Raw genomic sequence first — 72,089 nt, 5'->3', positions numbered from 1 at the left:
AAATTTAAATTAAGTCAAACACATTAGTATGGGTACACTTACCACAGATTCTGGGAGAAAGTCTGACAGATTGCTCAGCTGTTTGGCAAGAAATCTGGACCTGACAGTCTACTTCACTAAATGAAGTAAAGATTTGAGAAATCTAATTGTATAATAAAAAGAAAAGCATCCAAAGGCAGGCTGAGTGCCTTCTTGAAGGAATTTGTCATGTCTTTATATATATGTTAAATAGGTTCCAAGAAGATCCAGGAGTCACTCCCTTCAGCAAGACGTTTCTGTAGCTGTCTTCAGCAAGATGGATAAATACTTGGATACTGATAAATATAACACTTTTACATGCATTCATTTTTGCTCTTACCTGATTGATTATGATCCACATCCAAGGTCAGGAGTGGTGGCTGTGAGGAGATACACCATGTCCAAGGTATGGAGCAGCTGCTGCACTTTGCTGGAGCAGCCGTGAAGAGATACCCCACATCTAAGGTAAGAGAAACCCAAGTAAGACAGTAGGTGCTGAGAGAGGATATCAGAGACCAGACAGACTGAAACCACAGTAAATAAAACTAGCCAATCTGATCACATGGACCACAGTCTTGTGTAACTCAATGGAACTAAGCCATGCAGTGTGGGGCCACCCAAAATGGATGGGTCATAGTGGAGAGGTCTGAGAGAATGTGGTCCACTGGAGAAGGGAGTGGTAAACCACTTCAGTATTTTTGCCTTGAGAACCCCATGAACAGTGTGAAAAGGCAAAAAGATAGTAAACTAAAAAATGAACTCCCCAGGTTGGTAGGTGCCCAATATGCTACTGGACATCAGTGGAGAAATAACTCAAGAATGAATGGATGGAAACAAGGCAAAAACAATACCCAGTTTTGGATGTGACAGGTGATAGACACAAGGTCTGATGCTATAAAGAGCAATATTGCATAGGAACCTGGAATGTAAGGTCCATGAAACAAGGCAAATTGCAAGTGGTCAAACAGGAGATGGCATGAGTGAACGTTGACATTCTACAAATCAGCAAACTAAAATGGACTGGAATGGGTGAATTTAACTCAGATGACCATTATATCTACTACTGTGGGCAGCAATCCCTTAAAAGAAATGGAGTAGCCATCATAGTCAACAAAAGAGTCTGAAATGCAGTATTTGGATGCAGTCTCAAAAACGACAGAATGATCTCTGTTCATTTCCAAGGCAAGCCATTCAATATCATGGTAATCCAAGTTGCTGCTCTGACCAGTAACACTGAAGAAGCTGAAGTTGAATGGTTCTATGAAGACCTACAAGACCTTCTAGAACTAACAACCAAAAACAGATGTCCTTTTCATTATTGGGGACTGGAATGCAAAAGTAGGAAGTCAAGAAACACCTGGAGTAACAGGCAAATTTGTCCTTGGAGTACAGAATGAAGCAAGGCAAAGGCTGATAGAGTTTTACCAAGAGAATGCACTGGTTATAGTAAATCCCTCTACCAAAAAACAGAAGAAGAGACTCTACACATGGACATCACCAGATGGTCAACACCAAAATCAGATTGATTATATCCTTTGCAGCCAAAAATGAGGAAGCTCTACACAGTCAACAAAAACAAGACTGGGAGCTGATTGTGGCTCAGACCATGGACTCCTTATTTCCAAATTCAGATTTAACTTGGAGAAAATGGGGAAAACCACTAGACTAATCAGGTATGACCTAAATCAAATCCCTTACGATTATACGTTGGAAGTGACAAATAAATTCAAGGGATTAGATCTGGTAAACTGCTTGATGAACTATGAATGGAGGTTTGTGGTATTGTAGAGGAGACTGGGATCAAGACCATCCCCAAGAAAAAGAAATTCATAAAAGGAAAATGGCTGTCTGAGGAAGCCTTACAAATAGCTGTGAAAAGAAGAGAAACAAAAAGCAAAGGAGAAAAGGAAAGATATACCCATTGAATGCAGTGTTCCAAAGAATAGCAAGGAGAAATAAGAAAGCCATCCTCAGCGATCAATGCAAACAAATAGAGCAAAAGAATAGAATGGGAAAGACTAGAGATCTTTTCAAGAAAATTAGAGATAGCAAGGGAATATTTCATGCAAAGATGGGCTAAATAAAGGATAGAAATGATCTGGACCTAACAGAAGCAGAAGATATTAAGAAGAGGAGAGAAGAATACACAGAAGATCTGTACAAAAAACATCTTCACGACCCAGAAAATCACAATGGTGTGGTCACTCTCCTAGAGCCAAACATCCTGGAATGTGAAGTTAAGTGGGCCTTAGGGCATCACTACGAACAAAGCTAATGGGAGTGATGGAATTTCAATTGCACTGTTTCAAATCCTAAAAGATGATGCTGTGAAAATACTGCACTCAATTTGCCAACAAATTTGGAAAACTCAGCAGTGGCCATAGGACTGGAAAAGGTCAGTTTTCATTCCAGTCCCTAAGAAAGGGAATGCCAAAGGATGCTCAAACTACTGCACAATTGCACTCATCTCTCATGTTAGTAAAGAAATGCTCAAAATTCTCCAAGCTAGGTTTCAGCAATACATAAACCATGAACTTCCAGATACTCAAACTAATTTTAGAAAAGGCAGAGGAACCAAAGATCAAATTGCCAACATCCGCTGGATCATCAAAAAAGCAAGAGAGTTCCAGGAAAACATCTATTTATGTTTTATTGACTATGCCAAAGCATTTGACATAGGCTTTAACTGTGTGGATCACAATAAACTGTGGAAAATTCTGAAAAAGATGGGAATGCCAGACCACCTGACCTGCCTGTTGAGAAACCTGTATGCAGGTCAGGAAGTAACAGTTAGAACTGGACGTGGAAAAACAGACTCGTTCCTAGTAGGAAAAAGAGTATGTCAAGACTGTATACTGTCATTCTGCTTATTTAACTTCTATGCAGAGTACATCATGAGAAACTCTGGGCTGGAAGAAGCACAAGCTGGGATCAAGATTGCTGGGAGAAATATCAATAACCTCAGATATGCAGATGACACCACCCTTATGGCAGAAAGTTAAGAACTAAAGAGCCTCTTGATGATAGTGAAAGAGGAGAGTGAAAAGATTGGCTTAAAGCTCAACATTCAGAAAACTAATATCATGACATCTGGTCCCATCACTTCATGGCAAATAGATGGGGAAACAGTGGAAAATGTGTCTGACTTTATCTTTTGCAGCTTCAAAATCAATGCAGATGGTGATTGCAGCCATGAAATTAAAAGATGCTTACTCCTTGGAAGGAAAGTTGTGACCAACCTAGACAGCATATTAAAAAGTAGAGACATACTTTGTCAACAAAGGTCTGTCTAGTCAAGGCTATGGTTTTTCCAGTGGTCATGTATGGATGTGAGATTTGGTCTATAAAGAAAGCTGACCACCAAAGAATTGATGCTTTTGAACTGTGGTGTTGGAGAAGACTCTTGAGAGTCCCTTGGACTGCAAGGAGATCCAACCAGTCCATCCTGAAGGAGATCAGTCCTGGGTATTCATTGGAACGACTGATGTTGAAGCTGAGACCAACACTTTGGCTACTTGATACGAAGAGCTGACTCATTTGAAAAAAACCTCAATGCTGGGAAATATTGAGGGCAGGAGGAGATGGGGACGACAGAGGATAAGATTGTTGGATGTCATCACCGACTTGATGGACATGGATTGGGTGAAATCCGGGAGTTGGTGATGGACAGGGAGGCCTGGAGTGCTGTGTTTCATGGGGTCACAAAGAGTCGGACATGACTAAGCGACTGAACTGAACTGAATTGATTATGTTTTTACTAGGAGTGAAATATATATGATAAACCTACTAAGGGGTTGCTTGATGGTAAAACTGAAAGTACGAAATTGAAGTTATCTTTGAACTGAGTTCTCAACTGAGTCACTACATTGGATAATCAAAGACTTGGATCTAATTATTTATCAGAATCATTTTACAGAATTGGCCCCTGGAATAATGGGAAATATCTTGAAAACAAAACTTTTTAAAGTGACATAAGTGTATTCTTTAATTTTCCACCAATATTCACTAAATTGGTCAAAGTGAAAGTAAGTCACTCAGTCGTGTCCAACTCTCTGGGACCCCATGGGGTGTAGTCTACCACGCTACTCTGTCCATGGGATTTTACAGGCAAGAGTACTGTGGTGAGTTATCATTTCCTTCTCCAGAGGATCTTCCCGACTCAGGGATTGAACCTTGGTTTCCTGCATTGTAGGCAGACATTTTACCATCTGAGCCACCAAGGAAATTTGTCAAAGTCCACATACAGATATGAATGTGTACTGGGAATAGACAGCTGGACATTGGTTCTGCTGCTGTTGCTGCTGCTAAGTCGCTTCAGTCATATCCTATTCTGTGCGATCCCACAGATGGCAGCCCACCAGGCTCCACCCCTGGGATTCTCCAGGCAAGAACACTGGAATGGGTTGCATTTCCTTCTCCAATGCATGAAAGTGAAAAGTGAAGTCGCTCAGTCATGTCCAACTCTTCACGACCCCATGGATTGCATCCTACCAGGCTCCTTCATCCATGGGATTTTCCAGGCAAGAGTACTGGAGTGAGTTGCCATTGCCTTCTCCTGGACATTGATTCGGAGCTCATGCCAATTCCCGAATATCAGAGTACAACTTTAGTCAGGAGAATGCCTTGTGAAAGTCAGGGGATAATAATTTTGCAAAATTAAAGTAATAGATACATCTATGTCTCTGGCTGAATTTTATTTTTATGATCACAAGTTATTATACGTATTGCTTTTGTTTAGTTGCTAAGTTGTGCCCCACTCTTTGTGACTCCATAGAATGCAGCACACCAGGCCTCCCTGTCCCTTGCTACATCCTGGGGTTTGCCCAAGTTCATGCCCATTGAATTGGTCATGCCATTCTACCATCTCACCCTTTGTTGTTCCCTTCTCCTCCTGCCTTCAGTCTTTCCCAGCATCAGGGTCTTTTCCAATGAGTTGGCTCTTCACATTAGGTTGCCAAAGAATTGGAGCTTCAGCTTCAGCATCAGTCCTTCCAGTGAGTATTCAGGGTTGATTTCCTTTAGAATTGACTGGTTTGACCTCCTTGCAGTCCAAGGGTCTTTAGAGTCTGCTCCAGCAACACAGTTTGAAAGCATGAATTCTTCAGCACTCTGTCTTCTTTCTGGTCCAACTCTTACATTTGTACATGACTACTGGAAAAATCATAGTTTTGAGTATATGGATTTTGTCAGCAAAGTGATGTCTGTGTTTTTTAATATGCTATCTAGGTTTGTCATAACTTTCATTCCAAGAAGCAAGTGTCCTCAAATGTCCTGGCTACAGTCACCATCTGCAGTGATTTTAGAGCTTTAGAAGACACAGTCTATCATTGCTTAATATTTTTTTCCCAATCTATTTGCCATGAATTTATGGAACTAGATGCCATAATTTTAGTTTATTTAATAATGAGTTTTAAGTCATATATATATTTACTATATGTGTGCATATATGTGTGAAGTCGCTCAGTTGTGTCTGACTTTTTGTGACCCCATGGACTGTAGCCTACCAGGCTCCTCCCTCTATGGGATTCTCCAGGCAAGAGTACTGGAGTGGGTTGCCATTTTCTTCTTTAGGGGATCTTCCTGACCCAGGGATCAAACCCAGGTCTCCCGCATTCCAGGCAGAAGCTTTAACCTCTGAGCCACCAGGAAAGCCCGTGTACATATATATATGTACACACAAATATATGAGTGCACATATTTGTATGGGTCAACACTCGACTGGTCATGTTGGGTCTATTAGGAGTCCGTCTTGTTTGAGGCTGAGGGGCAGTTTAAGCAAGGCTTTAAAATATAAACACCAAGAAATAAGAGGAAAAGCTCTTTGAATTTCAGCTCAGTTCTCAATTTCTTCTGCCTCTACTGGGTTATTATCTTTGATAATATTGAAGTTTGAATTGGGTTTAGTCTCCATTGCAGCTTCAGTTAGACAACTTACCTCACTTTTCAAAGATTTAAACAATGAGTTCAGGCCTTTTCCTCCAGGAGGGCCATTTAAACAAACACTGTGAAATTAATTTTATCTACCTTCAGTCAGGGAGAATACAAATAAGTTGGACTTGCAAACTGTAAGACCACAAGGATGCTAGATTTATAATCTGCTAAACTCAAGATTATATATGGATCATAATACTTTGAGACCCAGAAATCAGAGACTATACAGCCTCAATACTGAGACTGTGAAAAGTTCAGTTCAGTTCAGAATAGTCACTCAGTCATTTCTGACTCTTTGTGACACTATGGAGTGCAGCACGCCAGGCCTCCCAATCCATCACCAGCTCCCAGAGTTTATTCGAACTCATGTCCATTGAGTCGGTGATACCATCCAACTATCTCATCCTCTGTTGTCCCCTTCTCCTCCTGCCTCCAATCTTTCCCAGCATCAAGTTCTTTTCAGTTGAGTCAGTTCTTCGCATCAGGTGGCCAAGTATCGGAGATTCAGTTTCAGCATCAGTCCTTCCAATGAATATTCAGGACTGATTCCTGTTAGGAAGGACTGGTTGGATCTCTTTGATCTCCAAGTGACTCTCAAGAGTCTTCTCCAGCACCGCAGTTCAAAAGCATCAATTCTTCAGCACTCAATTCTTTCTTTATAGTCCAACTCTCACATCCATACATGACTACTGGAAAAACCAGAGCTTTGACTAGACATAACTTTGTTGGCAAAGTAATGTTTCTGCTTTTTAATATTCTTTCTAGGTCGGCAATAACTTTTCTTCCAAGGAGCAAGTGTCTTTTAATTTCACGGCTGTAGTTATCATCTGCAGTGATTTTGGAACACAGGAAAACATTAACAGGCAAGTCTGGGACACTCACAGGCAAGCTAGCTTAAAACTCAGCATTCAAAAAATGAAGATTATGGCATCCGGTCCCATTACTTCATGGCAAATAGATGGGGAAACAATGGAAACAGTGACAGATTTTAATTTGGGAGGCTCCAAAATCACTGCAAATGGTGATGGCAGCCATGAAATTAAAATATGCTTGCTCCTTGGAAGAAAAAGCTATGACCACCTAGACAACATATTTAAAAGCAGAGGCATTACTTTGCCAACAAAGATCCATCTAGCCATAGGTATGGTTTTTCCAATGGTCATGTATGGATGTGAAAGTTGGACTATAAAGAGAGCTGAGTGGTGAAGAATTGATGCTTTTGAACTGCGGTGTTGGATAAAACTCTTGAGAGTCCCATGGACTGCAACGAAATCAAACCAATCAATCCTAAAGGAAATCAGTCCTAAATGTTCATTGGAAGGACTGACACTGAAGTTGAAGCTGCAGTACTTTGGCCACCTGATGTGAAGAACTGACTCCTTGGAAAAGACCCTGATGCTGGGAAAGATTGAAGGCAGGAGAAGGGGATGACAGAGGATGAGGTGATTGGATGGGATCACTGACTCAATGGACATGAGTTTGAGCAAGCTGGGGGAGTTGGTGATCGACAGGTAAGCCTGGGGTGCTGAAGTATATGGGGTCACAAAGAGTTGGACAGACTGAGTGGCTGAACTGAACTGATTGATACTTTTTGAGGTATCAAACTGTTTTCCAGTGGCTGTACCATTTTACATTCTTATCAGTAATGCATAAGAGTCAGACTGAGTGACTGAACTGAACTGCTGCTGTTGCTGCTGCTGCTGCTGCTAAGTCGCTTCAGTCGTGTCTGACCCTGTGTGACCCCATAGATGGCAGCCCACCAGGCTCCCCAGTCCCTGGGATTCTCCAGGCAAGAACAGTGGAGTGTGTTGCCATTTCCTTCTCCAATGCATGAAAGTGAAAAGTGAAAGTGAAGCCGCTCAGTCCTGTCCAACTTTTCACCACCCCATGGACTGCAGCCTACCAGGCTCCTCCACCCATGGGATTTTCCAGGCAAGAGTACTGGAGTGGTTGCCATTGTCTTCTCTGGAACTGAACTGAGTAGTAGTTTAGTTGCTAAGTGGTGTCCAACTCTTGTCACCCCACACATTGTAGCCTGTCATACTCCTCTCTCAATGGGATTCTCCAGGCAAGAATACTGCAGTGGGTTTTCATTTCCTTCTCCAAGGGAATTTCGCAACCAAGGAATTGAACCTAGTCTCCTGCATTCTCAGACCTCTGACAGAATGTGGTCCACTGGAGAAGGGAATCGCAAACCACTTCAGTATTCTTGCCTTGAGAACCCCATGAACAGTATGAAAAGGCAAAAAGATAGTAAAGTGAAAAATGAACTTCCCAGGTTGGTAGGTGCCCAATATGCTACTGGACATCAATGGAGAAATACTCCAGAAAGAATGAAAGGATGGAGCCAAAGTAAAAGCAATACACAGTAGTGGGTGTGACTGGTGATAGAAGCAAGGTCCAATGCTGTGAAGAGCAATATTGCATAGGAACCTGGAATGTTAGACCCATGAATCAAGGCAAATTGCAAGTGGTCAAACAGGAGATGGCAAGAGTGAACGTCGACATTCTAGGAATCAGCGAACTAAAATGGACTGGAATGGGTGAATTTAACTCAGATGACCATTATATCTACTACTGTGGGCAGGAATTCCCTAGAAGAAAGGGAGTAGCCATCATGGTCAACAAAAGAGTCTGAAATGCAGTACTTGGATGCAGTCTCAAAAATGACAGAATGATCTCTATTCATTTGCAAGCCAAACCATTCAAAATCACGGTGATCCAAGACAATACCCCAACCAGTAGCACTGAAGAAGCTGAAGTCTAATGGTTCTATGAAGACTTACAAGATCTTTTAGAACTAACACCCCAAAAGATGCCCATTTCATTATAAGGGACTGGAACACAAAAGTAGGAAGTCAAGAAACACCTGGAGTAACAGGCAAATTTGACCTTGGAGTACAGAATGAAGCAGGGCAAAGGCTAATGGAGGTTTGCTGAGAGAAAGCACAGGGCATAGCAAACACCCTCTTCCAACAACACAAGAGAAGACTCTACACATGGACATCACCAGATGATCAACACCAAAATCAGATTGATTATATTCTTTGCAGCCAAAGATGGAGAAGCTCTATACAGTCAGCAAAAACAAGACTGGGAGCTGACTGTGGCTCAGATCATGAACTCCTTATTGCCAAATTCAGACTTAAATTGAAGAAAGTAGGGAAAACCACTAGACCATTCAAGTATGACCTAAATCAAATCCCTTATGATTATACACCAGAAGTGAGAAATAGATTTAAGGAACTAGATCTGATAGATGGAGTGCCTGATGAACTTTGAACAGAAGTTCATGACACTGTACAGGAGACAGAGATCAAGACCATTCCCATGGAAAAGAAATGCAAAAAAGCAAAATGGCTGTCTGGAGAGGCCTTACAAATAGCTGTGAAAAGAAGAGAAGCAAAAAGCAAAGGAGAAAAGGAAAGATACAAGCATCTCAATGCAGAGTTCCAAAGAATAGCAAGGAGAGATAAGAAAGTCTTCCTCAGTGATCAATGCAAAAAAAAAAAAAAAAAAAAGAGAGAAAAACAGCAGAATGGGAAAGAATAGAGATCTCTTCAAGAAAATTAGAGATACCAAGGGAACATTTCATGCAAAGATGGGCTTGATAAAGGACAGAAATGATGGAAGAGCGGAAAGAATACACGGAAGAACTGTACAAAAAGATCTTTATGACCAAGATAATCACGATGGTGTGATCACTCACCTAGAGCCAGACATCCTGGAATGTGAAGTTAAGTGGGCCTTATAAAGCATCACTATGAACAAAGCTACTGGAGATGATGGAATTCCAGTTGAGCTCTTTCAAATCCTGAAAGATGATGCTGTGAAAGTGCTGCACTCAGTATGCCAGCATATTGGGAAAACTCAGCAGTGGCCACAGGACTGGAAAAGGACAGTTTTCATTCCAATCCCAAAGAAAGGCAATGCTAAAAAATGCTCAAGCTACTGAACAATTGCACTCATCTCACATGCTACTAAAGTAATGCTCAAAATTCTCCAAGCCAGGCTTCAGCAATACGTGATGTTCAAGCTGGTTTTAGAAAAGGCAGAGGAGCCAGAGATCAAATTGCCAACATATGCTGGATCATCGAAAAAGCAAGAGAGTTCCAGAAAAACATCTAATTCTGCTTTATTGACTATGCCAAAGCCTTTGACTGTGTGCATCACAATAAACTGTGGAAAATTCTGAAAGAGATGGTAAAACCAGACCACCTGATTGGCCTTTTGAGAAACCGATATTCAGGTCAGGAAGCAACAGTTAGAACTGGACATGGAACAACAGACTGGTTCCAAATAGGAAAAGGAGTACATCAAGGCTGTATATTGTCACCCTGCATATTTAACTTCTATGCAGAGTACATCATGAGAAACGCTGGGCTGGAAGAAACACAAGCTGGAATCAAGATTGCTGGGAGAAATATCAATAACCTCAGATACGCTGATGACACCACCCTTATGGCAGAAAGTGAAGAGTAACTAAAAAGCCTCTTGATGAAAGTGAAAGAGGGGAGTGAAAAAGTTGGCTTAAAGCTCAACCTTAAGAAAACTAAGATCATGTCATCTGGTCCCATCACTTTATGGGAAGTAAATGGGGAAACAGTGGAAGCAGTGTCTGACTTTATGTTTTTGAGCTCCAAAATCACTGCAGATGGTTACTGCAGCCATGAAATCAAAAGACACTTACTCCTTGGAAGGAAAGTTATAACCAACCTAGATAACATATTAAAAAGCAGAGACATTATTTAGCCAACCAAGGTTCATCTAGACAAGGCTATGGTTTTTCCAGTGGTCATGTATGGATGTGAGTGTTGGACTGTGAAGAAAGCTGAGAACTGAAGAATTGATGGTTTTAAACTGTGGTGTTGGAGAAGACTCTTGAGAGTTACTTGGACTGCAAGGAGATCCAACCAGTCCATTTTAAAGATCAATCCTGGATATTCATTGGAAGGACTGACGCTAAAGCTGAAACTCCAAAATTTTGACCACCTCATGCAAAGAGTTGACTCGTTGGAAAGGACTTTGATGCTGGGAAGGATTGGGTGCAAGAGGAGAAGGGAACGACAGAGGATGAGATGGCTGGAGGGCATCACCGACTCGATGAACATGAGTTTGAGTAAACTCCAGCAGTTGGTGATGGACAGGGAGGCCTGGCGTGCTGCAATTCATGGGGTTGACTAGAGTCAGACACGACTCAGCGACTGAACTGAAATGGACTTAACTCCTGCATTGTAGGCAGAAACTTTACCAACTGAACTATGAGGGAAATCCATATATTATCAAAGTTTAAATATAAAATTATATCCCTTTTTAAAACAATAATCACTATGGCCTGAAATATTAAGACTTGTATCATCAACATGACTATAGCTTAACATAACCCTTATTTACTTCTCCACTCTCATCTCACAACATCTCCCTCTTGGCACCACATGCTCCAGCCACATGGGCCTGTTTTTCAATCCTATAGGGTGGTGAACTCTTTTCTACCATATAATTTCTGCCCATGTTGTTCTGCATTTGAATAATTCTTGCACCACCTCTAGTCTTTTTCCTTCTTTTTCTAACATCCTTCAGACCTCAGCTTAAGTTTTAATCATGCAGAGTTGTCTTTCATGACCTCCAAGTTTAAGTCAGTAATATCATAGAACTGAACTCTTTCCATTATAATGCATAGCAGATGGTGTTATACATCATTTAGTGATTACTCAATTATTTTTTTTTTCTTTTCCTTGTAGAAACAGGTTCATATCTCTTTGCTCAGCACAGACTCTCTCATGCCAAACATGTTTGTCAGATATGTAATAAATGTTCAACAAATATGTTTTGAATAAAGAAATGTATTAATTTGTTTATAGTTTAAAAGGGTTTGCTTAACACATTCTAAATCAGCACCAGGTGATGGAGTAAATCTTTGTGTAATATACAGTTAGGGTTTTTAAAGACATTTTTGATTAATATGCATCTTGAGTAACAAGTGATGACTTATTAAACTAATGAAAAACAAATGTTTGAGATATTGGGAACATTGACAAAAAATAAACAAGGATAGATTATTACTAATGACAACTTTAATGGATTCAGAAGATATGAATAATTTGTGGTTATGCACCTGGGTATTTAGGCCAAAAAATTTTAATTACAAAATGTTATACCTTAGACTAAGAGATTCGAAGTAAAAATTTTTTCATGAATGATAACTTTGTGAAATGAAGTTGTCTATATCTGCTGGAGGCAGCATTTTTTTTTTCTCACTTAAATTCCTGCAACTCATTCTTGTAAAAAATGAAGGGTCTGGCTCAAAGTCTCAGCATATTGTAGGCATCATTTCTGAATTTGTCCATTAAACAAATCTAGAGCAAGAGATACGTCATTCTTGTTCTTGATAACAAGCAGATGTTCAGAGCAGCTTGTGTCCAATTATGATACAAATATTTAAAATCTGCGTTGGAATACAGTCTTCACTCTTTGTAATCAGAGGCAAAGATGAGTGTGCTTTTTCCTAGAATTTATTTTAATGATGCTTTAATGGGTAACACAAGCTACAATGAATAAAGTAAATGCTGACAGGTGGCATAAAACCCAAAGATGAACTATCGTGCCATACTCCACAGTGAGGGTTTAGTGGTTGTATTTTATTCATGTTGCTTCTTAATACCACTTAAACACAATGGTCACATCAACCACATATCACCTCCAGTGCTTTTCTAAATTATATTAAGGAATAAATGGCTTAGGATAGAATCTCTTATAGAAAGCAACAAAGTGTTATGGAATAAGTTAGGTCACATTGCTGGAATCATATCCAGTACCTACCTAGTGATGGGATTTTGGACACACCACCAAAAAACATAGCAGCTTGAAATATTGAATATTTTCAGCTGAAAGAATCTGAAAAAAAATGGCAGAAGAAGGAAAGCCATTATTTTTTAAATATATATATATTTATTTATTTTGGCTGTGTCAGGTCTTAGTTGCAGCATGTGGAATCTTTAGTTGTGGCATGTGAACTGTTGCAGCTTGAGGGATCTAGTTTCCTGACTAGGGATCAAACCCAGGCCTCCTGCATTGGGAGCACTGGACAACCTGGGAAGTCTGAGAAGGAAAGGGATTCTAACTTTCACTCTGCACTTCTCTTCTGAAGTAGATCATAAGGCCCTCATGTGATATATGCCCTCTGTATACGCAGAGGACAGGAGAATCATTATCTCTGGAGACAGAAGGATACTGAGAAAAGTGAACAAACAGCCTGCACTAAGTTCTCATTTACTTCACCTACCTCATACTCTTTCCCTTATTGAATTTCTTCATGACTGCCCATTCTTTGTCAAACGTAGCATTAAAATACCCAGGTTTTATTGTTTCTTTGGGTCTTTATTTCCCAAAAGCTCCCATACTATATAAAATTTATATTGATTTTTTTTTCTATTTTCCTATTTAACCTCTCTTTGTTGGTTTAATTTTCAGGCCAGACAGGGACCCTAAAATGGGAGAAGAAAACTATTTGTTTCACCATGTTAAACAACAGAAAATTTACAAATATAGAACAAACACAGAAATGTTGTCTTTATTATCTACAGGTTGGATTACCTGTAATTCCTTTGAGAAAGGACTTTTTGGATGGCATAGTAACAATTTCAAAAGGTTATCAGTTCAAGAGGGAGAGGACATAAGTATGCCAATGACTGATTGATGTTGATATATGGCAGAAATCATACAATATTGTAAGGAATTATCCTCCAATTAAAAATAATTTGTTTTTTTTTTTTAAATGTTCAGTTTAGGCCTTCCTTTACCTAGCATTTTCTCAAAAGATTGTGATGTGCCTAGTTCAGGTCAGTTCAGTTCAGTCACTCAGTCGAGTCCAATTCTTTGCGACCCCATGAATCACAGCACGCCAGGCCTCCCTGTCCATCACCAACACCCGGAGTTTACTCAGACTCATGTCCAACGAGTCGGTAATGCCATCCAGCCATCTCATCCTCTGTCGTCCCCTTCTCCTCCTGCCCCCAATCCCTCCCAGTATCAGAGTCTTTTCCAATGAGCCAACTTTTCGCATGAGGTGGCCAAAGTACTGGAGTTTCAGCTTTAGCATCATTCCTTCCAAAGAAATCCCAGGGCTGATCTCCTTCAGAATGGACTGGTTGGATCTCCTTGCAGTCCAAGGGACTCTCAAGAGTCTTCTCCAACACTACAGTTTAAAAGCATCAATTCTTTGGTGCTCAGCCTTCTTCACAGTCCAACTCTCACATCCATACATGACCACAGGTAAAACCATAGCCTTGACTAGACGGATCTTAGTCGGCAAAGTAATGTCTCTGCTTTTGAATATGCTATCTAGGTTGGTCATAACTTTTCTTCCAAGGAGTAAGTGTCTTTTAATTTCATGGCTGCAATCACCATCTGCAGTGATTTTGGAGCCCCAAAACATAAAGTCTGACACTGTTTCCACTGTTTCCCCATCTATCTCCCATGAAGTGATGGGACCAGATGCCATCTTCGTTTTCTGAATGTTGAGCTTTAAGCCAACTTTTTCACTCTCCTCTTTCACTTTCATCAAGAGGCTTTTTAGTTCCTCTTCACTTTCTGCCATAAGGGTGGTGTCATCTGCATATCTCAGGTTATTGATATTTCTCTCGGCAATCTTGATTCCAGCTTGTGCTTCTTTCAGCCCAGCATTTCTCATGATGTACTCTGCATAGAAGTTAAATATGCAGGGTGACAATATACAGCCTTGAGGTACTCCTTTTCCTATTTGGAACCAGTCTGTTGTGCCTTGTCCAGTTCTAACTGTTGCTTCCTGACCTGCATACAGATTTCTAAAGAAGCAGGTCAGGTGGTCTGGTATTCCCATCTCTTTCAGAATGTTCCACAGTTTATTGTGAGCCACACAGTCAAAGGCTTTGGCATAGTCAATAATGCAGAAATAGATGTTTTTCTGGAACTCTCTTGCTTTTTCGATGATCCAGCATATGTTGGCAATTTGATCTCTGGTTCCTCCACCTTTTCTAAAACCAGGTTGAACATCAAGAAGTTCACGGTTCACGTATTGCTGAAGCCTGGCTTGGAGAATTTTGAGCATTACTTTGCTATCATATGAGATGAGTGCAATTGTGCGGTAGTTTGAGCATTCTTTGGCTTTGCCTTTCTTTGGTATTGGAATGAAAACTGTCCTTTTCCAGTCCTGTGGCCACTGCTGAGTTTTCCAAATCTGCTGGCATATTGAGTGCAGCACTTTCATAGCATCATCTTTCAGGATTGGAAATATGCTTAATAGAGAGCCTTAAAGGCGAATGTTCAGTAAGTAGCTATGAAATTGAATTTTCTAATACCTTGGCTTATTGACTGTATTCTTACTCCATACTTTACCTGTAAAACCCAAAGTTCATTTAAAATAAAATGAATTACCTAAGAGCAGAAAACTATTGAGTTTCTAAGGAAGGATCACCTTCATCAATCATAACTCATTCAATAATCTTTTATTTCATTCAGAATCAATATTTTTGTAAGATTGTCTCATTTATCAAAGAAGTTCTAATTAATCAATGTTAATTAAATAACTAATTTACAAATTAAATTTCCTTAAAAATTATTGAAATGAATAAAATCTGTTTCTATTTTGTTCTATAATTGTATTTGAACCTACACTCAAGAGAATAGTCAGTTTTATTATATCAAATCTAAGAGTTTTAAATATTTTTCAAACCTTATTTAATATTATAATTCCCCCATCTACTAACTTTTTAAAAATATTTAATGCTTTTTACAGAGGGGACCAGGGTTCGATCCCTGGGTTGGGAATTTCCCCTGGGGAAGGAAATGGCAACCCCCTCCAGTATTCTTTCCTGGAAAATCCCATTGACAGAGGAGCCTGTTAGGCTACAGTCCACGGGGTCGCAAAGAGTCAGACACGACTGAGAGACTTCACTTTCACTTTCACAGAGGATTAAATATATATATATAAAGAGGAGACTTTGTTAAGATAATGGTCAGGTATAACTGTTATATCTAATGATAAAATGGCTGCATCATGATTGTATATGATTATGTTTAAGTAGATATTTTCAAACTGTTGATTTTCTAACCTATTATTATTAACTAGTTTCAAGCATGTCAATTAATTAGTCTATTTATTGGAACAAATGACTCTATATTTATTAGTCATTTTTGTCTGTCATATATAAAAGAAAATGTTTAACTTTTTACCAACCTTTCATCAAGAGTAACATGTTCATATCTGTATTCATAAATAAATAATATTTAAATGTTAATTTTTTATGATAGAAACATAAAGCAAAAGCACTAATTAATTGATGTGCTAATTGTTCCACCATCTATAAGCATCTGAAAAACTTTCTGTCATAGTATCTATACTATATTGTGTTACTGATATTAGACTATGGAAACATGTTTATTAAATAAATACGTTTATGATGTTTCTTTAATTTGTAAGAAAATTTAATACATCTCTCTACTTAAGAAAAGCCTACATGAAAAATACTTGAATATAATAACTGAATCACTTTTTGAGGTGATCACCCTCCTATACAAAATCACCCTTCTAATAAAATCAACCATCATAAGAAAATCTTCAGAATAACTAACAACTAAAGACTTCTAAGATCAATATGATTGGAAAAAAAAAAAAATATTGACCTATGAGTGTTCTTAGCATCTGTTTTCTTCCTCAACATATTCTTAGGTATTTTGTGTAACTGATTAGGAACAATAAGAAAAAGAAACAAAGAGGGGAACTTATTTCAGAATAGGATAGAAATTATAGGGTTTGAAAAAAGTGATGTGAAATGAAAGAAAAAAGCTTCATGAACTGGATAGCAGACTTTTTGTATGGCTGTTGAACTCTGTGGGGAAAAATTTCAATATGTAGAGAAAATTGAGTTGGTAAGATTTTGAGAAAAGTTTTAAAGATACTTTCCATGGATTAAATTGTCTTCACCCTGATTTCCTTGTCCTCAAGAAATGATTTAAAGTTTAAAATGAATTTCAACTAAATTTTCTGTGCTGATTTCTGCTGTTTTGAAAACTACATTATTTAGGAACTTTGCCAGCTGAATAGCCACTTATATTTTAGTTAAATGTGTTGATGTCTATAAGACAAAGTAGACATTTCACATTAAAATACCAAACACCTTCAGGGGAGTGATAGCAGGTTAACATTTTTGCCTATTATTTTTTTTTAATATTAAGGTGATTTTATCAATGTATTTTATTAGAAATAAAGTTTAAGTAAAAGTGCTGCTGATGGTCTCAGTTTAAACAATTAAATTATACTGTGAATGGAAAAAGTTTAGCTATAGTCAAATTAATGCAATGAAAATATGAACATTAAAATCTATTCAATATTTTGCATAAATTCAAATAGAGGCTATTACAGATAAGAAGCTAAGAAAATATCTATATTAATATTTAATCACATCTACTGTATACATCTATCTACTTTATCTATTCATCTATTTATATATATTTATAAAAGAATTATTTTTAAATGTTATTTATTTATTTTTGGCTATGTTGAGTCTTTTTCGCTGTATGGCTTTTCTCTAGTTGTGGTGAGTAAGGGCAATTCTCCAGTTGTGGTGCATGATATTCTCATTGCAGTGGCTTCTGTTCTGTGGGGCACTGAATCTAGGACGCTTGGACTTCAGCAGGTGCAACATGTGAGCTCAGTAGTTGCAGCTCACAGGCTCTAGACTACAATTTCAATAGTTGTGGCACACAGGCTTAGTTGTTCTGAGGCATGTGGGATATTCCTGGACCAGGGATTGAACCTGTGTCTCCTGCATTGGCAGGCAGATTCTTTACCACAGAACCACCAGGAAAGCTCTATTAACAGAATTTTTGAAGGTCCAAATGCCTGAAAAAACCTGAATGTTCTGTAATACAGGAATGATTAAATCATATATTATTAATTCATAATAGAAAATAGTATAGAAGATTTTAAAAGTGGGTTAGATCTTTATGGATGTATCAGAGACATATCTATGGTTTGCTGTTAAATTTTAAAAATCTATCTTTATAGTGGTATGTTTAATATGATTTGATTTTTAATTTTCAAGAAAGCTTAAGCTTTTTTTTTTTTTTTTTTTCAAGAAGAGACAAATGTACATAGAAAAGCATACCAAACTGTGAGTACTTTTAATTTCAGGAAGTTAAAATTTAAATGAGTGAAAGTTTATTATCAATGTGTTGTCTATAAGCTCCATAGAGAGTTTCAGTCATTATCGGTTCAGTTCTATCACTCAGTCATATCCGACTCTTTGCAACCCGATGGACTGCAGCACACAAGGCTTCCTTACATCACTAACTCCTGGAGCTTGCTAAAACATATCTGTATATTTGGTGATGCCATCCAAAAATCTCATGCTCTGTCATCCAATATTTTATTACCTTCAATCTTTCCAACCTCAGAGTCCTTTCTAATGAGTCAGCTCTGCTTATCAGATGGCCAAAGAATTGGAGCTTCTGCTTCAGCATCAGTCCCACCAATGAGCATTCCCGATTGATTCCCTTTAGGATTGATTTTGGTCTCCTTGCAGTACAAGAGACTCTAGAGTCTTCTCCAATACTGCAGTTCAAAAACATGAATTCTTTGACACTCAGCCTTTTTATATGGAGCAACTCTCATATCCCTATATGACAACATAGATTTGACTAGACAGACCTTTGTAGGCAAAGTAATGTCTTTACTTTTTAATATGCTGTCTACATTGGTCATAGCTTTTCTTCCAAGGAGTAAGCATCTTTTAATTTCATGGCTTTAGTCACCATCTGCAGTGACTTTGGAGCACCCCAAAATAAAGTTTGTCATTGTTTTCAAATCTATTTGCCATGAAGAGATAGGACCAGATGCCATGATTTTCATTTCCTGAATTTCGAGTTTTAAGCAAGCTTTTTCCCTCTTCTCTTTCACTTTCATCAAGAGGCTCTTTATTTCCTCTTCACTTTCTGCCAAAAGGATGGCATCATCTGCATATCTTGATATTTCAAAAATATCAATGAAAAATATTGATATTTTTCCCAGCAATTTTGTTTCTAGCTTGTGCTCCATCCAGCCTGGCATTTCCCATGATGTACTCTGCATAGAAGTTAAATAACCAGAGTGATGATATATAGCCTTGATGTACTTCTTTCCCTGTTTGGAACCAGTCCATTGTTCCATGTCTGGTTCTAACTGTGGCTTCTTGACCTTCATACAGATTTTTCAGGAAGCAGGTAAGATGGTCTGGTATTCCCATTTTTTGAAGAATTATCCACAGTTTGTTGTGATTCACACAGTCAAAGGCATTGGCCTAGTCAATAAAGCAGAACTAAACATTTTTCTAGAACTCTCTTGCTTTTTCTGTGATCCAATGGATCATAGCAATCTGATCCTGGTTCCTCTGCCTTTTCTAAAACCACATTCAACGTCTGAAATTTCATGGTTCATCTATTGTTGAAGACTGGCTTGGAGAATTTTGAGCATTACTTTGCTAGTGTGTGAGATGAGTGCAATTGTGTGGTAGTATGAGCATTCTTTGGCATTGCCTTTCTTTAGGATTGGAAAGAAAAGCTGCCCTTTTCCAGTCCTGTGGCCATTGCTGAGTTTTCCAAATTTGCTGGTATATTAAGCTCAGCACTTTCACAGCATCATCTTTTAGGATTTGAAATAGCTCAACTGGAATTCCATCACCCCCACTAGCTTTGTTCATAGTGATCTTTCCTAAGGTCCACTTCAATTTGCACTCCAGGATGTCTGGCTATAGGTGAGTGATCAGACCATCAAGGTTACCTAGGTTATGAAGATCCTTTTTTGTACAGTTCTGTATCTTCTTGCCACCTCTTCTTAATATCTTCTGATTCTTTTATGCCCATACCATTTCTGTCCTTAACTGTGCCCATCTTTGCATGAGATGTTCCCTTGCTATCTCTAATTTTCTTGAAGAGAGCTCTAGTCTTTCCCATTCTGTTGTTTTCCTCTATTTCTTTACACTGATCACTTAGGAAGGCTTTCTTATCTTTCTTTGTTATTCTTTGAAACTGTTGGCATTCCCTGGTGGCTCAGAGGGTAAAGCATCTGCCCACAGTGCGGGAGACCCAGGTTCGATTCTTGGGCCGGAAAGTTCCCCTAGAGAAGGAAATGGCAACCCACTCCAGTACTCTTGCCTAGAAAATTCCAAGGATGGAGGAGCCTGGTGGGCTACGGTCCATGGGGTCACAAAGAGTCAGACACGAGCAACTTTACTTGTTGTAGATTCAGATGGATGTATCTTTCCTTTTCTCCTTTGGTTTTTGTTTCTCTTCTTTTCTCAGCTACTTTTAAGGTCTCCTCAGACAACACATTTGTCTTTCTACATTTCTTCTTCTTGAGGATGGTTTTGATCACAGTCTCCAGGTACGTTAGGTACCTTGGTCCATAATTCTTCAGACACTGTATCTAAGAGATCTAATCCCTTGAATCTATTTGTCACTTCCACTGTATAATTTTACTGGATTTGATTTAGGTCCTACCTGAATGGTCTAGTGGTTTTTCCTACTTTCTTCTATTTAAGTCTGAATTTTGCAATAAAGAGTTAGGATCTGAGCCACAGTCAACTCCCACTCTTGTTTTTGCTAGCAGTCCGTGTTGGGCTTCCCAGATAGCTCAGCTGGTAGTGAATCCACCTGCAATTCAGGAGATCCTGGTTAAATTCCTGCATCTGGAATTCCCCCTGAAGAAGGAATAGGCCACCCACTCCCATATTCTTGGGCTTTCCTTGTGAATCAGATGGTAAAGAATCTGCCTGCAATGTGGAAGACTTGGGTTCTATCCCTGGGTAGGTAAGAATCCCTTGGAGGAATGCATGGCAACCCACTCCAGTATTCTTGCCTAGAGAACCCTATTGGATTTAGGGGTCTGGCAGGCTACAGTCCATGGGGTTGCAAAGACTCATTTATGACTGAATGACTAAGCACAGTGCAGCACAGCAATCCACATTGCTTTATAGCATCGAAATAGTAAACTGCTCTCATTACTGATTAGATTGTGAGCTTAAAGATAACTCCCTTTCTGATGGCATGGTTCTGGTGGAACTATAATTTAGTCAATATCATGTTCTATGATTATCTAACTCTTTCCAAATTCTGTATTTTAGAGGCATAGCCACTTACAGTATTTTGAATGTAATAGTCCCTCCTATTAAATATGGGAACTATGGAATACAAGCTAATACAGAAATGAGATATGATAGCTAGAAATTTACTGTGTAATTAGTGACCTTATAATTTATGATCAGAAAGGGAAAGAGAGTTAGAGCTATTTTTTTTTTCTTTTTTCTCTGCTGATAATTGTGAACAGATACATGGTCTTCTCAGATGCAGCTAAGTTTTTAAAAGATACCTGTTGTTTTCTCCAGTCTCTGACCCTAGGCAGCAGTTATGCATTTCTTTAATATTAAAGTTGAAAATTAAGACTGTCGTATAGAATCTATTCTTCTCAGATTTTACAATCACAGAATTTAATATTTCTCTCTAAATCAGTCTATAAATTATTCAAGAGATAAAAGTGGAAATAATTGGACTTCCTAGGCTGTACCTATTGCATTGATCTGGGTAGGAGAAGCTGAGAATAGGGAAGTGGCACTGAAGACCATATTGAGGAGATATTTGAGAGTAGAGCTAAGAGGATCTCATGATGAACTAATGTAGGGTTGAGAAAGAAGCTGAGCATTACTCCAGGGATAATTGTAAGTTCCCATGGAATGTCAACAAATGTCAAAGAGAAGAGAAGAGATCATCAGGAGAAACTGATAAGGGTTCACTAGTGATGTAGTTGGGGGGTAGGGGGAGAGGAGGGGGAGAGATAGTGGTTTTCTCAATGCAATGTGAAGAAAGTAAATCCAAGAAGAGAATCATCTACTGGATCCAATGTCACCTTTTTTAAATCAATGAAGATAAAAACTAATAATAAACATGAAGAATACTGGATTTTAAAAATCTAAGACAAACGTGTACTTGGCAACAACAGTTTTAGCAAATCGCTGAGAATTAAACATGGAAAAGGAGTGAAGGAGATCACCTGCCTTCCTTCTAGACTCAGTTGTGTTGTGGTTGTGGAAGGGAAAAAAAAAAAAAAAAAGAAAACTGCCAGAATTTGAGAGAGCTGCTGGGAATATAAGTGCCTTCAAAGGAGAGCAACATTTTAGTTAGAGTAAGTAAGTAACTATCAGGAAATAGTTTGAGGATGAATATTAGAAAGCAAAGAGAAAGAAATTCTGGAGCTGAGAAGGGATCAAATAAAGAGTACAGGTATTTGAAGATTCATACAAAAGCTTAGTGCAAGGGATACTGGATAACCTGAGTTTTTCCCTTTATGTAGACTGATATAAAAAAAGAAAAGATATAATGACCCCTTAAAAATGGTGTCATTAAACATATGTATTTTAAAGTTATGTACAATTCATAATGTATTTCCACCTGTTCCTTATCCTGTTCTTTCCTTATCCTAATAATAATGACAGCTGGGTTCTAATTATTCCCTTTTTGCAGTGGTTGTCCCACAACCAAGTCATCTTTCAAGTGCCCCCATAGCTTTCCCAGAAGAGAGAATACATGTTACTTTATTTCTGAGTGGTTGCTTCTGTTATGGCACTTTCTCCCTGGTGCAGAGCCAAAGCTGAGGGAAATGATTGTTTGTATTGTTCTCCTTTTGGAAGCCAAATGGAAAATAGCAGCACTTTTAAACACCTGTTTTGAGATTTCTCTAGTTACAGAAAATAGTTATGATACAGATGAGCAGTGAGAACAAACTGAACACTTAAAGAATAATACACAATACTCAAATGTGAAGCAGAATTAAAACAATCAAAAATTGCTTGGATTTTGTAGGAGCAGGTACATCAAAAGTTAAATAAAGCATTTCCTAAACTTCTGTGATTGCCTAAAATCCAGGATGCCATCTGTTTCTTGATGTGTGACTGTTCTCAGACACATTGATTAGAATAAACACATCTATGTAAACTTGTTGAAGTCTAATGAACCATAATTTCCACTAGACCTTGAGTTAAGGTAGAGAGTGGAGGGTGGGACAGAATTTAACACCTATTAATCTCTAGTGAATACCTATGTGAATCTTCTATAAAGAGATTGGATAGCACACAAATATGCAACACTATTTGAAAACATATGTCTAATGAACACTATAAAACCACAGTTTAAAGGATTAATACATAGGCATTTTTACCAATATGTTTTCTCCCTAAAATCACATCTGAGAATCTGATATTCTCATGTTAAAAACTTTAAAGAAAAAAAAAAACATATATTAAGCCATTTAGAGGCATCTACCTTTCTGGAATAGCATAATGACAATGAACTATTTCAATAGAAAAACTATGGACATTGATGGAAGGTGAAATCATTGACCAGACATGTAACACCATAGAAATGAGATGATCCACTATCGTCTCATCTTACTTATTACTAATTCAACATGCAGAATCTCCTGAATTTACCCAAATATGCAATAAAGCAAATTCATATCAAATCACTCTGTAGAAAACGAACCAAATCACCCACACCAATCTTAAATTCATATAGTCTAAGCTGCTGCTGTTCAAAGATGTTATTTAATCAGCTGCCTTCAATCCTGGCTGTTCTTTGTAAACACATACTCCAAAGCCCTTACTCTCATGTGTACCAAATCAGTCTCAAGAAGAGCCCCGTGATCAGTATTTTATAAGTCCTTCTAAGTGATAGAACCCAAATGCACGCTGGAGTTGGAAAATGCTGATGTAAGTGATGTGAAGAAGTTTTTATTGCTTAAATATAGTTTCAGAAAAAAGAATGTAATGACATATAAGATGTATTTCTTTTGGTTAAAATATTAACCATTATTCAAAATATTTATATTTCATTAACCATTTTGAAACATTGATGCCAGAACTTGAATTAGTTTATTAAATCCTATATTACCTGGCAGTTATTTTTAGGTAGCAAGGTGGCTAACAGGTAGTATAGGGTACAGAGAGATACCAAATATGATTGTGAGGGCAGAAAAGCACTGAAGGCAAATCTAGCATTTTCACAATTGTGTATAAAACAGCTCGTGCTAAAGGAAGGGGACACCCTCTATCTAGTATTCAGTTTCAACAGTGCTTGGTTGACTTCATTGTAAATAATGACCAGGAAAACTAGGGATGAAGGACAGCTGTCAGGTTGCAGTATTTCCTAAGGCATGTACTGAAGCAGAATTAATTACAACTTAAGTGATTTCCTCTCAGTCATGACCATGTTGTAGTCATTCCCAGTAATCAAAAATCACAAAGCTTTGACTATACGATAGACCCAAATAAATGGAGTGGAGTGTTGCTGGTAACCTGTCAAAAACCTTATGCCACGTTCTTCACTGAGTTATGACATACTCTTAGGCTGAGGCAATATCCACAGGAGACTGAGGGGAGACTCAAAATGAGCCTGAATATTTGTCATTCATATCTATCTATCCCTTTGTAATTTCTGAAATCCCATGATTATTTTTGTTGTTTTTCTGTCAAACACTCTCTTCTTTTTTATATTAAAATAGAAACACTTTTATGAAGACTTGTATCTCTCTGCACAAGTCCATTTCCATGAACTAACTTGTAAAAATGTCTTGTTTCTGTTGGAAGAGATTGTGTAAGTTTTGAGTACCTGCTAGAAATAAAAACAAATGTTAATAAACACCAGAGTTCTGCTGACCACAGCCAAAGACAGACCCTCTAGTCATCTGTTTCAACCCAAGGAGGCCTATCCACATGGCAGGCAATACCGAGTTTCCACTGCTCCATTGTATTCTTGTGCATTGCTATTTGAACTCGAGTAAAGGTCCTTTCATTTCAGGTGAAATTTTTCTTCGTAGATTGGACATAGGCTGCTCTTCGGAGAGAGATCAAGCCCTGAGCATTTGGAGTGGGAGTACTGACTCCAAGACCCTAGACAACCAGAGAACTAACCCTAGAACTAATCTTAAATAGTGAGAAATTACACAAAGGAAATCACCTGAATATAAGACCTGGAATCACCCAACCACCAGTAGTGCCCTTGCAGGAAGTCTCATCTAAACAACAACAACAACAACAAAAAAAAATGAAAATATAAAGCAAATCATTAGCAGACAGGATTACCACCTCACTCAGCCTTGCCTATCAGAGGAAAAACAAACAAACAAAAACTCAGCACAAATCTGACCCTATGTGAAGCTGACACAAACCATGGACCAACCTTAGGAGGGCAGAAGCCAAAAGGAAGAAAGAATTCAACCTTGAAGCCTGGGAAAGGACACCTGAAACACATTAAGTTAAAATATATATATATAATAATGAAAAGGCAGGTAAACACTACACAAATGAAGGAACAAATTAGGAACACAGAAATTCCAACGAAATGAAGAGGAAATAAGCAAACTACCTAAAAAAGCATTCAGAATAATGATAGTAAAGATGATCAAAAACCATGAAAACAAAATGGAGAAAATGCAAGGATCAATTAATAAAGACTAAGAATAATTAAAAAAAAATAAATATAGACAACACAACAATTGAAATTAAAAAGACTCTAGAATCAATCTATGCAGAATATCTGAAGCAGAAGAACAAATCAGTGAGCTGGAAGATAAAATGGTAGAAATAACTTCTTTTTTATTTATTTTTATTTTTACTTTATTTTACTTTACAATATTGTATTGGTTTTGCCATACATTGACATAAATCAGCCACGGTTGTACATGAGTTCCCAATCCTGAACCCTCCTCCCACCTCCCACCCCATATCATCTCTCTGGATCATCCCCGAGCACCAGCTCCAAACATCCTGTATTCTGTATCGAACATAGACTGGCAATTTGTTTCTTACATGATAGTATACATACTTCAGTGCCATTTTCCCAAATCATCCCACCCTCTCCCTCTCCCTCACAGTCCAAAAGTTCATTCTATACATCTGTGTCTCTTTTGCTGTCTTGCATACAAGGTTATCATTACCATCTTTCTAAATTCCATATATATGTGTCAGTATACTGTATTGGTGTTTTTCTTTCTGGCTTACTTCACTCTGTATAATCGGCTCAAGTTTCATTCATCTCACTAGAACTGATTCAAATGTATTCCTTTTAATGGCTGAGTAATACTCCGTTGTGTATGTGTACCACAGCTTTCTTATCCATTCATCTGCTGATGGACGTCTAGGTCGTTTCCATGTCCTGGCTATTATAAACAGTGCTGCAATGAACACTGGGGTACACGTGTCTCTTTCAATTCTGGTTTCCTTGGTGTGTATGCTCAGCAGTGGGATTGCTGGGTCATATGGCAGTTCTATTTGCAATTTTTTAAGGAATCTCCACACTGTTCTCCATAGTGGCTGTACTAGTTTGCATTCCCACCAACAGTATAAGAGGGTTCCCTTTTCTCCACACCCTCTCCAGCGGATGGCTAACAAACACATGAAAAGATGCTCAACATCACTCATTATCAGAGAAATGCAAATCAAAACCACAATGAGGTACCATTTCACACCAGTAAGAATGACTGCAATCCAAAAGTCTAGAAATAACTTCTTAAGAGCAGAATAAAGTAAAAAGAATGAAAAGAACTGAGGATAGCCTCAGAGACTTCTGGGACTACATCAAATGCACTAACATTCAAATTATAGGGGTCTCAAAAGAAGAAGAGGAAAGTTAAGGATATGAGAAAAATTTTGAAGATATTATATTTGAAAATTCCCCAATATGGAAAAGGAAAAAGTCAATTAAGATCAAGCGGTACAAAGAGTCCCATACAGGATAAACCCAAGGAGAAACACACCAAGACACATACTAATCAAACTAACAAAGACTAAACACAAAGAAAAAATGTTAAAAGTGGCAAGGGAGAAGCAAAAAGTGACATACAAGGGAAACCTCATAAGCTAACAGCTGATTTTTCAGCAGAAACTCTGTAGGCCAGAAGGGAATGGCAGGATATATTTAAAGTATTGAAAGGGGAAAATACACAACCAAGACCACAATACCTGGCAAATGTGTCATTCAAAATTGAAGGAGAAATAAAAAGCTTTTCAGACAAGAAAAAGTTAAGGCAATTCAGTACCATTAAACAAGATGTACAACAAATTTTAAAAGGGCTTCCATAATCAAGAAATACAACAGAAGAAGAAATCAACCCTAAACAATTAGGAAATTGACAATAGGAACAAATATATCAATAATTACTTTAAAAGTAAATGGACTAAATGCTCCAACTAAAGACACAGACTGGCTAAAGGGATTAAAAAAAAAAAAAAAAAAACCCACATACATATGCTGTGACAAGAAACCCAGTTCAGACTTCAAGACACATATAGACTGAAAGGGAGAGGATGGAAAAATATATCCCATGCAAGTGGGAGGCAAAAGAAAGCTGGAGCAACAATCCTCATATCAGACAAAGTAAACCTTAAAATAAAGAAGATTACAAGAGATAAGGAAGGACACTACATAATGATCAAGAGATCAATCCAAGAGGAAGACATAACAATTGTAAATATCTATTTGTCCAACATAGGATCACCTCAATACATAAGACAACATTAACAAGTATAAAATAAATTGACAGTAACACAATAATAAATTTAATAAATTTAATAAAATTGAAATTATATCAAGCATCTTCTCTTACCCCAACACTATGAGATGAGATATCAATTACAAGGAAGAAAAAGAAAAAAAACTGTAAAAAAAAACAAACAGGTGGAGATTAAACAACATGTTTTTAAATAACCAACAAGTTACTGAAGAAATAAAAAGGGAAATCAAAATATTTCTAGAAACAAATGACAATGAAAAGACAACTCAAAACCTCTGGGAATCAGCAAAAGCAGTTCTAAGAGGGAAATTTATAACAATACAATTCTACCTTAAGAAACAAGTAAAACATGGAATACACAACCTAAAAAAAAAAACAGGAAAAAGAACAACACCAAAAACAAAGAAACAAACAAACAAACAAAAAAACACCAAAAGTAGCAGAAGGAAAGAAATCTCATAGAAAACACCCTCTTCCACAAACAAAAGAGAAGACTCTACATATGGACATCACCAGATGGTCAATACTGAAATCAGATTGATTTTATTCTTTGCAACCATGGATGGAGAAGCTCTATATAGTCAGCAAAACAAGACTGGGAGCTGACTGTGGCTCTGATCATGAACTCCTTATTGCCAAATTCAGACTTAAATTGAAGAAAGTAGGGAAAACCACTAGACCATTACTATATGACCTAAATCAAATTAATTACAATTGTACAGTGGAAATGACAAATAGATTCAAGGGATTAGATCTGATAGAGTGCCTGAAGAATTAGAGACACAGGTTCGTGAGACTGCAGAGTTGGCAGTGATCGAGACCGTCTCCAAGAAAAAGAAAAGCAAAACAAAAAATGGTTCTCTGAGGAGGCCTTACAAATGTATGTCTGAGGAAAGAAAAAGACATGAAAGGCAAAGGAGAAAGGGGAAGATATATCCATTTGAATGTAGAGTTCCAAAGAATAACAAGGAGAGATAGGAAAGTCTTCCCAGTAATCAGTGCAAAAAATAGAGGAAAACAATAGAATGGAAAAGACTAGAGATCTCTTCAAGAAAATTAGAGATACCAAGGGAACATTTCATGTAAAGATAGGCACAATAAAGACAGAAATGGTATGAACTTAAGAGAAACAGAAGATATTAAGAAGAGGTGGTAAGAAAGCACAGAACTATACAGAAAAGATCTTCATGACCCAAATAATCACTATAGTGTGATCAATTACACAGAGCCAGACATCCAAGAATGTCAACTCTAGTGAGCTTTAGGAAACATCACTATGAACAAACCTAGTGGAGGTGATGAAATTCCAGTTGAACTATTTCAAGTCCTAAAAGATGATGCTGTGAAAGTGCTGTAGTCAATATGCCAGCAAGTTTGGAAAACTCAGCAGTGGCCACAGGACTGGAAAAGGTCAGTTTTCATTCCAATCCCAATGAAAAGAAATGCGAATGCTCAATCTACCACACAATTCCACTCATCTCACACGCTAGCTGAGTAATGCTCAAAATTCTCTAAGTGAGATTTCAACAGTAGATGAACCATGAAATTCCAGATGTTGGATTTAGAAAAGGGAGAGAAACCAGAGATGCAAATTGCTAACATCCTTTGGATCATTAAAAAAGCAAGACAGTTCCAGAAAAGCATCTATTTCTGCTTTATTAACTATGCCAAAGACTTTGACTGTGTAGATCACAGCAAACTGTGAAAAATTCTTCAAGAGATGGGAATACCAGATCACCTGACTTGCCTCTGAGAAATCTATATGCAGGTCAGGAAGCAACAATAGAATTGGACGTGGAACAACAGACTGGTTACAAACTGGTAAAGGCTGTATATTTTAAACCTTCTTATTTAATATCTTTTCATACTGTTCATACTGTTCATGGGGTTCTCAAGGCAAGAATACTGAAGTGGCTTGCCATTCACTTCTTCAGTGCTCAATATGCTACTGGAGGTCAGTGTAGAAATAACTCCAGAAAGAATGAAGGGACAGAGCCAAACCAAAAACTATACCCAGTTGTGGATGTGACTGGTGATAGAAGCAAGGTCCAATGCTGTGAAGAGCAATACTGCATAAGAACCTGGAATGTTGGGTCCATGAATCAAGGCAAACTGCAAGAGGTCAAACGAGATGGCTAGAGTGAACATCAACATTCTAGGAATCAGCAAACTAAAATGGACTGGAATGGGTGAATTTAACTCAGATGACCATTGTATCTACTACTGTGGGCAGGAATCCCTTAGAAGAAACGGAGTAGCCATCATGGTCAACAAAAGATTCGGAAATGCAGTATGTGGATGCAATTTAAAAAATGACAGAATGATCTATGTTCATTTCCAAGGCAAACCATTCAATATCACGGTAATCCAAGTCTATGGCCCAACCAGTAATGCTGAAGAAGCTGAAGATGAATGGTTTTTTGAAGACCTACAAGACCGTTTAGAACTAACACCCAAAAAAGATGTTCTTTTTATTATAGGGGACTGGAATGCAAAAGTAGGAAGTCAAGAAACACCTGGAGTAACAGGCAAATTTGGCCTTGGAATACAGAATGAAGCAGGGCAAGGGCTAATAGAACTTTGCCAAGAGAACACACTGGTCATAGCAAACACCCTCTTCCAATAACTCAAGAGAAGACTCTACACATGGACATGACCAGATGGTCAACACCAAAATCACATTGATTATATTCTTTGCAGCCAAAGATGGAGAAGCTCTATACAGTCAGCAAAAACAAGACCAGGAGCTGACTGTGGCTCAGATCATGAGCTCCTTATTGCCAAATTCAGACTTAAAATGAAGAAAGTAGGGAAAACGGCTAGACCATTCAGGTATGACCTAAATCAAATCCCTTATGATTATACAGTGAAAGTGAGAAATAGATTTAATACACTAGATGTGATAGACAGAGTGCCTGGTGAACTATGGAGAGAGGTTTGTGACATAGTACAGGAGACAGGAATCAAGACCATTCCCATGGAGAAGAAATGCAAGAAAACAAAGTGGCTGTCTATGGAGGCCTTACAAATATCCGTGAAAATAAAAGAAGCAAAAAGCAAAAGAGAAAGGAAAGATATAAGCATTTGAATGCAGAGTTCCAAAGAATAGCAAGAAGAGATAAGAAAGCCTTTCTCAATGATCAATGCAAAGAAATAGAGGAAAACAACAGAATGGGAAAGACTAGAGATCACTTCGAGAAAATTAGAGATACCAAGGCAACATTTCATGCAAAGATGGGCTCGATAAAGGACAGAAATTGCATGGACCTAACAGAAGCAGAAGATATTAAGAAGAGGTGGCAAGAATACACAGAAGAACTGTATAAAAAAGATCTTCATGACCAAGATAATCACGATGCTGTGATCACTCACCTAGAGGCAGACATCCTGGAATGTGAGGTCAAGTGGGCCTTAGAAAGCATCACTACGAGTAAAATTAGTGGAGGTGATGGAATTCCAGTTGAGCTATTTCAAATCCTAAAAGATGATGCTGTGAAAGTGATGCACTCAATATGCCAGCAAATTTGGAAAACTCAGCAGTGGCCACAGGACTGGAAAAGGACAGTTTTCATTCCAATACCAAAGAAAGGCAATGTCAAAGAATGTTCAAACTACCACACAATTTCACTCATCTCATATGCTAGTAAAGTAATGCTCAAAACTCTCCAAGCCAGGCCTCAGCAATACATGAACCATGAACTTCCAGATGTTCAAGCTGGTTTTTGAAAAGGCAGAGGAACCAGAGATCAAATTGCCAACATCCACTGGATCATGGAAAAAGCAAGAGAGTTCCAGAAAAATTATTTATTTCTGCTTTATTAACTATGCAAAAGCCTTTGACTGTGTGGGTCACAATAAACTATGGAAAATTCTGAGAGAGATGGGAATAATAGACCACCTGACCTGCCTCTTGAGAAACCGATATGCAGGTCAGGAAGCAACAGTTAGAACTGGACATGGAACAAAAAACTGGTTCCAAATAGGGAAAGGAGTAGGTAACAAGGCTGTATATTTTCACCCTGCTTATTTAACTTCTATGCAGAGTATATCATGAGAAGCCCTGGACTGGAAGAAGCACAAGCTGGAATCAAGATTGCCAGGAGAAATATCAATAACCTCAGATATGCAGATAACACCACTTTTATGGCACAATGTGAAGAGGAACTAACAAGCCTCTTGATGAAAGTGAAAGAGTAGAGTGAAAAAGTTGGCTTAAAGCTCAACATTCAAAAAACGAAGATCATGGCATGTGATCTCATCACTACATGTGAAATAAAGGGAAACAGTGGAAACAGTGTCACACTTCGTTTTGGGGGCTCCAAAATCACTGCAGATGGTGACTGTAGCCATGAAATTAAAAGACGCTTACACCTTGGAAGAAAATTGATGACCAAACTAGTGAGGATATTGAAAAGCAGGGACATGACTTTGCCAACAAACGTCCATCTAGTCAAGTCTATTGTTTTTCCAGTGCTCATGTATGGATGCAACAGTTTGACTGTGAAGAAAACAGAGCACCATAAAATTGATGCTTTTGAACTGTGGTGTTGGAGAAGACTCTTGAGAGTCCCTTGGACTGCAAGGAGATCCAACCAGTTCATTCTATAGGAGATCAGCCCTGGGTACTTTGGAAGGAATGATGCTAATGCTAAAGCTCCAGTACTTGGGCCACCTCATGTGAAGAGTTGACTCTTTGGAAAAGACTCTGATGCTGGGAAGGATTGAGGGCAGGAAGAAAAGGGGACGACATTGGATGAGATGGCTGGATGGCATCAATGACCAGATGGACATTAGTCTGAGTGAACTCTGGGTATTGGTGATGGACAGGGAGTCCTGCCATGCTGCAATTCATGGGGTCACGGAGATTTGGACACAACTGAGCAACTGAAATGAACTGAACTGACTGATTTAACATCTATGCAGAGTACATCTGAAGAAATACCAGGATGGATGTACCACAAGCTGGAGTCAAGGTTAGGAGGAGAAATATCAATAACCTCATATATGAAGATGACAGCACCCTTATGGCAGAAAGCAAAGAACTAAAGAGCCTTTTGATGAAAGTGAAAAAGGAGAGTGAAAAAGTTGGCTTAAGGCTCAACCTTCAGAAAACTCACATCAAGGTATCCAGTACCATCACTTCATGGCAAATAGTTGGGGGAAAAATGGAAACACTGAGATACTTTATTTTTGTGTGCTCTAAAATAGCTTCAGATTGTGACTGCAGCCACAAAATAAAAGGACACTTGCCCCATGAAAGAAAATCTATGACCAACCTAGACAGCATATTAGGAAGCAGAGACATTACTTTTACAACAAATATCTGTCTAGTCAAATTTATAGTTTTTCCAGTAGTCACATATGGATAAGAGAGTTGGACTATAAAGAAAGCTGAGCACTGAAGAACTGATGCTTTCGAGCTGTGGTGTTAAAGAAGACTCTTGAGATTCCCTTAGATAGCAAGGAAATTCAACCAGTCTATCCTAAAGGAAATCAGTCCTGAATATTCATTGGAAGAACTGATGCTGAAGCTGAAACTCCAATACTTTGGCCACCTGATGTGAAGAACTTACTCATTTGAAAAGACCTTGATGCTGGGAAAGATAGAAGGCAGGAGGAGAAGGCGATGATAGAGGATGAGATTGTTGGATGGTATCACTCACTCTGCAGACATGAGTTTGAGTAAGCTCTGGGATTTGGTGATGAGCAGGGAAAGCTGGCATGCTGCAGCCCATGGGGTCGCAAAGTGTCAGACATGGTTGAACTGGACTGAGCTGAAAAAATCATAAAGATCCAAGCAGTAATACATGAAAATGTAATGGAAGAAACAATAGTAAAGATTAAAAAACTAAATTATGTTTCTTTTATATTATAAAGAAAATTGACATGATTTTAGCCAGACTCATAGAAAAAAAGAGAGAAGAATCAAATCAACAAAATTAGCAATGAAAAAGAAGTTACAACAGACAGTGTAGAAATACAATGGATTATAAGAACTATTAAGAAAAACACTATGGTAATAAAATGGATAACCTGGAAGTAATAGACAGATTCCTAGAAATGTTCAATTTTATAAGACTGAACCAGGATGAAATAGAGATTTGATCAACTCAGTTACAAGCACTGAAGTTGAAGTTGTGATCAAAAATCTCCCAAAAAACAAAAACTCAGGACCAGATGGCTTCACAGGAGAATTCTATCGAACATTTAGAGAGGAGATAATGCCGATCTTTCCAACCCTCTTTCAAAAAATTGCAGAGGAAGGAACACTTCAAAACTCATTCTATGAGGCCACCATCACCCTGATAACAAAGCCAGACAAAACGACCAAAAAAGATAATTACAGGCCAGTATTGCTGATCAACGATGCAAAAATCCTCAAAAAAATTTTAGCAAAGAGAGCTCAGCAACACATCAAAAAGCTCATACACCATGATCAAGTTGGGTTTCTTCTAGGAATGCAAGGATTCTTCAGTATATACAAATCAATCAATGTGATACTCTATATTAACAAAGTGAAAGATAAAAACCTTATGATCATCTCAATAGATACAGAAAAAGCCTTTGACAAAATTTAACACCTCTTTATGTTTACATTCAGTTTTGTTCAGTCACTCAGTCGTGTCTGACTCTTTATGACCCCATGAATCGCAGCATGCCAGGCCTCCCTGTCTATCATCAACTCACAGAGTTCACTCAATCTCATGTCCATCGAGTCAGTGATGCCATCCAGCCATCTTATCCTCTGTCATCCCCCTTCCTCCTGCTCCCAATCCCTCCAGGCATCAGTCTATTCCAATGAGTCAGCTCTTCGCATGAGGTGGCCAAAGTATTGGGTTTCAGCTTTAGCATCAGTCCTTCCAATGAACACCCAGGACTGATCTCTTTTAGAATGGACTGGTTGGATCTCCTTATAGTCCAAGAGACTCGAAAGAGTCTTCACCAACACCACAGTTCAAAAACATCTATTATTTGGCGCTCAGCTTGCTTCACATTCCAACTCTCATATCCATAAATGACTACTGGAAAAACCATAGCCTTGACTAGCTGGATCTTTGTTGGTAAAATAATGTCTCTGCTTTTTCATATGCTATCAAGTTTGGTCATAACTTTCCTTCCAAGGAGTAAGCGTCTTTTAGTTTCATGGCTGCAATCACCATCTGCAGTGATTTTGGAGCCCCCAAAAATAAAGTCAACCACTCTTTCCACTGTTTCCCCATCTATTTCCCATGAAGTGATGGGACTAGTTGCAATGATCTTAGTTTTCTGAAAGTTGAGCTTTAAGCCAACTTTTTCACTCTCCTCTTTCAGTTTCAACAAGAGTCTTTTTAGTACCTCTTCATTTTGTGCAATAAAGGTGGTGTCATCTGCATATCTGAGGTTATTGATATTTCTCCCAGCAATCTTGATTCCAGCTTGTGCTTCTTCCAGCCCAGCGTTTCTCATGATGTACTCTGCATATAAGTTAAATAAGCAGGGTGTCAATATATAGCCTTGACGTACTCCTTTTCCTATTTGGAACCAGTCTGTTGTTCCATGTCCAGTTCTAACTATTGCTTCCTGCCCTGCATATATTTTTCTAAAGAGGCAGGTTAGGTGGTCTGGTATTCCCATCTCTTCAGAATTTTGCATGGTTTATTGTGATCCACACAGTCAGGTTTTGACATAGTCAATAAAGCAGAAATAGATATTTTTTCTGGAACTCTCTTGTTTTTTTGATGATCCAGTGGATGTTGGCAATTTGATCTCTCATTCCTCTGCCTTTACTAAAACCAGAAGTACACCTGAAAGTTCATGTTTCACGTTTTGCTGAAGCCTGGCTTGGAGAATTTTGAGCATTACCTTACTAGTGTGTGAGATGAGTAAAACTGTGCAGTAGTTTGAGCATTCTTTGGCATTGCCTTTCTTCGGGATTGGAATGAAAAGTGATATTTTCCAGTCCTGTGGCCACTGCTGAGTTTTCCAAATTTGCTGGCATATTGAATGTACCACTTTCACAGCATCATCTTTCAGGATTTGAAATAGCTCAACTGGAAATCTTTATATTTAAAACTCTTCAAAAAAATGGGCATAGAAGGAGCCTACCTCAACATAGTAAAGGCTGTATACACAAATCTACAGCAAACTATTCTCAGTGTTGAAAAACTGAAAGCATTCCCCCTGAGATAAGGAAAAAGACAAGATTTCAACAGTTTTATTTCACGACTATGCTTCAACAATGTTCTGGAAGTCCTAGCTTCTGAAATCAGAGAAGGGAAAAATAAAAATAAAAGTGATCCAGATTGGAAAGAAGTAAAGCTCTCACTGTTTGAAGATAACATGATAATGTACATAGAAAATCCTAAAGTGAATTTAGCAAAGTTGCAGGATACAAAATCAATACACAGAAATCACTTGCATTTATATCTACTAACAATGGAAGATCAGAAAGAGCAATCAAGGAATCAATCCCATTCACCATTGCAACAAAAAGAATTAAATATCTAGGAATAAACTTACCTAAGGAGATGAAAGAACTGTACACAGAAAATTATAAGACAGTAATGAAAGAAATCAAAGATAACATGAACAGTTGGAGAGATATTCTGTATTTCTGGGTAGGAAGAGTCAATATTGTGAAAATGACTATACCACCAAATGCAATCTACAGATTCAATATGACCCCTATCAAATTACCAATGCATTTTTCACAGAACTAGAACAAAAAATTTCACAATTTATATGGAAACACAAAGGACCCTGAATAGCTGAATCAGTCTTGAGAAAGAAGAATGGAGCTGGAGGAATCAACGTTCCTGACTTCAGGTTATACTACAAAGCTACAGTCATCAAGACAGTATGGTACTGGCACAAAAACAAAATATAGACCATTCGAACAAGATAGAAATCCCAGAAATAAACCCATGCACCTATGGGTACCTTATTTTTGATGAAGGAGGCAAGAATATACAGTGGGGCAAAGACAGCCTCTTCAATAAATGGTGCTGGGAAAACAGGACAGCTACATGTAAAATAATGAAATTAGAATACTTCCTAACCCCTACACAAAGATAAACTCAAAATGGTTAAAGACCTAAATATAAGACCAGAAACTATGAAGCTCTTAGAGGAAAACATAGGCAGAGCACTTGAATGCATAAATCATAGCAAAATCCTCTATTACCCACCTCCTAGAGTAATGGAAATAAAAACAAATGTAAACAAATGGGACCTGACTAAACTTAAAAGCTTATGCACATTAAAGGAAACTATAAGCAAGGTGAAAAGACACCCCTAAGAATGGGAGAAAATAATAGCAAATGAAACAACTGACAAAGGATTAATTTCCAAAATATACAAGCAGCTCATACAGCTTAATGCCAGAAAAAAACAAACAACCTAATCTAAAAGTGGGGAAAAGACTTAAACAGACATTTCTCCAAAGAAGACATGCAGATGGCTAACAAACATGTGAAAAGATGCTCAACATCACTCATTATTAGAGAAATGCAAATCAAAACTGCAATGAGATATCACCTCACACTGGTCAGAATGGCCCTCATCAAAATGTCTACAAACCATAAATGCTGGAGAGGCTTGCACTGTTGGTGGGAATGTAAACTGATGCAGCCACTATGGAAGACTTTATGGAGATTCCTTAAAAAAATAGGAATAAAATCACCATATGACCCAGCAGTTCCACTCCTGGCATACACCCTCAGAAAACCAAAATTAAGAGACTTGTGTATACCATTGTTAATTGCAGCACTGTTTACAATTGCTAGAATATGGAAGCAACCTAAATGTCCATCAACAGATGAATGGATAAAGAAATTGTGGCACATATACACAATGAAATATTACTCAGCCATAAAAAGGAACATATTTGAGTCAGTTCTGATGCAGTGGATGAATCTAGAACCTATTTTACAGAGTGAAGTGAGTCTGAAATAGAAAGATAAATATCATAGTCCAATGCATATATATGGAATCTAGAAAAATGGTACTGAAGAATTTATTTTCAAGGCAGCAATGGACAAAAAATAATAGAGAATAAACTTATGGACATAAGGAAAGGGGAATAGTGGGTGAGATGTATGGAAAGAGTAACATAGAAACTTACATTACCATATGTAAAATAGATAGCCAATGGGAATTGGCTGCATGGCTCAGGAAACATAAACAGCATCTCTGTATCAGTCTAGAGGGATGAGATGGGGTGGGAGATTGGAGGGAGGTTCAAAAGGATATGAATATATGTATATTTATGGCTCATTCACAATTTCATTCATTCATTTGACAGACTACAACAAAATTCTGTAAAGCAATTCAGTTCAGTTCGGTACAGTTCAGTCTCTCAGTTGTGTCCGATTCTTTGCGACCCCATGAACCACAGCACACCAGGCCTCCCTGTCCATCACCAATTCCTGGAGTCCACCAAAACCCATGTCCATCGAGTGGGTGATGCCATCCAACCATTTCATCCTCTGTTGTCCCTTTCTCCTCCTATCCTCAATCTGTCCCAGAATCAGGGTCTTTTCAAATGAGTCAGCTCTTTGCATCAGGTGGTCAAAGTACTTGTTTTTCAGCTTCAACATCAGTCCCTCCAATGAACACCCAAGAATGATCTCCTTTAGGATGGACTGATTGGATCTCTTTTCAGTCCAATGGACTCTCAAGAGTCTTCTCCAACACTGCATTTCAAAAGCATCAATTATCCTTCAATTAAAAATAATAATAATAAGAAGAAGAATTTAAAGGGAAAAAAAGCACCAAAAGAAAGAAAAATAGATCATTTTTAAATTAATTTTTTTATTGAAGAATAATTACTTGTTCCATTGGTCTATATTTTTGTTTTTGTGCCAGTACCATACTGTCTTGATGACTATAGCTTTGTAGTATAATCTGAAGTCAGGAACGTTGATTCCTCCAGCTCCAGTCTTCTTTCTCAAGACTGCTTTGGCTATTCAGGGTCCTTTGTGTTTCCATATGAATTGTGAAATTTTTTGTTCTAGTTCTGTGAAAAATGCATTGGTAATTTGATAGGGGTCACATTGAATCTATAGATTGCATTTGGTGGTATAGTCATTTTCACGATATTGACTCTTCCTACCCAGGAATATGGAATATCTCTCCAACTGTTCATGTTATCTTTGATTTCTTTCATTACTGTCTTATAATTTTCTGTGTACAGTTCTTTCATCTCCTTAGGTAAGTTTATTCCTAGATATTTAATTCTTTTTGTTGCAATGGTGAATGGGATTGATTCCTTGATTGCTCTTTCTGATCTTCCATTGTTAGTAGATATAAATGCAGGTGATTTCTGTGTATTGATTTTGTATCCTGCAACTTTGCTAAAAACACTGATTAGCTCTAGTAATTTTCTGATACTATCTTTAGGATTTTCTATGTACATTATCATGTTATCTTCAAACAGTGAGAACTTTTCTTCTTTTCCAATCTGGATCCCTTTTAGAATTTTTCTTCTCTGATTTCAGAAGCTAGGAGTTCCAGAACATTATTGGATAACAGTCATGAAATAAAGTGTTGAAACCTTGTCTTTTTCCTTATCTTAGGGGGAATGCTTTCAGTTTTTCAACATTCAGAATAATGTTTGCTGTAGGTTTATATATACGGCCTTTACAATGTTGAGGTAGGCTCCTTCTATGCTCATTTTTTGAAGAATTTTAAACACAAAGAAGTGTTAAATTTTGTCAAAGTCTTCTTCTGCATCTATTTAGATGATCACATGGTTTATATATTTCACTTTGTTAATATGGTGTATCACATTGATTGATTTCTGTATATTGAAGAATCCATGCATTCCTGGAATAAACCCAACTTGGTCATGGGGTATGAGCATTTTGATGTGTTGCTGAGTTCTCTTTGATAAAATTTTCTTGAGAATTTTTACATGTACGTTCATCAGTGATATTGGCATGTAGTTTTCTTTTTGTGTGTTGTCTTTGTCTGGTTTTGGTATCAGGGTGATGGCGGCCTCTTATAATGAATTTTGAAGTTTTCCTTCCTCTGCAATTTTTTGAAAGAGTTTTAGAAGGATAGGCATTAACTCCAGAGAAGGCAATGGCAGCCCACTCCAGTACTTTTGCCTGGAAAATCCCGTGGATGGAGGAGCCTGGTAGTCTGCAGTCCATGTGGTCGCTAAGAGTCAGACATGACTGAGCGATTTCCCTTTCACTTTTCACTTTCATGCATTGGAGAAGGAAATGGCAATCTACTCCAGTGTTCTTGCCTGGAGAATCCCAGGGACAGGGAAGCCTTGTGGGCTGCTGTCTATGGGGTCGCACAGAGTCGGACATGACTGAAGTGACTTAGCAGCAGCAGCAGCAGGCATTAACTCTTCTCTGAATTTTTGACAGAATTCTCCTGTGAAGCCATCTTGTCCTGAGCATTTGTTTTCTGGGAGATTTTTGATCACAGCTTCAATTTCAGTGCTTGTGATTGAGTTGTTCATAATTTCTATTTCTTCTTGCTTTTTTCTTGGAAGACTGAACTTTTCTAAAAATCTCTCCATTTCTTTCAGGGTATCCATTTTATTGCCATATAGTTTTTCATAATAGTCTCTTATAATCTTTTGTATTTCTGCATCATCTTTGTAACCTCTCTTGTTTCATTTCTAATTTTGTTGATTTGATTCTTCTCTCTCTTTTTTTTTTTTTTTTCTTGATGAATCTGGCTAAGGATTTGTCAATTTTGCTTATCTTCTCAAAGAATCAACTTTTAGTTTTATTAATCTTTAATTTTGTTTCTTTTATTCTTTTTCATTTATTTCTGCTCCTAGTTTTATGATTTCTTTCCTTCTACTGAGTTTTGGGTATTTTTTATTCTTTTCCTGTTGCATTAAGTGTAAAGGTAGATTGTCTCTTTGATGTTTTCCTTGTTTCTTGAGTTGGGATTCCATTGCAATAAACTTCCCTTTTAGAACGGTTTTGTTGCATCCCATAGGTCTTGAGCTGTCATGTTCTCTTTAAGATTTGTTTGTATAATTTTTTGATTTCCCTTTTATTTCTTCAGTAACCTGTTTGTTATTTAGAAGCGTGTTTAATCTCCAAGTGTTTGTGTTTCTTTCAGTTTTTTCTTATAATTGATATCTAGTCTCATAGCATTGTGGTCAAAGAAAATGCTTGATATAATTTCAGTTTTCTTAAATTTACTGAGGTTTGATTTGTGACCCAAGATATGGTCTATCCTGGAGAATGTTCCATGTGCACTTGAAAAGAAGGTGTATTCTTCTGCATTTGGATGGCATGTCCTGAAGATATCAATGAGATCCATCTTATATAATGTATCCTTTAATACTTGTGTTTCCTTATTAATTTTCTGTTTTGATAATCTGTGCATTGGTGTAAGTCAAGTGTTAAAGTCCCTGCTATTATCATGTTACTTTCAATTTCTCCTTTTATTTGTGTTTGTGTTTGTCTTATGTATTCAGGTACTCCTATGTTCAGTGCATAGATATTTACGATTGTTATGTCTTCCTCTTGGATTGATCTCCTGATCATTAAGTAGTATCCTTCCTTATCTCTGGTAATCTTCTTCATTTTAAGGTTTATTTTGTCTGATATGAAGATTGCTACTCCAGCTTTCTTTTGCTTCCATTTGCATGGAATATATTTTTTCATCCTCTCACTTTCAATCTGTATGTATCTTGAGGTCTGAAGTGGGTTTCTTCTAGACAACATATATATGGGTCTTGTTTTAATATCCATTCAGCCAATCTGTGTCTTTTAGTTGGAGCATTTATCCATTTACATTTAAAGTAATTATTGATATATATGTTCCTATTGCAATTTTCTAATTGTTTGGGGTTGATTTTGTAGATCTTTTTTCTTCTGTTGTATTTCTTGGCTATAAAAGTCCATTTAACATTTGTTGTAAAGCTTGTTTGGTGATACTGTATTCTCTTAACTTTTGCTTGTTTGAAAAGCTTTTTATATCTCCTTCAATTTTGAATGAGATCCTTGCTGGGTACAGTAATATTGGTTGCAGATTTTTCCCTTTCAGTAGTTTAAATATGTCCTGCCATTTCCTTCTGGGCTACAGAGTTTCTGCTGAAAGATCAGCTGTTAAGCATGTAGGGTCTTCCTTGTATGTTACTTTTTGCTTTTCCTTTGCTGGTTTTAATATTCTTTCTTTGTGTTTTGTCTTTGTCAGTTTGATTAGTTTGTGTCTTGGCATGTTTCTCTTCTGGGTTTTTCCTGTATGTGATTCTTTGTGCTTGTTGGACTTGATTAGCTATTTCCTTTTCCATGTTGGGGAAATTTTCAACTATAATCTCTTCAAAAATTATCTCCTATTTTTTCTTTCTCTCTTCTTCTTCTGGGACCCCTATAATTTGAATATTGATGTGTTTTATATAGCCTTAGTGGTCTTTGAGACTATACTCAGTTCTTTTCATTCTTTTTACTTTATTCTTCTCTTCAATAGTTATTTCCACCATTTTATCTTCCAGCTCACTGAAGAGTTTTTCTGCTTCAGATATTATGCTATTAACTCCTTCTACGGTATTTTAAATTTCAGTAATTGTGTTGTTTTTCTCTGTATATTTATTCTTTGATTCTTTTGGGCCTTAGTTAATTAACTTTTACATTTTCTCCATTTTTTTTTCAAGGTTTATGATCACCTTTACTACCAATATCCTGAATTATTTTTCGGGTAATTTTCCTATTTCCTCTTCATTTTACTTGGACTTCTGTGTTTCTAATTTGCTCTTTTATTTTTGCAGTGTTTCTCTGCCTTTTCTTTCTTTCTTTCTTTCTTTTTTTTTTTTTTTTTATTATTGTGTTTCAGGTCTCCTTTTCCCAGACTTCAAGGAAATTTTAATTCTTTCCTTGAAGAAGTTTGAATTCTTTCTTCATTTGCTTCTGCTCTTCTAAGGAAACAACAGTTAGAACTGGACATGGAACAACAGACTGGTTCCAAATAGGAAAAGGAGTACATAAAGGCTGTATATTGTCACCCTGCTTATTTAACTTATATGCAGAGTACATCATGCAAAATTCTGGGCTGGAAGAAGCACAAGATGGAATCAAGATTGCTGGGACAAATATCAATAAGCACAGATATAGAGATGACACCACCCTTATGGCAGAAAGTGAAGAGGAACTAAAAAGCCTTTTGATGATAGTGAAAGAGGAGAGTGAAAAAGTTGGCTTAAAGCTCAACATTCAGAAAATGAAGATTATGGCATCAGGTCCCATCACTTCATGGGAAATAGACGAGGAAACAGTAGAAACAGTGTCAGACTTTATTTTGGGGGAACTCCAAAATCACTGCAGATGGTGACTGCAGCCATGAAATTAAAAGACACTTACTCCTTGAAAGGAAAGCTATGACCAACCTAGATAGCATATTTAAAAGCAGAGACATTACTTGGCCAACAAAGGTCCATCTAGTCAAGGTTATGGTTTTTCCAGTGGTCATGTATGGATGTAATAGTTGGACTGTGAAGAAAGCTGAGGGCCAAAGAATTGATGCTTTTGAACCGTGGTGTTGGAGAAGACTCTTGAGAGTCCCATGGACTGCAAGGAGATCCAACCAGTCCATTCTAAAGGAGATCAGACCTTGGTGTTCTTTAGAAGGAATGATGCTAAAGCTGAAACTCCCGTACTTTGGCCATCTCATGCAAAGAGTTGACTCATTGGAAAAGACTCTGATGCTGGGAGGGATTGGAGGCAGCAGGAGAAGGGGATGACAGAGGATGAGATGTCTGGATGGCATCACTTACTCGATGTATGTGAGTTTGAGTGAACTCTGTGAGTTGGTGATGGACAAGGAGGCATGACGTGCTGTGATTCCTGTCGTCGCAAAGAGTCAGACACGACTGAGCAAATGAACTGGACTTAAGGTTGGTCCAGTGGTTTGTGTCAGCTTTGTATAGGGTGAGATTTGTGCTGAGATTTTATTTATTTGTTTGTTTTTCTTCTGATGGGCAAAGCTGAGTGAGGTGGTAAACCTGTCTGCTGATGACTGAGTTTGTATTTTTGTTTTATTATTTGTTTAGACGAGTCTGCCACAGATCAGCTGTTTCATTCTCAGCCTTAAATGTTTCTCCTCTGACTCAGACAATTGCCCTGCTGTTGGGATCGAACCCCTGCTTCCATTCTCCCACCCACTGAGGGAAGGTGCACTCCTACTAACAGTCCTGTTTTTTCCTCCTAGTTCCTTTGTCCTACCAAGTTTTGCTTGGTCCTATATAATTTTTTCCACTGGTCAAGTACCCCCGTCCCCTCTCAGCTGATGTTCTGGATGCACTTCTGTGTCTGAAGGTGTATTTCTGATGTATCCATAGGAGAGATGTACTCCACATCCACCTTCTCCTCTGCCATCTTGTTCTCTGCTGAGAAGATCATCAGTTTTTATGTGATACTCTCTGTTTAACTGGTCTTTTTCTCTTGGGAAGTACAACTAATAACATGCATTTCTTCTGCAATCATAAAAAAAAAGAAATTTTGTCACTACTGCTGTCTAGGTTCACACTGTTTATACTCCACAGACATCCTTAACATATAGTTTACCTGTTCTTATCTCATTTATAATGATGATATGTGATTCTAAGAAAGGTGATCTGAAAGAAAGCTAATAAACTGATTCCCTTGTTGGGACAAATATAATTTTTTATGTATTTGTATGTTTAGTATGTTTGTATGTTTAGTACTTTATATATTTAGCTTCCTGTGGTTGTAGAATATTGGTGAAAGAAAATTATATAGTTTTCCTTAGAAAAGAAGCAAAGTAAAATATAATTATTACTTTGGCATTGTCTTGGAATTTAAAAATCAAACTAGTGAAATTACTTGGAATTTGTTTAATATGCCTTGCACTGTAATTTGACCTGAATTTTTGAAATGGTGGATATGGAAAAAAGAGGAAAAAGGCACACACAGTTCAGCCCAGTAGCATACATTTTTCCCTGAGTTGACAAATTGTTTCAGAAGCTATGGCACAGGCTGCCAGGATTCTTATTATGCATTCTATGCCATTCTTTGCAGGGTCAGTGGATAATAAAGTTTCCACCAAACATTATCTAATTATGGGTGAGGTTTATAGCTTTATTCCAATCACCTTGTGGGATGATAGGATATGACTCATATTGACTCAGCTTCCCTGGATGAGTAAAACATGAGTTGGGGGTTAGGGAGGTAAGATGTCTGTGAATCTGTCTCACTGCAAAAGGCAATACCTCTCCTTAACCAGACTTCTGTTGTCCTTTGCACACATATAACTGGGGCCAAGAATAAGTCAGTGATAGTTTAAATAGATCAAAAATATTTTACCTCACATTTCTAAGCTTACTCCAAAAAAATCAGTCTTTGGAAATATTCAAGTCCCTAAATAATACAGTAGTTTATTTTAAAGATGAATGGTTGAATTTGATAGGTTTTTAAAAACTAATTTTAAAAATGTTATTATAAAATTTAAACTTGAAATTAGATATCAAAGCATGAAAACAATGGTTTTAGTTAATATTATCATTTTCTGAATATCTGAAAGTCATATGAGTATAATTCTGATTTAAGGAGATTTTGACATGGACTTCTATTGTTTCTTGAAGCAGATTTTTAAAATTATTTTGGCTCCTAGATGATTTAGCATAAGTTTATCACAAATAAAATTAGCCTCAAATCTAAAAGTGTCTTAGTTTTTTTTTTTTCAAACAAAAATTAATCATCAGTTTTATATCTTCAGTAAATCAGGTTGTAGTACTCTGATATTAAGCAGGACTGTTTTCTAGCTCTTAATCTTGTGTAATTATATGACCTATTTGCACTATATTCAATATCCATACATTCTGTTTTTTGAGAAATCACCCGTACTTAAAAAAAAATAAAAGAAAATCACAGTAAAAATAATCAAATAATCGAAATGTCTGACCAAACTCTTTTATTTCATATTGAATATAAAATATATAATTTATCCTGCTCACATGCTAAGTTGCTTCAATTTGGTCCAACTCTTTGTGATCCTATGGACTGTAGCCCACCAGGTTCCTCTGTCTGGGATTTGCCAGGCAAGAATACCAGATTGGGTTGTCATTTCCTTCTCCAGGGGATCTTCCTGACTCAGAGATTGAACATGCATTGATGAGTGTTTTTTTTTTTTACCGTTAGTGCCATTTGGGAAGACCGTAATTTATCATATATAATAATAAATACAATTGTGGTATAATGATGCCATTTTTAGAAGTCATTGATAATCTTACCTCAGATATGCAGATGACACCACCCTTAGGGCAGAAAGTGAAGAGGAACAAAAAAGGCTCTTGACGAAAGTGAAAAAGGAGAGTGAAAAAGTTGGCTTAAAGTTCAACATTCAGAAAACGAAGATCATGGCATCTTGTCCCATCACTTCATGGCAAATAGATAGGGAAACAGTGGAAACAGTGGCTGACTTTATTTTCCTGGGCTCCAAAATCACTGCAGATGGTGATTGCAGCCATGAAATTAAAAGACGCTTACTCCTTGGAAGGAAAGTTATGACCAACCTCAATTCAGTTAAGTTCAGTCACTCAGTCATGTCCGACTCTTTGTGACTGCATGAATCACAGGACGCCAGGCCTCCCTGTCCATCACCAACTCCTGGAGTTCACTCAAACTCAGGTCCATCGAGTCAGTGATGCCATCCAGCCATCTCATCCTCTGTCGTCCCCTTTTCCTCCTGCCCCCAATCCCTCCCAGCATCTACCTAGAAAGCATATTAAAAAGCAGAGACATTACTTGACCAACAAAAGTCCGTTTAGTCAAGGCTATGGTTTTTCCAGTAGTCACATATGGATGAGAGAGTTGGACTATAAAAAAAGCTGAGCACTGAAGAATTGACGCTTTTGAACTGTGATGATGGAGAAGACTCTGAGAGTCCCTTGGACCTCAAGGAGTTCCAACCAGTCCATCCTAAGGAGATCAGTCCTGAGTGTGCATTGGAAGGACTGTTGTTGAAGCTGAAACTTCAATAATTTGGACACTTGGTGCAAAGAGCTGACTCATTTGAAAAGACCCTGATTCTGGGAAAGATTGGGGGCAGGGGAAGAAGGGGACAGCAGAGGATGAGATGTTGGATGGCATCACCAACTCAATGGACATGAGTTTGGGTAGCCTCCAGGAGTTGGTGATGGACAGGGAGGCCTGCCGTGCTAGAGTTCATGGGGTCACAAAGAGTCGGATACCAGTGAAATATTTTTCTATCACATTAATAAGTTTTACACATGTTACCAAAATAGGTTTCTTCACAACTCAAACGCAATGCATGTAGAAGCCAAGTTGTTTTCTTGGTACTCTTGGGCTAGTCAATTTAGGCTGCCATAAGAGAATGCCATGGAATCAGAGACTTTGCAGATGTTTTCTTCTCTCAGAATTCTGGAGGCTGAAAATCCAAGAAATAGGTCTGGCAAGGTTTGGTTTTTATGAAGGCCCTATTACTAGTTTATGTATAAAAGCCATCTTGCTGTATCCTCAAATGACTGAGAATTTCCCAAACCCAGGCAGAGATTTGGACTTGAAAGTTAATGAAATCAATGGATTACCTCATTATTTAAAAAAAGAGAAAGGTCTTCTCCAAGACAAATTATAATAAAAGTGTCAAAAATCAAAGACAAAGAGAAAATCTCAAAGCAGAAATAGATAAAAAGTTTGTAACCTTCAGAGAAACCCTCATTAGGCTATCAGTGGAATGCTCAGAAAAAAGTAAAAAATCTTAGAGACTAGTATAGAGTGAAAAAATATGTTCAAAGTCCTCAAAGAGGGGGAAAAAAGAAAAAAAAGGCACCAAGAATACTCTATCTAGCAAAGTTATGCTTCAGAAAGGAGAAAAAAATAAAATATTTCCAAGACAAACAAAAGCTGAAGGAGTTTGTCACTCCTGGTCTTGCTTTAGAAGAAATGCTAAAGGGAGTTCTTCACACTGAAATAAAGACACTATTAGTGGCCTGAAAACATATGAAACAATAAAGCATATTGGTAAAAATAAATGTGGAGAAGGAAATGGCAACCCACTCCATTGTTCTTGCCTGGGAAATCCCATGGACAAAGGAGTTGAAGGCTACAGTCCACGAGGTCACAAAGAGTTGAACACAACTGAGTGACTAAGCACACACAATATATAATAAAGTATAGTCTGATTCAGAAAACTCTATTCTACAATATAACAGGGTGTTAACCTCTTAACTATAGTGCAAAAGTTAAAAAAGAGTATTAAAATATACTATAATTTAATTAATTCACAATATAAATTGTGACATTAAAAACATAAGGTGGGAAAAGAAGGAGTAGTTTTTGTATGAGTTGAAAGCTGAGTCACTATCTGTATAAAACAGACTGTTATATCAACAAGGTGTTTTATATAAGCATTATGGTAATGAAAAAACAAAAACTTCTATTAGATTCACAAAAGGGAAAGAAACCACAGCACACCACCAACCCACAACGTTAGGCAGCAAGAGAAGAAAAATGGAATACTAGAACTACAAAACAGCCAGAAAACAATAAGATGGCATTAGTAAATCCTTACATACCAATAATTACTATAAATATAAATGACATCATTTCACCAATCTAAAGTCATAAAACATCTGGGTGGGTAAATTAAACAGAAAAGACTCAGCTATGTGCTGCCGGCATGAGAGTCATTTTGTATTTAAGGACACCTGCCAGGAGCCAGTGTGAGGAATCCCACCCACGACAAGGTCATGCGGCAGAGGCCTGATGGGCAAGGCGAATCAGGCCTCAGGGTTTTCCCCTCGTATTACCTGAGCATGTACCCCCCAAAAATAAGAATCTGCCTGCCTTATTGTACTGTACTTCTCCACTCTTCCAACACACTCTGGAAAAAGTTAACTCAGGGCTTGAGTCTTCTGCATTTGAAAGGGGTGTTTCAGTTCAACCCCTCTCTGATAACTCTCTAGCTTGCCTAACAGGTTCCCCCAGACTTTTTACAGCTTGTGAATTGTTTAGAGTCTCCCAACTTCGAGAGGCACAGGAAGCTTAAAACATCCTAGGAATGCACGGGCTTCGGAGGTGTCAAGATCATTAGAATAGAACTGATTAAACGTTTCATTCTTGAGTCAATACTTGCTGCCAAATTTTCATATCTTTTATTTGTTGATATAGTTGGTATATAGAAAAAAACAAGTAGCAACATTAGATCTTTGAGTTAAGTACCCACTGTGCCTTTGTTCTATAGAGATGTAACTTTAGTGCTTTAAGGAGATGCAGATTAAAGAAAAACACTTCAGGGGAAACAAGATTAACATTCATTAAGGAAGAGAGCCAAAAAGTGTTATCAAGCCTCTTGGCCAGAAGATAATGTAAATCACCTGAGACCTTTTGTATACGAAAAGATATACAGAAAGGGTCAGGACTGCTGCCCCTGCATGACTCTGTATCTTACATTATGTAAAATTTAGGGTATATAAACACTTTTTAAATAATAAAGTTAGAGGGGGGGGTTGCACAAGCCTGGCCTCCCCCGAGTCGATTCTTTCTCTTGCTCTCTCTCCCTCCCTCTCCTTTTCAGGCTGATCTCTTGGAATGAGGAGGCTCACCAAGTCTACTTACTTGCTCAGGCTTCTGAGACCCACGCGAGAGGAAGCCCAAGGCGGGGCACCCTCCACTATTCAAGCGGGCGCCTGTGGCCCAACATAGATGGTGCAAGTTCCTTGTCTGGAACTTTATTGGTTTTCCACGTAAACCAAGTTAATCAGCCTCTTTTCTCCACTAATTTTCCTACTACACTATTTTTTCCTAATCTAATCTTATATTAATAAATAAATAAGTCTTTCCTCGCCAACTCCATCCACCCTTCGAATTACCCTGGATCCACCGGGGCAGGACCCTAGCAGACACCCATAAGCTCAAAGTGAAGAGATGGAAAGGGTGTTCATGCAAGTGGAAACCAAAGAGAGTGAGTTAGTTACACTTATATCAGGAAAAATAAAAAAATAAAAAATAAAAAACATAGACCTTAAGTTAAAAGTGGTAACAGGAAGCAAAGAGCATTATGTAATGATAAAAGGAACAAACTCAAGATGATATAAAATGTTTAAATATATGCATCCAACATCAGAGTACCTAAATATACTAAGCAAATACAAACAGATCTGAAGGGAGAAATAGGCAACAGGTCAAAAACAGTAAAGAACTTCAATACCCCATTTTCAACAATGGCTAGATCATCATGCATGCGTACATGCTAAGTTGGTTCAGTTGTGTCCTACTCCTGTGACTCAAAGTACTGTAGCCCACCAGGATCCTCTGCTCATGAGATTTTCCAGTCAAGGATACTGGAGTGGGTTGCCACGCACTCCTCCAGCGGATCTTCCAGACCCAGAGATAGAACCTGTGTCTCCTCTATTGGCAGGCGAATTCTTTATCACTAGTGCCACTTGGGAAACCCTGACATAAATACAAAGAAAAGATATACCTGAATCATTGTTGTTCAATCTCTAATTAGTGTCTAACTCTTTGCAACCCCATGGACTGCACCACATCAGGCTTCCCTTGTCTTTCTCTGTCTCCTGGAGTTTGCTCATATTCATGTCCTCATCTTCTGCCTCCCTCTTTCCCTTTTGCCGTCAATAAATGAGCCTATTAGATATACAGATAACATATTAAAAAGTCTTAATTTAAGAGGATTGAAATCTTTTTTCAAGCATAACGGTATAAAATTAATAATTAACATTAAGAGAAAAACTGTAAAATTTACAAACATGAAAACTTAACAATACACTTTTAAACAACCAATGAATCAAGGAAGAAAACAAAAGGTAAATTTAAAAATATCTCAGAAAACAAATGTAAGTGAAAAAAACAGCGAGCCCAAATCTATGTGACACTGAAGAAGAAATTCTTAGAAGGTAAGTTTATTGATTAGTTCTGGATATCTAACGTATGGCACTGTGATTATAGTTAATAATACTCTATTATATACCTTAAATATAATATCTTAAATATTCTCACCACAAAAATCAATTATCATGTGACCTGATGGAGATGTTAATTAATGCTACAGTGGAATTTGTATTGCAATATATAAATGTAGCCATTGATCATGTGCCTTAAACTTACACAGTGGTATATGTCAATTATATCTCAATTAAAGTAGAATTAGTATGCTATGTGTGTACATGAATCCAAAAATCAGTTTTCATACCAGATGTAACTTTCGTGTTTTGGCACAGATATTCCAAAATTTTGTCACATCAGTTTCTTTGAATTATCCTTCTTATTGGCGATTTGACGTCTTCTAAAACATTCTAAAATATGTACTTTTCAAGTCTGTAACATAATATTCACATTTTTATTTTATTTTTGTATGTTATTTTCTCAGAAAATAATAATCTCCTTTATGATAGAGGATCTGCATTATAGAAATTCTCCACCATCCAATTCAGTGAAATAAATAATGCTTAATTATAATTACTCAGTGAATTGCATTAAATAAATTGAAATGAGATCAATGTAATTTAACATTGACCAAAGAAATCTGTTTAACCTTTACAAATGTTGTTGATTTTGCATAGGTAGTGAGATTATTGAGGATTTTTTTAGTACAAAATACCACATCCATCTTAAAAATTTATTTTAAATGTCACTTTTGCCTTGTTAAAAGTAAACTGGCCAAACATTGAAATAAAAAAAAAAAATGTTATACTGCCAAGATATTTGACCAGTATATACTAAGATCTCAGTTTTTGCTAAGGTTTCATTTTTTTCATTTTCATATATTTATAAATATATGTGAATAAAAACTAAATCATGTGGAGACCTTCAATGTGCCTCAAGATAACTATTTTCTGGATTCTGAGGTTTATTTTTGTTGCAATCATTATTGATTTTTAGTGAGAATTTGATATTATTCATGATAAAGGGCACATTAGCGCAGTTAGTAGCTTGTAAGTGAGAGACTATCTGTGTTTCCAGCTGTGAGAACTTCTTGCATATCTTTTGAATAATGGTTGGGATAACAAAGGAGAATGAAAAAGTACCATCAATAATAAGCTAAAAGGCAAAGGAAGCTAGCTAAATCCTCTCTTCTGAGCAATTTTGAATAAAATATTAAAATACAGACAAGCAGAAGAACCCAGTTCAGCTTCAACTCACAAAAAGCTTTTGCCTGAAGTTGATTTGATGTAATGTTCAGGGAAAGAATGAAGCCATTTTTTGAGTATAGAAAAGATAGAGAGGCAAGCAAACAAAATTTCAAAACCAACTAGAAGAGAATGTCTTTTTTTTTTTTTTTTTCCCAGACTCTCTCATGTAGTGAAGTCAAATAATCACTCTAGGAATCTTGTTTTATATAAGGTCAAGAGTTCATGTGTCAAGAAATTGGACAAATAAATAGAATGTACTGTGTTAAAAGAGAGAAGTAAAATATGTGACACTTTTTAATAAAAATGATAATGAGTAGAGGTCATACACAAACTAAGAATAATAAGTAAAAAGACATTTGAAAGAAAATATACTCTGTGATTATTGAAATATGTAGAAAAGATACTTTTAAAATAAAACAAAATTAATGGTAAGGATATGGATATGTATAAGTCTAGGCTACAAAATTAAATACACATTCAGTTCAGTCGCTCAGTCATGTCCGACTCTTTGCGACCCCATGAATCACAGCATGCCAAGCCTCCCTGTTCATCACCATCTCCCGGATTTCACTCAGACTCACGTCCATCAAATACGTGATGCCATCCAGCCATCTCATCCTCAGTCGTCCCCTTCTCCTCCTGCCCCCAATCCCTCCCAGCATCAGAGTCTTTTCCAATGAGTCAACTGTTCGCATGAGGTAGCCAAAGTACTGGAGTTTCAGCTTTAGCATCATTCCTTCCAAAGAATACCCAGGGCTGATCTCCTTCAGAATGGACTGGTTGGATCTCCTTGCAGTCCATGGGACTCTCAAGAGTCTTCTCCACACCACAGTTCAAACGCATCAATTCTTCGGTGCTCAGTCTTCTTCACAGTCCAACTCTCACATTCATACATGACCACAGGAAAAACCACAGCCTTGACTAGACGGACCTTAGTTGGCAAAGTAATGTCTCTGCTTTTGAATATACTATCTAGGTTAGTCATAACTTTTCTTCCAAGGAGTAAGCATCTTTTAATTTCATGGCTGCAATCACCATCTGCAGTGATTTTGGAGCCCGGAAAAATAAAGTCTAACACTGTTTCCCCATCTATTTCCCATGAAGTGATGGGACTGGATGCCATGATCTTCGTTTTCTGAATGTTGAGCTTTAAGCCAACTTTTTCACTCTCCTCTTTCACTTTCATCAAAAGGCTTTTTAGCTCCTCTTCACTTTCTGCCATAAGGGTGGTGTCATCTGCATATCTCAGGTTATTGATATTTCTCCCAGCAATCTTGATTCCAGCTTGTGTTTCCTCCAGTCCAGCGTTTCTCATGATGTACTCTGCATAGAAGTTAAATAAGCAGGGTGACAATATACAGCCTTGATGCACTCCTTTTCCTATTTGGAACCAGTCTGTTGTTCCATGTCCAGTTCTATCTGTTGGTTCCTGACCTGCATACAGATTTCTCAAGAGGCAGGTTAGGTGGTCTGGTTTTACCATCTCTTTCAGAATTTTCCACAGTTTTCTGTGATCCATACAGTCAAAGGCTTTGGCATAGTCAATAAAGCAGAAATAGATGTTTTTCTGGACTCTCTTGCTTTTTCCATGATCCAGCAGATGTTGGCAATTTGATCTCTGATTCCTCTGCCTTTTCTAAAACCAGGTTGAACATCAGGGAGTTCACAGTTCACGTATTGCTGAGGTCTGGCTTGGAGAATTTTGAGCATTACTTTATTAGCATGTGAGATGAGTACAATTGTGCAGTAGTTTGAGCATTCTTTGGTATTGCCTTTCTTTGGAATTGAAATGAAAACTGACCTTTTCCAGTCCTGTGGCCACTGCTGAGTTTTATTTCACCTTAAAAATATTAGACTCAAATTCTTAGTGATCAGGAAACTTCTGTCAAAAAATGGAGTATGTTATTAGTTTACAGGTTTTCTCAAAACTTTTTGATCAAAGGAAATATAAGAAAGCCTTAGCACAATTTTGTGTGTAGTCAGAAATGAGTTGTTCAGATTTTTATTGAAGTACTTGGATGAATTTTTTCTGAATCTAACAAAATTTAAACTTTAAGATCCCTCTCTTGTACTGTCCCTTTCAAGGCATGTACCCACTTTTGTATTTATAATTTTGTATACTTGTAGAGAGTCGAACAGTTTTATACACTTCAAGGCTCAAAAACTTAGATCCACATGGGAAGATAGTATAGTCCAAGTTAAGGTAACAAACAGAAATAACAAAAACATTGTCATCACCAATGTCAATGTTTCTTGCTTTTTTTTCCCCCTAGTATTAACCTGTGGCCATGTTAATAAGGAGTTTCAAATCACCTATGTTCAAAGTGTCCTGCAATATTATTTCAGACTCTTAAAAAAGAAAATGAGTTGCTGTTATTGCTTTTAGATCAGACTGAGAAATGCTAATCAATAACTGTTCACAAATAGCTGAATTGCAGCAGCACTACTCATATTCTGGTGGCTCAGACAGTAAAGAATCTGCCTGCAGTGCAGGAAACTAGGGTTCAATCCTGAGGTCAGAAAGATTCCCCTGGAAAAGGAAATGACTACTCACTCCAGTATTCTTGCCTGGAGGATTCCATGGACAGAGGAACCAGACAGGCTACAGTCCATGGGGTCAGACAAGACTGAGCAACTAACACTTTAACGCCTAACATTCATACCTCTAGTGTTGATCATTTATTAAATTCTCTCAGTAAGCCATTATTTTGAGACTATTTCTAATTTGAAGGAAAATGCTGATAATTTTTCAATAAATATGTTGACTTTAAAGACTTCCCTGGTGGCTCAGAGGTTAAAGTGTCGCCTGGAATGCAGGAGACCAGGGTTTGATCCCTGGGTCAGGAAGTTCCTCTGGAAAAGGAAATGGCAACCTACTCCAGTACTCTTGCCTGGAGAATCCCATGGAGGGAGGAGCCTTGTAGGCTACAGTCCATGGGGTCGGAAAGAGTCAGACACGACTTCACTTTCACTTTCTTTAAAGAAAGAAATTGTTTAACTTATGAGACTAAACTGTATTTTTAGATATGTTGAGCAAATATCAAATGATAGTTACACTGCTGAAATATGTGTTTGTGTGCTGGGGAGAGAATGGGATAGAGAGGGGGATAATGGCTAATGATAAGAAGTTGGAGTCTGAGGCAAGAGGGAAGAAGGCAGATAAGACAGAGTAGAGATGGGAGTTCTCAATTGCTGAATTAACATGCTGTTATTATTGTAGGAACTCAAGGGAAAGCAAAGTCCTATCTGTCTCAACATTTTGAGGTGTTTGGTCCCACAAACTTGTTACTGAATAGAATCTGCCTAGATATTTGAGAACCATATTCAACAGTCTAAAGAAAAGTGCAGGCAGTAGGTCTGTCTTAGTTTTAGCAGTCATATTAGTTTTTTTGGGTTGTTATAACAAAAATACAATAAACTGAGTGACTTCAACAACAAACATTTATTTCTCATGATTTTGGAGTCTAAATCCAAGATCAAGGCTTCAGCCTTGATGTCTAGTTATTTTTCTAGTTAATGTCTAGATATTTGATGTCTAGTTAGGGTCCAATTCCTGATTCTTAGATGGCCATCTTTTGCTGTGTCCTCGTGGCATGTGTCTGCCACATGGCAGAGGGCACAAAGGAGTTCTCTATGTTCTCTTCCATTAGGTCACTAATCCCTAATGAAGGCTCTGCCCTCATGACCAAGTCACCTCCCAAGAGCCTCAGCTTAAAATACCATCACACTAGAGATTAGGTGTCAACATGAGAACTCAGGCAGGACATATACACTGTCTATAGCAGCAATCAGTACTTCTCACCAGATCCTATCTAGAGACTGTTTTTGATCTGGAAATCTATTTTAGAAAAAATATAGATATTTTCTTGCAATCCTGAGAGAGTCAATTGCTTACATTCTTATGAATTTTAAAAATGATTATTTTGTATCTTCCTACATCTATTCTCATTACTGCTATTAATATTTTACTCTATTTGTAAGTAACACCCTTACTATAAATTCTGTAGTGAAGGAGGGAAAAAGATAATAATATTTGTGTTACTTCATTTACAAAATATGTATGGACATATGTTTTCCAATTATATAACATGAAACTTGTTATTTTACAATATGCCTGTGACTTGCATACATTCCACTTTACTTTCTGATATTCATGGTAGGTGTTAAATATTTATGATAAATTTAAACTGTGTGCTTCCTAGAGGTGTTCATTTCTACCTTATATACTCTTTTCTTAATGCACATGTGTAAACATCCATTATATTTAAAAGATGGCCCCAAGTGTATTTGTCCATTGGATGATCTTTCCTGAGCCTCAAAGAAGAGAAACTCTTCCATGCTGATAGCCCTCTGCTTTGCATCACTTATTGCATAATTATTTTAATGCATTGTTGATTATAGACATGTGTGTCCTAGTTTCACTATGACTAACTGATTTTAAATGGACAAAGAGCAGAAGCTCAGTTTTATTTATCATTCTATCCACTCTCACCCCCACTTCCACTCATTCTCACCACTTTACTTCTGTCTGAAAATATTCAGGGGTGATATTTAACAAAGAATAGAAAACTGACTGCATATTAAGTAATGCATTTTATCATTTGGTCCAATTAATCTATTTTTCCTTTTAACTCAAAACAACCCTGTGCAGTAGATATTATAAGTATTCATTTAAGTATTTAATTTTGCAAATAAGAAAACTAAAGGATAAGCAGTGAGGTTAAAGGATGTGCTCAAGCTGAAACATGAAAAGATAATTATTCTAGAAAATAGGTCCACTCTAAAGACCCTGAAATTTCCATGTGCTCTGATCTTAAGTAGAGTAATGTTAAGAATTTATCTAAACATTCTGAGTTATTTAGACTTACATGTCAGTCCTCTTAGCATTAATAACATTTAAAGGGAAGGAGGAAAGTAGCAATAAATTCAGACACTAATATGATTATGCTTTAAATTCTAGTTAACCCTTTCCAGAAGAGGGTTAATGTTTTATCATGAAATCCTCTGTAATTTACCATTCCCCCAGAAACACATCAGTTTAAAACTTATTGCTTGCATATATATATATATATATATATATATATATATATATATATATATGTATATATACACATACATATATACATATATTTATATATTGGAAAGGAGGAATAAAATATTAGTATAGTGAAGTGTGCAAAATTTATCAATTAATAAGTATATTCCTTGATAAATTTATATATATAGATACTCATGTAGCTATTACTTGTCAAGATATGGAACATAACTAGCATCACAAAAAGACTTGTTAATGTTTTTCCTTTGCATATTAGAAGAAATACATGTTCTATTTATGACCATAAATTAGCTTTATATGTTTTTGAACTTCACATAAATGGATTCTCACAGCAATGAGATATTTTACTTTCTCTGAACATACCTGTGAGATCCCCTCAGATTGTGGTGTAGACCCATTTTTATCACTCATCCACATTTGAGTTATTTCCAGTTTTGAACATCAGGAATAAAGCTGATAAGAAAAATTTGTATGTGTCCTTTGATCACACATGCCTTCATTTTCCTTGGATATATCCCTGAAAGAATTGCTGCATTGTAGAACAAACTCATAAACAACTTTAGTAGGTTTATGTTTCAATGGAAAGTATACCATGGTTGTTGATAAGAAAGCAGTGATCAACCATATACTAAAATTCATAGATTTGACTTTGGATTTTGTCAGCAATGTAGGAAGATAATATTGTGTTACTTTTGAATTAGTATATATATTTATTGATAGTTTAAGTTGACAAGTTCTGCATTCTACACTCTTGATGTGAGGATGCATAAAATAAATAAGATTGATACATAATAGTTTTGCTAAAGGACATTTATAAATTGTTTGCCTTTATTTTTATAAATAATGGCATGTAGCATAATGTAAATAATTTAAAGGTAGCATTAATACTTATGTGAAATCTCTGGATATATTTCCTTCAGCATTTTGTCTCCTCTACCATCTTTCTACACTTAAAACAAGACCTTGATACACTGTCACTCCATAGAGAAGATGGGTGAATTCTGCTTAGAAACAAAAGGAGAAAAGGAACCTTGCTGGTAAGGTAAGTAGAGAGTTTTGGCAGGTTAAACAAACGCAAAACAACTATTTATATCTATCAGAAAACCAGACTTTCATAACTTTTTGCTTCTAAGCTTTGATCCCAGAAAGGGAAAGGAGATCACTGAGAAGAGAAAAACCTCATATCAAGAGGAAAGAATAAAGAAGATGGGCATGTGATCTTATATAAGATCCTGGAAGAAACAGCATTAGAGTATTTCATGCAGAATGAAGCATGTGTGTCAGCACATAGGAATCTGTGTGGGGTAAGAGTGACATCATACTTCCATGTAAAAGTAACTGATAATTGAAAATCTATGCACCTGCTTTAGTGTAGAATTGGTGATTAGTGAGGTGATCACATAACTAGTTACAGGGTCACTGCTGAAGCCAGAGATGGGATGAGGCACATATCTCATGGATTTTAGAGAATCTGCACTATTAAGATGCAGGTGTGCCTAGTAATTCTTAAAGTAGGGGTTGAAAAGGCAAGGAGAGAAAGTCCTGATTGTGCTACGAAAACAATGGCAACAGTCCTGGTTAATTCAGCTGATAGCCTGTAAAGTAACAAAAAGAGAGAGATCAAGTTTTATGAGATAATGTTCAAGAACAGCCTGACATAGAGAATCATCTGAGAGCCAAATAACTTGCCCTATCACTGTAGAATACATCTTGCATGATATTCAAAATCAACTTTTAAAAAATATTTTAATGGGAAATGTGGGTGAAGAAAGATAAAGAAGTATAAAGATACTCAGCACAGAGTTTGAGTCTCAAATTGAATATGTACCCAAAATGAATTCATTAAGTCCAGCTAAACATTACTGAAATTTGCCATTTCCATTCATTCTAGGGAGAACCTAATATTTCTTTTACCTTCTTCCTTTCATCTTTCCTCCTTTCTCACTCTTGTGATTTTCTCTTTATTTAGGTAGATTCCTTTCTGATCCTTTTCATTTTTTTTTTCACTTTTAGGATACATAACTGTATTTATGATTTTAGGCAAAAGGCAAGTTGAACCTCCTAGTATAATTATATACTATAGGTAAAATGCCCTGTTGTGATTTGCAAGAATGATTTATGAGAAAATAGATGGGCAATAGATGACAGCATAAAATGTAAATATCTTTTAAACAGGCAAAGAATCTTTAAAATAGATGGAATATGCATTAATTGATGACTGCAAAGCCTTAAATTCAGCCAAAATTTTGGTCAAAAAATTCATCCACATTCATTTACGTTTGTAAAGACTTATTAACTTAAACTGTTTGAACTTTCTTTACCCTAGTACATACCCAAGGATGGCTTATAATATCTGTGATCTTTACAGTCAATCATGAATATAAGAGACATAAATTAATTTTTATTGTTTTTTCTCCTACTCTCTGAAAGGAGGTCATCTCATGTCAGCAGCCTGTTCTTTCAGACCTCTACAGGCATGTTATCTTTCAGGATGTCAGTTAGAACAAAGGCAATTTCAACCATTATAAATGCTGTGTATTCCCTTTTGCTACAACATTTCGTTATGAAAGTTTCAAACATCCAGAAAAGTTAAAATAATTGTATAATGATAACCCATATATCCACTACCTAGCTATTAGCATGCTTACTTTATCACACATCTGTCTTTCCCTTTACCATCAATTATTCTCTCATATATTGTTTTGTTTCAAACTATATTATGAAAGATTGAACGCCTGAATTATGTATACCACATGGCATAATTAAGTCACTTGTATGTTATGCCCACTTACAAAAACTTTAAAGTTTTCATGAGTTTTAGAAGACATAATAAAGCTTTGACCTACTACCAGTCTATACCCAGGAAAACAAAACATATGATGTTGTTGAATATAAAACAAACACTTCCTTGTAATAAATCATGTTCTCATTTAGCCAATAAGGTTTTTCTTTTTAATAAATGTTATTGAAGTGTAGCTGATTTAAAATGTTGTATTAATTTCTGCTGTACAGCAAAGTGATTCAGTTATATATATTGTTGTTGTTCAGTCCCTCAGTCACATCCGACTCTGAGAATCCATGGACTCCAGCACATCAGGCTTCCCTGTCCTTCACCACCTCCCAGAACTTGCTCAAACTCATGTCCATTGAGTCGGTAATCCCATCCAACCATCTTGTCTTCTGCCATCCCTTTCTACTCCCCAGCATTCAGTCTTTCCCATCATCAGGGTCCTTTCTAATGAGTCAACTCTTCACATCTGATGGCCAAAGTATTGGAGCTTCAGCTTCAGCATCAATCCTTCCAATGAATATTCAGGACTGATTTCCTTTAGGGTTGACTGATTTGATCTCCTTGCAGTCCAAGGGAATCTCTAGAGTCTTCTCCAACACCACAGTTCAAAAGCATCAATCCTGCAGTGCTCAGCCTTCTTATTGGTCCAACTCTCACATCCACACATGGCTACTGGAAAAACCATAGCTTTGACCATATGGACATTTGTTAGCAAAGTAATGTCTCTGCTTTTTAGTGTGCTGTCTAGGTTTGTCATAGCTTTGCTTCCAAGGAGCAAGTGCGTTTTAATTTCATAGCTGCAGTCACCATCTGCAGTGATTTTGGAGCACCCCAAAATAAAGCCTTTCACCATTTCCACTGTTTCCCCATCTATTTGCCATTAAGTGTTGGGACCGAATGCCATGATATTCAATTTTTGAATGTTGAGTTTTAAGTCAGCTTCTTCACTCTCCTCTTTCACCTTCAACAAGAGGCTCTTTAGTATCTCTTCACTTTCTGCCATAAAGGTGATGTCATTCACATATCTGAGTTTATTGATATTTCTCCCAGTAATCTTGATTCCAGCTTGTGCTTCATCCAGCCTGGCATTTCACATGATGTACTCTGCATAGACATTAAATAAGCAGGGTGATGATATACAGCCTTGATGTACTCCTCTCCCAGTTTTGAACCAGTCCATTTTTCCATGTCTGGTTCTGTTGTTTTTTGACCTGCATATAGGTTTCTCAGGAGGCAGGTAAGGTAATCTGGTATTCCAATCTCTTTAAGTATTTCTCACAGTTTGTTGTGATCCACACAGTCAAAGGCTTCAGCGTAGTCAATAAAGCAGAAGTAGATGTTCTTCTGGAATTATACATATATATTGATTACTTTTCATATTACTTTCCATTATGGTTTATCACAGGATATTGAATATAGGTCCTGTGCTATATAGTAGGATCTTGTTTATCCATCCTATATATAATAGCTTTCATCTGCAAATCCCAAAATGTCAATGTTTCTCTTCCTCATCCTTCTCCATTTGGTAACCGCAAGTCTGTTCTCTGTGTCTGTGTCTATTTTTGTTTTGTAGTTATGTTTATGTTATATTTTACATTCCACATATAAATAATTTCTTATGGTATTTACCTTTCTATCTTATTTTTCTTAGTATGATTGTCTCTAGTTCCATCTATGTTGCTGCAAATAGCATTACCCTTTGTAATGGCTGAATAATATTTCATTTACATGTATACACACACACACATACACTCACACACACCTTTTTTGTTTCTATTTAGTCGCTAAGATGTGCCCAACTCTGCAACACTGGACTGTAGCTCACCAGACCCTCTGACTATGGGATTTCCCAGACAAGAATAATGGAATGTGTTGCCATTTCCTTCTCCAGGGCATCTTCTCAACCCAAGGATCATTTCCTCATCTCCTTCATTGTAGGCAGATTCCTTTCTGCTGTGCCATTGGGAAGCCACACACACAGACACACACACAAACACATTTATATATATAATCCAGTAAGTGTGATGCTTATTTACCACTTTGTTATGTGTAATATTTCATCCCTTTCATTCTTTATTTTAATTTTGTCACTTAGTTCATATTAACACTATAAACATGCATGAGGTTACTGGAAAATGCTTAAATTTTCCACACAAAAGTTACTTTTAAATATTTCATTAAGTTGATTTCATTAATGAGCACATGGCCTAGACTTATTAAGTATAATCTAATAAACATTTTTAAAACTAATTCTTTTACCACAGAACACACTGCTTTTTGATCCTGTAGACAGGCTGTCTTAGGTGTAAAGTTAAGAGAAGATATTTTTAAAAGAACATGAGTGGAGTTAGAAAGGCAGCATTTGTGTCACTGTTAAGTAGAAGGCTAGAGTTAGAGAAAAAGCTCCTGATACAAAGATCCAGAATAAGTCAAATGTCCAAACACATTAGGAGATAACAAAGCTGTTAGCAGTTTTTTGTATATACTAGGGAAGTGAACCACAATCTGTCTTCTAGAAAATACCACCTGGAAACGTCTGAAATGACTATTTCTGGCACCCTCTACCGAAAGAAATTCCTCCTGAATTTTATTAAACTGGAAGTTTGATGGAGAAAATTGGAAAATAATTCCAGCAAATGCAAATTTATCTATGCCATACAGCTAGGGGTGGGATTGCTGGTCAGATGTCAAAGGCAGACACAGAAGGTATATGCTTATCTAATTTTATTAGGCAGGTCAAATTGTTCAGGTTTTTCTGTTTTGTTTTTTAACAATATTCACACTATTTTACATCTCTGTCAAAAATGTACAAATGTTCTGATTTTACCATGTCCTTGCTATCCCTTGATGATATTACACTTCCATTCTCATGATGCCTATAACGTAATTTCTCTCAAGGTCTATTTTGCATTCCCCTGCTATGTATGGATAGACATTTTTATTTTTTCCATATAAGCATCTTTATTTTTATGTATCTTTATCTTTGCCATAATATGTGAAAATGAAAGTGTTAGTAGCTCAGTCATGTCTGATTCTGTCATGAAATCCCATGGACTGTAGCCCACCAGGCCCCTCTGTCCATGGGATTCTCCAGGCAAGAATACTGGAGGGATAGTCATTCTCTTCTCAAGGTGATCTTCCCAACCCAGGGATTGAACCCAAGTCTCCTGCATTGCTGGAAGATTCTTTACCCTTTAAGCTACCAGGGAAGCCCTACTTAGGAAACCATACTAAGCAAGCTCTTTAGTAATATTTAATATGAGCAGATAGCAATGTTACATGAGTACCTTTGTTGTAGAAGTAGTAAACTGAAGTGAGTAAGACCATAGACTGAGCAGTCAGACTACAGGTATATGAATCATGCTTCTATCTCTTACTACCATGGTGAACTTAGGAATGGTAATTAACCTTCTGTACCTCATTCAGTCTTTAAAATGGGCATGAGCCCATACATAGTTCATAGATTAACTGTGAGAATTGTGTTACTATATATTGATATATAATTCAAATAAGTACTTAAACAAGTGTTCAGTACTATGTAAGAGTTTACAAAAAGCACAATGTTTTATTAACACCTCATTCTCTGAATATCTCAATGGAATGTTTGAAAAATGAACCTCAAAAGAGCTGAATGAAAGACATTTCAAGTGACTTTATCCAAATATTTCTGGTACCAAAGTCTGGAAATAGAACACCATGTTTTAGCTGCCAACTCAACATCAGTTCAATTTATACAATTGATTGAATAATAATAGATCATAGATATGATAGAAAGAAATGACGATTACCAGTGTGTTTATTTCATAATGTTAAAAAAAAAAAATCATCTCAAAACTAGCTCATTTGTTAATTGGCCAAATTGTCTGAAAATTAACAGATGGGATATAAAGATAAAAGAAAGCCTTCCTCCAGGGCTTCAAATATGATAATTTTATTTTTAATCAAGATCTGAATTTGGAAAATAGTGAGTCAAACACAACAAATTTAATAAAGAATGTGTTGATTTTGAATAAAAAATTCAATTGCTTAATTTTTTAAGCAATTGAAGGAAATGTCTTTTTGAAGCTTTTTATGTATAAGGACCCATCTGCCAATGCAGGAGATATAAAAGACTTGGGTTCAATTGCTGGGTCGGGAAGATCCTCTGGAGGAGGGCATGGCAACCCTCTCCAGTATTCCTGCCTAGAGAATCCCATGGACAGATAAGCCTGGCTGGCTATCGTCTAAGAGTTGGACATGACTGAAGCAACTTAGCACACACAAAGGACTGAGAGCAATCGTTGTTGATCTGAGTTTGCTCCTAATCTACATCTTCTTTTTATTTTCTTAATAATTATCTTTTATTTTATGATTAATATTTTTCTTAATTTTATCTGCAGAGATTCTCTTTTTCTTTTAAGCATTGAAGTGATGTGTCCTTTGTAATATAACATATATTAGAATGTATTAATAAAGGGAAAGACAAATATAAAGCTCATCTCTAATTCAATCATCCAAGGCTAACCATCCAGACCTTTTTTTAATGCCTCTGTATTCATATGCACATATCTATGTTCATATGCACATTTTAAAATTTTAATTGGAGGATAATTGTTGTATAATGTTGTGTTGATTTCTGTTGTGCAACAATATGAATCAGCTCTGTGTATACATATATCTTTTCCCTCCAAAGCCTCCCTCCCACCTACCCCCCATATGAACATATATTAAAGCCAAAATTACTTCATTTCTTAAAGGGATGTAACAGGGAAGAATCTGATAAAACTAGATTTTTTTTTAAGTAGACAAAAGCAGAGACATTACTTTGCCAACTAAAGTCCGTCTAGTCAAGGCTATGGTTTTTCCAGTGGTCATGTATGGATGTGAGAGTTGGACTGTGAAGAAGGCTGAGCGCCAAAGAACTGATGCTTTTAAACTGTGGTGTTGGAGGAGATTCTTGAGAGTCCCTTGGACTGCAAGGAGATCCAACCAGTCCATTCTGAAAGAGATCAGCCCTGGGATTTCTTTGGAAGGAATGATGCTAAAGCTGAAACTCCAGTTCTTTGGCCACCTCATGTGAAGAGTTGACTCATTGGAAAAGAGTCAAGATGCTGAGTCAAAGACTCTGATGCTGGGAGGGATTGAGGGCAGGAGGAGAAGGGGACGACCGAGGATGAGATGGCTGGATGGCATCACGCACTCGATGGGTGTGAGTCTGAGTGAACTCCGGAATTTGGTGATGGACAGGGAGGCCTGGTGTGCTGCGATTCACGGGGTCGCAAAGAGTCGGACATGACTCAGTGACTGAACTGAACTGAACTGAACTGATGTATAAGTTGTCTCTTTATGGAATGGATTTTACTCCCTCATGGGCAGAATGCAATTACTAGTTTTCAGAAGGACTGTTTGTAAATGGGCTGATGTCTATACACAGACTTTACATTTTTATTTGTTCATTAAAAAAAAAAAATTGAGTGTATGCTCATGTTTTAGAAAGGAAGGGATTTTATTTTTTCTTTCATTCTTTTATTGACTTACGATTGCTCAAAATCAGCAAATATTAATTTTTAGGGCTCTCATTAACTGAGAATTCATTTCAATCCCTGAGATTGTGAAGGTTAATTTTGTATGTCCGTGTCTGGGTCATGGGGTGCCCAGATATTTTATCAAACGTTATTTTGGGTATTTCTCTGAGAGAAGTTTTACATTAAATTAACATATAAATCAGTAGCTTTTGAGTAAAGCACTCAAAAGTATGGATTGCTCTCCATAATATAGGTAGGCCTCATTCCAAACTGTTGAGTGCCTGAGTAGAATTAAAAGACTGGCTTCCCTCAAGGAAGAAAGGATTTCTTTATTAGACTGACTTTGGATGGCATATGCAACATTGGTTACTACTGGCTTCAGTATGACCTTCAGATTTGACCTGGAACATTGGCTCTACAGGGTCTCCAGTCTACCAATATTTGGACTAAAACAACAGTAACAATTCTACTTAGTATCCACCTCACTAATTTTATGCTTGCCGCCCTCCATAATCCTGAGTAAATTTTTTTTTTTAACAATAGATATATATACACACAAATATGAATATAGTTATAGATATATACACATTATGTTCTTTTTATTTATCTGGAGAATCCTGGCTATATATTATTATTTATTAAAAAAAAAAAAAGTTACAGATACTCAAGACTATTCCTGTGAGACCAATATATATTTCACACATGATGGTCCCTGAGACCAGGAATAGAGAAAAATAAGTACATTGTCATTTACTTTAACACATGTGTGTGTGTGTGTGCATGCATACATATGTGTGTCTGTCTGTGTATATATACACATATATACATATATATATGTATATATACACATTTATGTACCCTGATTCATTATAGGACATTCTCCAAACTAATTGTTCTATACGTATTTATAAGTTATTATCTTATTGCAGATTAAAACATAGCACTGGATTAAACCATTTATTTCTATCTGGAAAAATGACAGATCCTTATGATACTACATTCAAAATAATGATCAAGGCCTTCTTATTACTTGTACTATTCAAACATTTGAAAATGTTGCTTTTAAGTATTGTTTTGTGAAAAGGCAAAGTGTTTTAAACAACTAAATAAAATATGATGGACCCAAGGTTTTCTCAGTCCCTACACTTGAAATCTTTCAAAATGATCAAAAAGAAGAAACAAAGGAGAACATTCCATTTGTATTTATTAAATAGAGATGGCTTGCTGAGTAAAGTTGTTATTTTCTTACAATAAATAATTTCAGATAATTCTTTTTTTAATATAAATTTATTTATTTTAATTGTAGGTTAATTACTTTACAATATTGTATTGGTTTTGCCATACATCAAAATGAATCCGCAACAGGTATACAAGTGTTCCTCAACCTGAACCCTTCTCCCTCCTCCCTCCCCGTACCATCCTTTGCTGGGTCATCCCAGTGCACCAGCCCCAAGCATCCAGTATCATGCATAGAACCTGGACTGGCGACTCATTTCATATATGATATTATACATGTTTCAATGCCTTTCTCCCAAATCATCTCACCCTCGCCCTCTCCCTTAGAGTCCAAAAGTCTGTTCTATACATCTGTGTCTATTTTGCTGTCTCACATACAGGGTTATCATTACCATCTTTCTAAATCCCATATATATGTGTTAGTATATTGTACTGGTGTTTTTCTTTCTGGCTTACTTCACTCTGTATAATAGGCTGCAGTTTCATCCACCTCATTAGAACTGATTTAAATATATTCTTTTTAATGGCTGAGTAATACTCCATTGTGTATATATACCACAGCTTTCTTACCCATTCATCTGCTAATGGACATCTAGGTTGCTTCCATGTCCTAGCTATTATAAACAGTGCTGTGATGAGCATTGAGGTACATGTGTCTCTTTCAATTCTGGTTTCCTCGGTGTGTATGCCCAGCAGTGGGATTGCTGGGTCATAAGGTAGTTCTATTTCCAGTTTTTAAGGAATCTCCACACTGCTCTCCATAGAGAACATGTACTAGTACATAATGGCTGTACTAGTCTGCATTCCCACCAACAGTGTAAGAGGGTTCCCTTTTCTCCACACCCTCCCAAGCATTTATTGCTTGTAGATTTTGGATTGCAGCCATTCTGACTGGTGTGAAATGGTACCTCATTGTGGTTTTGATTTACATTTCTCTGATAATGAGTGCTGTTGAGCATCTTTTCACGTGTTGTTAGCCATCTGTATGTCTTCTTTGGAGAAAAGTCTATTTAGTTCTTTGGCCCATTTTTTGATTGGATCATTTATTTTTCTGGAATTGAGCTGCAGGAGTTGCTTGTATGTTTTTGAGATTAGTTGTTTGTCAGTTGCTTCATTTGCTATTATTTTCTCCCATTCTGAAAGCTGTCTTTTCACCTTGCTTATATTTTCCTTTGTTGTGCAGAAGCTTTTAAGTTTAATTAGGCCCCATTTGTTTATTTTTGCTTTTATTTCCAGTATTCTGGGAGGTGGGTTATAGAGGATGCTGCTGTGATGTATGTTGAAGAGTGTTTTGCCTATGTTCTCCCCTAGGAATTTAATAGTTTCTGGTCTTACGTTGAGTTTATTTTTGTGTATGGTGTTAGAAACTGTTCTAGTTTCAGTCTTTTACAAGTGGTTGACCAGTTTTCCCAGCACCACTTGTTAAAGAGATTGTGTTTAATCCATTGTATATTCTTGCTTCCTTTGTAAAAGATAAGATGTCCATAAATATGTGAATTTATTTCTGGGCTTTCTATTTTGTCCCATTGATCTGTATTTCTCTCTTTGTGCCAGTACCATACTGTCATGATGACTGGCTTTGTAGTAGAGCCTGGAGTCAGGCAGGTTGATTCCTCCAGTTCCTTTCTTCTTTCTCAAGATTGCTTTGGCTATTTGAGGTTTTTGTATTTCCATACAAATTGTGAAATTATTTGTTCTAGCTCTGTGAAAAAAATACTGTTGGTAGCTTGATAAGGATTGCATTGAATCCATAGATTGCTTTGGGTCGTGTATTCATTTTCACTATATTGATTCTTCTGATCCATGAACATGGTATATTTCTCCATCTATTAGTGTCCTCTTTGATTTCTTTCACTAGTGCTTTGTAGTTTTCTATATATAGGTCTTTAGTTTCTTTAGGTAGATATACTCCTAAGTATTTTATTCTTTTCATTGCAATGGTTAATGGAATCGTTTTCTTAATTTCTCTATTTTCTCATTATTAGTGTATAGGAATGCAAGGGATTTCTGTGTGTTGATTTTATATCCTGAAACTTTACTATATTCATTGATTACCTCTAGTAATTTTCTGATGGATTCTTTAGGGTTTTCTATGTAGAGGATCATGTCATCTGCAAACAGTGAGAGTTTTTCTTCTTCTTTTCCAATTTGGATTCCTTTTATTTCTTTTTCTGCTCTGATTGCTGTGGCCAAAACTTCCAAAACTATGTTGAATAGTAGTGGTGAAAGTGGGCACCCTTGTCTTGTTCCTGACTTTAGGGGAAATGCTTTCCATTTTTCACCATTGAGGATAATGTTTGCTGTGGGTTTATCATGTATAGCTTTTATTTTGTTGAGGTATGTTCCTTCTATTCCTGCTTTCTGGAGAGTTTTTGTCATGAATAAATGTTAAATTTTGTCAAAGGCTTTCTCTGCATCTATTGAGATAATCATATGGATTTTATTTTTCAATTTGTTAATGTGGTGAATTACATTGATTAATTTGTGAATTTTGAAGAATCCTTGCATCCATGGGATAAAGCCCACTTGGTCATGGTGTATGATCTTTTTAATGTGTTGTTGGATTCTGATTGCTAGAATTTTGTTAAAGATTTTTCCATCTATATTCATCAGTGTTAGTGGCCTATAGTTTGTTTGTTTGTTTGTTTGTTTTGTGGCATCTTTGTCAGGTTTTAGTGTTAGGGTGATGGTGGCCTCATAAAATGAGTTTGGAAGTTTACCCTCCTCTGAGATTTTCTGGAAGAATTTGAGTAGGATAGGTGTTAGCTCTTCTTGAAATTTTTGGTAGAATTCAGCTGTGAAGCCATCTAGACCTGGGCTTTTGTTTGCTGGAAGATTTCTAATTACAGTTTCAATTTCTGTGCTTGTGATGGGTCTGTTAAGATTTTCTATTTCTTCCTCGTTCAGTTTTGGAAAGTTGTACTTTTCTAAGAATATGTCCATTTCTTCCACTTTGTCCATTTTATTGGCATGTAATTGCTGATAGTAGTCTCTTATGATCCTTTGTATTTCTGTGTTGTCTGTTGTGATCTCTCCCTTTTCATTTCTAATTTTATTGATTTGATTTTTCTTCCTTTGTTTCTTGATGAGTCTGGCTAATGGTTTGTCAATTTTATTTATCCTTTCAAAGAACCAGCCTTTGGCTTTGTTGATTTTTGCTATGGTCTCTTTTGTTTCTTTTGCATTTATTTCTGTCCTAATTTTTAAGATTTCTTTCCTTCTGCTAATCCTGGGATTCTTCATTTCTTCCTTTTTTTATTTGCTTTAGGTGTAGAGTTAAATTATTTATTTGACTTTTTTCTTGTTTCTTGAGGTATGCCTGTATTGCTATGAACTTTCCCTTTAACACTGCTTTTACAGTGTCCCATAGGTTTTGTGTTGTTGTGTTGTCATTTTCATTTGTTTCTATGCATAATTTGATTTCTTCTGTTATTTGAGAAGGCAATGACAACCCACTTCAGTACTCTGGCCTGGAAAATCCCATGGGCAGAGGAACCTGGTAGGCTGCAGTCCATGGGGTCGCACAGAGTCGGACACGACTGAGCGACTTCACTTTCACTTTTCACTTTCATGCATTGGAGAAGGAAATTGCAACCCACTCCAGTGTTCTTGCCTGGAGAATCCCAGGGACGGGGGAGTCTGGTGGGCTGCCATCTATGGGGTCTCACAGAGACATGATTGAAGCGACTTAGCAGCAGCAGCAGTGATTTTTTGGATATTCAGCAGCGTGTTTTCCAGCCTCCATATGTTGGAATTTTTGATAGCTTTTCTCCTGTAATTGAGATCAAATTTTACTGCCTTGTGGTCAGAAAAGACGCTTGGCATGATTTCAATTTCTTTGAATTTACCAAGGCTTGATTTATGGCCCAGGATGTGATCTATCCTGGAGAAGGTTCCTTGTGTGCTTAAGAAAAAAGTGAAATTCATTGTTTTGGGGTGAAATGTCCTTTAGATATCAATTAGGTCTAACTGGTCTATTGTATCATTTAAAGTTTGTGTTTCTTTGTTAGTTTTCTGTTTAGTTTATCTATCCATAGGTGTGACTGGGGTATTAAAGTCTCCCACTATTATTGTGTTATTGTTAATTTCCCCTTTCATACTTGTTAGCATTTGTCTTACATATTGTGGTGCTATGTTGGGTGCATATATATTTATAATTGTTATATCTTCTTCTTGGATTGATCCTTTGATCATTATGTAGTGGCCTTCTTTTTCTCTTTTCACAGCCTTTGTTTTAAAGTCTATTTTATCGGATATGAGTATTGCTACTCCTGCTTTCTTTTGGTCTCTATTTGCATGGGATATCTTTTTCCAGCCCTTCATGTTCAGTCTGTATATTTCCCCTGGTTTGAGGTGGTTCCTTTGTATACAACAGATATAGGGGTCTTTTTTTTTTTTTTTTTTTAATCCATTCAGCCAGTCTTTGTCTTTTGGTTGGGACATTCAACCCATTTATATTTAAGGTAATTATTGATAAGTATGATCCTGTTGCCATTTACTTTATTGTTTTGGGTTTGAGTTTATACACCCTTTTTGTGTTTCCTGTCTAGAGAATATCCTTTAGCATTTGTTGGAGAGCTGGTTTCATGGTTCTGAATTCTCTCAGCTTTTGCTTATCTGTAAAGCTTTTGATTTCTCCTTCATATTTGAATGAGATCCTTGCTGGGTACAGTAATCTGGGCTGTAGGTTTTTTTTTTTTTTTTTCTTTCATCACTTTAAGTATGTCCTGCCATTCCCTCCTGGCCTAAAGAGTTTCTATTGAAAGATCAGCTGTTATCTTTATGGGATTCCCTTTGCATATTATTAGTTGTTTTTCCCTTGCTGCTTTCAATATTTGTTCTTTGTGTTTCATCTTTGTTAATTTAATTAATATGTGTCAGGGTGTTTTGCCTTGGGTTTATCCTGTTTGGGACTCTCTGGGTTTCTTGGACTTGGGTGATTATTTCCTTCCCCATTTTAGGGAAGTTTTCAACTATTATTTCCTCAAGTATTTTCTCATGGTCTTTCTTTTTGTCTTCTTCTTCTGGGACTCCTATGATTTGAATGTTGGAGCGTTTAACACTGTCCTGGAGGTCTCTGAGACTGTCCTCATTTCTTTTAATTAGTTTTTCTTTTTTCCTCTCTGCTTCATTTATTTCCACCATTCTATCTTCTAATTCACTAATTGTATCTTCTGCCTCTGTTATTCTACTATTTGTTGCCTCCAGAGTGTTTTTGATCTCATTTATTACATTATTCACTATATATTGACTCTTTTTTATTTCTTCTAGGTCCCTGTTAAACATTTCTTGCATCTTCTCAATCCTTATCTCCAGGCTATTAAACTGTGATTCCATTGTTATTTCAAGATTTTGGATCATTTTCACTATCATTATTTGGAATTCTTTCTCAGGTAGATTCCCTATCTCTTCCTCTTTTGTTTGGTTTGGTGGGCATTTCTCCTGTTACTTTACCTGCTGTGTATTCCTCTGTCTCTTCATCTTGTTTATATTGATGCATTCGGGGTGGCCTTTCTGTATTCTGGCAGTTTGTGGAGTTCTCTTTTTTGTGAGTTTCCTCCCTGTGGGTGGGGTTGTATCAGTGGCTTGTCAAGGTTTCTTGGTTAGGGAAGCTTGTGTCAGTGTTCTGGTGGGTGGAGCTGGATTTCTCCTCTCTGGAGTGCAATGAAGTGTCCAGTAATGAGTTATGAGATGTCAATGGTTTTGGAGTAACTTTGGACAACCTGTATATTGGAGCTCAGGGCTGTGTTCCTGTGTTGCTGGAGAATTTGCATGGTATATCTTGCTCTGGAGCTTGTTGGCCCTTGGGTGGTGCTTGGTTTCAATGTAGGTATGGAAGCATTTGATGAGCTCCTGTCAATTAATGTTCCCTGGAGTCAGGAGTTCTCTGGTGTTCTCAG

This window comes from Capricornis sumatraensis, chromosome 1 (genome assembly GCF_032405125.1).
Source record: "Capricornis sumatraensis isolate serow.1 chromosome 1, serow.2, whole genome shotgun sequence".
Taxonomy (NCBI): domain Eukaryota; kingdom Metazoa; phylum Chordata; class Mammalia; order Artiodactyla; family Bovidae; genus Capricornis; species Capricornis sumatraensis.
The sequence above is the reverse complement of the archived record's forward strand: the minus strand, read 5'-3'. Positions refer to the sequence as shown.